Source organism: Tasmannia lanceolata, unplaced genomic scaffold (genome assembly GCF_043159265.1).
Source record: "Tasmannia lanceolata isolate RefF3 unplaced genomic scaffold, GAP_Taslan_0.1 ptg000015l, whole genome shotgun sequence".
Taxonomy (NCBI): domain Eukaryota; kingdom Viridiplantae; phylum Streptophyta; class Magnoliopsida; order Canellales; family Winteraceae; genus Tasmannia; species Tasmannia lanceolata.
In genome coordinates, this window is record NW_027518692.1 from 15355460 (window position 1) to 15427548 (window position 72089).

The 72089-nt window shown below is 40.1% G+C and overlaps 3 protein-coding genes, 1 long non-coding RNA gene and 1 pseudogene across 5 annotated transcripts in view; 3 read left to right on the top strand and 2 right to left on the bottom strand.

Moving 5' to 3' along the window:
- Nucleotides 1-13019: 13019 nt before the first annotated feature.
- Nucleotides 13020-45659, top strand: LOC143893116 (DNA-binding protein). Of its 2 annotated transcripts, none has more exons than XM_077398084.1 (15): nucleotides 13020-13158; nucleotides 15314-15418; nucleotides 15521-15585; nucleotides 18173-18262; nucleotides 18382-18465; nucleotides 22340-22504; nucleotides 22774-22961; nucleotides 25613-25685; nucleotides 28598-28651; nucleotides 29464-29721; nucleotides 34096-34302; nucleotides 34449-34552; nucleotides 44408-44552; nucleotides 44919-45053; nucleotides 45208-45659. In XM_077398084.1, the coding sequence occupies exons 2-15, from the start codon at nucleotides 15403-15405 to the stop codon at nucleotides 45382-45384; spliced, it is 1761 nt and encodes a 586-aa protein (XP_077254199.1). In that variant the 5' UTR covers nucleotides 13020-13158; nucleotides 15314-15402; the 3' UTR covers nucleotides 45385-45659. The 2 variants fall into 2 exon arrangements, with proteins under 2 accessions (XP_077254199.1, XP_077254198.1); XM_077398083.1 differs by having other exon boundaries at nucleotides 13022-13158; nucleotides 15517-15585.
- A 2068-nt stretch (nucleotides 45660-47727) lies between these two features.
- On the top strand, nucleotides 47728-49755 carry LOC143891767 (pentatricopeptide repeat-containing protein At1g08070, chloroplastic pseudogene; annotated as a pseudogene).
- Nucleotides 49756-50873: 1118 nt separating this feature from the next.
- LOC143846622 (uncharacterized) lies at nucleotides 50874-53558 on the top strand. Its single transcript, XR_013234802.1, has 2 exons — nucleotides 50874-52640; nucleotides 53247-53558. It is a non-coding gene; the product is annotated as an uncharacterized LOC143846622 (long non-coding RNA).
- Nucleotides 50883-53624, bottom strand: LOC143846621 ((RS)-norcoclaurine 6-O-methyltransferase-like). Its single transcript, XM_077355108.1, has 3 exons — nucleotides 53191-53624; nucleotides 52182-52648; nucleotides 50883-51235 (listed from the first exon to the last, which is right to left on the bottom strand). Exons 1-3 carry the CDS (start codon nucleotides 53480-53482, stop codon nucleotides 50945-50947), a joined length of 1050 nt encoding a protein of 349 aa, XP_077211223.1. The 5' UTR covers nucleotides 53483-53624; the 3' UTR covers nucleotides 50883-50944.
- A 16415-nt stretch (nucleotides 53625-70039) lies between these two features.
- The window catches only part of LOC143891768 (uncharacterized), a 5065-nt gene continuing 3015 nt past the window's right edge, over nucleotides 70040-72089 (bottom strand). Inside the window, exon 2 of the mRNA XM_077396300.1 lies at nucleotides 70040-70162. Coding sequence (XP_077252415.1) covers nucleotides 70040-70162 — 123 coding nt within the window. The remainder of the gene's footprint in view (nucleotides 70163-72089) is intronic.

A 72089-nucleotide genomic window follows, 5' to 3' on the forward strand; every position in this document is an offset into this window, starting at 1 on the left:
GACAGCTGGGGGCACCTCGTCCGCTGCTCGAAAAGCATACGCACGCCGAGTCAATGCCGTGCACACATGCAGCAAGAAGGCGAAGACGGAGAATGAGATCTCCTTCTCGGATGCGGACCTTAACAACCTGATATTACCACATGACGACGCCCTGGTTCTCACCATGCTCGTCGCAAACTGGGAGCTGAAGAAAATCCTGGTCGACAATGGGAGCTCAGCCGACATTTTGTACTATCACGCCTTCGAAAGGATGATGATAGGTGACGACCGCTTAAGGCCGGCGAATTCAGATCTTTTCGGCTTCTCTGGAGAGGTCGTCAAGGTAGAGGGACAAATCGAATTTCTTGTCCTCGTCGGAGAGCCACCCTATCAAGCTTTCGCCATGGTCAACTTCCTAGTAGTAAGGGCCACTTCGGTCTATAATGCAATTTTAGGACGGCCTGGCCAGAACCTGATCCGCGCCGTCGCGTCAGCTTATCACCAGAAGATGAAGTTTATTACGCCAAACGGCGTTGGGGAAGTGAGAGGGGACCAGCCGCAATCTAGGGAGTGTTATGCGATGGCTCTAAAGGGCAAAAATGCGGTGGAGTCGTTGCCAATTGAGTTACTCGACCTTAGGGATGAAGCCCAAGGAACTCAGTCAGCCGAGGACCTCATCTCCATCCCCTTGTGCAAAAATGATGATGAAAAAGTAGTTCAGATCGGCTCCTCTCTAGGCGACGACACTCGGCACAGCCTCACCCAATTCCTTCAGGACAACGCAGATGTCTTTGCATGGGCCCCCGCGGACATGCCCGGTATAAACCCGGAGGTCAGTACGCACAGACTCGGTGTTGACCCAACCTGCAGGCCGGTGAAGCAGAAAAGAAGACACTTCGTCCCCGAGAGGCGGCAGGCGATCAAAGAAGAAGTGGAGAGGCTCCTGAGGGCTGACTTCATTCGAGAAATCCAATACCCGGACTGGTTGGCAAACGTAGTCCTGGTGAAAAAGGCAAGTGGGAGATGGAGAACCTGTGTTGACTTCACTGATCTGAATAAAGCCTGTCCCAAGGACAGCTACCTGCTCCCAAAGATCGATCAGCTCATCGACGCAGCTGCAGGTCATGAGTTGTTGAGCTTTATGGACGCCTTCTCCGGATATAATCAGATCAGAATGTATGAGTCAGATATACCGAAGACTTCCTTTATAACAGACCAGGGGACCTACTGCTACCGTGTCATGCCCTTCGACCTGAAAAACGCCGGGGCCACATATCAGAGGCTTGTAAACAAGCTCTTCCGGAATCAGATTGGCCGCAACATGGAAGTCTATGTCGACGACATGCTGGTCAAAAGTCGAAGCGCGCGAGATCATGTCTCCGACAGAAATCATCCCCGTATCACCAGCGGAGCAGGGTCCGTCGACCGCCGAACTGCTCTGGGAGGTGCACGTGGACGGATCTTCGAACAAAGTTGGCTGCGGAGCCGGTCTGGTTCTAACCGAGCCGGACAACTTCACTCTAGACCACGCCTTGAGGTTCGGATTCCGCGCATCTAACAATGAGGCCGAATATGAAGCCCTCCTCGCCGGAATGAATCTTGCAGTCCAAACTGGCGCCCAAAGAGTGAAAGCCTACTGTGATTCCCAGTTGGTTGCAAACCAGATTCAAGGAATATACGAAGCCCGCGACGAGCGTATGATCAAATACCTCTCCCACATCCGGCAGTTATCCACCAAGTTCAAAAGTTTGAGGTCGTCAGAATCCTCAGATCTGGAAACACAAAAGCAGATGTGCTGTCTAAGCTAGCCGCATCCGGATACACGACCCTCGGAAACATATGTATGGAGTTTCTACAGAAATCCAGTATCGAAAGAAAGGCCGCTGAAGTCATGCAGGTGGAGCACGAGTCCTGCTGGATGGACAAGATCATCGACTACCTGCATAGTGGGAAACTGCCCGAGGCCAAGAAAGAAGCCCGCAAAGTGACGCAAAGAGCAGCCCGGTTTTCACTCGACGGTGAGAACCTGTACAAAAGGTCCTACACCCTCCCATACTTGAAGTGTCTCCGGCCCAGCGATGCCGCGTACGCGCTGCAAGAGACACATGAAGGTATTTGTGAGGAGCATCTGGGGGGCAAGGACCTGGGGATCAAAGTTTTGCTGAGAGGTCTGTACTGGCCGACATTGAGACAAGACGCACTGACCCTGGTCAAGAAGTGTGAGAGATGCCAGAAATTTTCCCCCACCATTCATCAGCCCGCTGTATCTATGGCTCCAATCATCAGCCCACTACCCTTCGCGATTTGGGGGATGGACATCTTGGGCCCCTTCCCACGGCCTCCGGAAGGCGCACCTTCGTAGTAGTGGCCATCGATTATTTTACCAAGTGGGTGGAGGCTGAACCTCTAGCCCAGATCACCGAGCAGAACGTGCAGAACTTCTTTTGGTAGTCAGTGGTCTGCAGATTCGGGATCCCTCGTGTCTTGATAACAGATAACGGTAAACAGTTCGACTGCCGGAACTTTCAGAAGTTTTGCTCCGACTTGAAAATTGAGCAGAGGTTCACCTCAGTGGCGCACCCACAGACCAATGGACAGACGGAAGTGACTCTCCGAATCTTGCTGCAAGGGATAAAGAAAAGGCTGGACGAGAAAGCTGGCCGATGGGCAGATGAGCTTTATCACGTCCTATGGGCGTATCGTACCACACCGCGCGCACCAACGGGTGAATCACCATTCAACTTGTCCTTTGGAACAGAGGCAGTAATACCGGTCGATGTAGGCACCCCGTCTCCCAGAGTCACCAACTTCAATGAACAGCTCAATGGTGACGGGCTCCGCGCACATCTCGACTTATTGGAGGAAGCCAGAGAAGAATCCCGAATAAGAGTCGCCGCCTACAAGCAGAAAGTGTCCCGCTATCATGACTCCAAAGTACGCCCCAGAGAATTCCGAGTAGGGGATCTGGCCTAAGGAAAGCTGCTATCTCCCAACCCAAGAAAGTCGGAAAACTCTCCCCAACCTGGGAGGGGCCCTACCGAGTAAAAGAGGTGGTTCGTCTGGGAAGTTATAAACTGGAAACACTCGAGGAACAGCTACTACCCCACGCCTGGAACTCAAAGAACCATCGCAAATACCATCAGTAGCGAGCTACCCGGCGCAAAAATAACTTTGTAAATATATACTGAATGTGAATGAAAGAAGCTCTTTTACAAATCTCTTCGTACTCATCAAATTGGAAACCCAGATCATTAAAACTGAGGTACTTGACGCTTGGTTCGCCACGGCTCGTCTCCACAAAGACCGGGAGCCCACTCCTGGTCCGGGACCAGCCCGGATGCAAAAACCAAAGCTCCTTGGAAACCCAGTTCATTAAAACTAGAGTACTTGACGCTTGGTTCGCCACGGCTCGTCTCCGCAAAGACCGGGAGTCCACTCCTGGTCCGGGACTAGCCCGGATGCAAAAACCAAAGCTCATTGGAAACCCAGTTCACTAAAACTAGGGTACTTGATGCTTGGTTCGCCACGGCTCGTCTCCGCAAAGACCGGGAGCCCACTCCTGGTCCGGGACCAGCCCGGATGCAAAAACCAAAGCTCCTTGGAAACCCAGTTCACTAAAACTAGGGTACTTGACGCTCGGTTCGCCACGGCTCGTCTTCGCAAAGACCGGGAGCCCACTCCTGGTCCGGGACCAGCCCGGATGCAAAAACCAAAGCTCATTGGAAACCCAGTTCATTAAAACTAGGGTACTTGACGCTTGGTTCGCCACGGCTCATCTCCGCAAAGACCGGGAGCCCACTCCTGGTCCGGGACCAGCCCGGATGCAAAAACCAAAGCTCCTTGGAAACCCAGTTCATTAAAACTAGGGTACTCGACGCTTGGTTCGCCACGGCTCGTCTTCGCAAAGACCGGGAGCGCACTCCTGGTCCGGGACCAGTCCGAGTTTCAACCTAAGCCCAGAACGCATGTTTAGAGTGTTATCCGCCCATCATAGAACCAAGCAGTATTAATCTGAAGTAGACAAGTGGAGAAGGGGCGGACAACAAAAGTTTACTTTCCATTCATGAAGTGGGGCCTCGAAGGACCATTACAAGATTAATGCCTCAAAAGGCTGTTACAAAAAGTTGGGCCTCCAAGGGGCCATTACAAAAAGAAATCGCCCAAAATAGAAGGAAGAAGGGGAGATCAAGGCGCCTCCTTGCTACCCTCCTCCGGGACCAAATCAATCTCCGGGACTACGGGTGCTGCCGTGGTGGCCAGCTCGTCACCACCAATCGTCGGCGGATCAGGGAGAACCATTCCGGTCAAAACCGCCGCCGGATTGGATTCCTTAACCTGCCAAAGGCAGTCAAAGAACCCTATCTTGTAGGCCTCACTGGACAGAGTAAGGAGTTCGTCCTCCTTTGCCTGAACGGCCGCGTCCTGCCTCTCTCGGGCTCTCTCTCTCTCTCTGAGCGTTGAGGGCCTCTGCTGCCTTCTCCTTCTGAGCGGCCAACTGAGCGGCAAGATCCTCCTTGAGCCGCTTGCTTTCCGCGGCCGTCTTCTCGGCGGACTTCTTCAGCTCTTTCACCTCTAGTGTCAATCTCCCGTTCTCCTCCTCAGACTTTGTTATAGCATCAGAAAATTTCCGGCTCTTTTCCCGGAGGTCGTTATAGTACAGCAAAATCTGCAGACCGAACAGTGTTAACACAGGAAAGCGAGGCAAGAACTGAAGAATAAACAAAAACTCGAGGTCCATCTCACCTGGTAAGCGGACGAAAAGATGGCCTAATCGGCCGCAGCTGGCAGTTCGCTAAGGACCTGGAGTTTGTCATTACTAAGAAGGACTTTGCTGAGAAGCTCCTTAGCTACCCGGCTCTCACCAAGGCCGGTGTCATTCTTTTGAACGGCCCAATTGACATTGTCTCCGGACCTCGCCGGGGGAGGCAGGGTCCCAGCTGATGTCCCCACCGACTTCGAGGACACCGCGCCCCGGCCATAGGCGCCTACCAATTTCACTGTACTTTTTGCTTTGGAAGGCGACGGCGTGTCCTGGGTTGGGGCCGGGCTCGCTGTCTCGGGGGCCTTTCTTTTTTAGCCTTGATGGACTTTCCCAAAGGCCCCCTTCCTCATTTTATCCACCAAGGACTGGTGCTGCATCTCTGAAAGATGATAGACAAACAAAACTAGTCAGAAACAAGGACAGAAGGAAAAATAAGTTTTGCACAACACTAGCCACGTACGTGCCCGGGTCGCAGTACTAAGGCGCAACCCAACCAGAACCTCTTCCCCTTGGAAGTCCGAACAATCAGTAGGTCCCTCACGGTCCAGCACCTCCCGAAGTAAAGCAAGCGTCCTCGCATCTTCACCCTCAAGAAACGGCTTGCGACTCATCGCGACTGTATCCGGGGTACCCCATTCCAAAGGAACCGGCCAGGGCTCGCTGGACTCCCTGTCCTCGACATAGAAGAACCTGTTTCTCCACAAGTGTATCGAGGAAGGAATGCCAGTGATCATTTTCACCTCCGGGCGCTGGCTAATGTAAATCCAACCACCGCCCTTGTGCCTCTTCAATTGCGCACACACGCGGAACAACGACACTGACAAGTTCCTCTGAAGCTGGCCCTGAACGAGGTATACGAACCCTGTCAGCAGCCTCCATGAGTTTGGCGCTACCTGAGCTGGAGCCAGCCCGTAGTATCAAAGCACCGAGGCGAAGAACGGGTGCAGAGGAAACCTGAGTCCGGCCCTCAACGACTCATCGTATATGCAAACATCAGAGCTTTCGTTACAAGCCCTATCTCCCTCCGTCGCTTCCCTCAGCCCAAACCTGGATGGAATGGAGTATTTACCCCTAATCACCGCCATCGCGGACTCATCCAGGTAACTCTCCTCGTTGAGAGCCTGTATGTTGTATTTAGGATTGGCGTCCATCCGGGCCCTCGCAATGACCTCAACGGCCCGGCCAGGGAGAAACGTTGTGGATGCCTCGCCGGCGTCACTACCAACACTCCCCTCCACTGGGACGCAACTATCCGTCGGAAGCGGAATGGTGTTCAAGTCCAATATCACTTCGTCCTCCACCACTTCCTCATCGCTACCTATGATATCCACACTGACATCTGGACTTGCCATTTTCGGGGCTGGTGACCAGGTCGGCCTATCCCGGGTCCTAATCGACGATCTAGACCCTGGACTACTAGAAGACGACTCCCCCGAACTGGACTCGGAACTAGAGCTACTACTTGACATGAAAGCAGGAAAAGAAACGAATGAGACGCGCTCAAGAAAATTACCGGTCAGAACTGAAATCCCACGGTACCGAACTGAAGGCTCCCGAATCCACCGCCGTTCCCAACCACAAACTACACGAGCCAAATTGGCAGAGCTAAAAGCGGAGAAAAGGAGGAGGAGGAGAAGTAAAAAGTGAAAAAAAAGGAAAGGTAAAAACCTCCTTCTTATAGGTTTATCTGAGGCGGTGTGCATTAAATGAAGGGCACACATCTCGAGGACGTTTGACGATGCCACGTGTCTTTCACTGATGACGGGCACAAACTTCGGGGCAAGGTTGTAATTGAAAAGACGCACGTACTTCCAAAAGACCAAGGACACTCGCGACAAAAAGCAGTCCGGCCCAAGCCGGACTGGATATGACGCGTCTCGCTACGCGACAAAAAGCAGTCCGGTCCAAGCCGGACTGGATATGACGCGTCTCGCTACGCGACAAAAGCAGTCCGGCCCAAGCCGGACTGGATATGACGCGTCCCGCTACGAGACAAAAAGCAGTCCGGCCCAAGCCGGACTGGATATGACGTGTCCCGCTACGCGACAAAAAGCAGTCCGGCCCAACCCGGACTGGATATGACGCATCTCGCTACGCGACAAAAAGCAGTCCGGCCCAAGCCGGACTGGATGTGGCGCGTCTCGCTACACGACAAAAGCAGTCCAGCCCAAGCCGGACTGGATATGACGCGTCTCGCTACACGACAAAAAGCAGTCCGGCCCAAGCCGGACCGGATGTGGCGCGTCTCGCTACGCGACAAAAATCAGTCCGGCTTGGGCCGGACTGACAAACTCCAGACTGATAGTTTCCGGACTGACAAACTCCGGACTGATAGTTTCCGGACTGACAAACTCCGGACTGATAGTTTCCGGACTGCTCCAATCTCCGGACTGATAGTTTCCGGACTGCCCCAATCTCCGAACCGATAGTTTCCGGACTACTCCAGACTCCGGACTGATAGTTTCCGGACTGCTCCAATCTCCGGTCTGATAGTTTCCGGACTGACAATCTCTGGACTGATAGTTTCCGGACTGACAAACTCCGGACTGATAGTTTCCGGACAGCCCCAATCTCCGGACCGATCGTTTCCGGACTGCTCCAAACTCCGGGCTGATAGTTTCCGGACTGCTCCAATTTCCGAACTGATAGTTTCCGGACTGCTCCAATCAGAGATGTACTCACCACATTTCCCCAAGTCACCATAATAACTTGGAGAACTGGGGGGCAACTGATGGGGTGTAAAAAGATCAGCCTATTAGCTGCCGACACGTGTCTCGGGGAGGGCCCATTGCAGACCAGCCCATTAGCTGCCGACACGTGTCTCGAGGGGGCCCACCGCAAACCCCGCGTCAGCAGGGGTAGTTTGGTAATTACGGCAGAGTAGGTGAGTTTGAACCTATAGTTGGTCGGCACCTGTCTTGGAGCATTAACTCCCCAACTACCCCACTTTTCCTCTATAAAAGGGTTTTCGAAGCTCATAAAGAAGGTAATAACTTCTTCACCCACCACTAAAAACTAGCTCTGCACTCTTGCTCGAACTGACTTGAGTGTCGAAGGGCCTGTCCGGAGTAACACTCCGGTTGGTCATTCTGACCTCGTTTGCTTCTGTGCAGAACGCGGCCGAGCTCAGTTCCACAAGACTCATTCCCTTCACTTCGGCTCATCGAGTCCTCCAACTCAGCTCTTACGTCACTGCCCTATCTGTTACCGATTTTAGGCCTAACAAATTGGGAAGGAAAAGTTGCTCTCATACAATGTGCAAAGGCAATGGGAATTCAAAAGTACGTATTCTATTCCATCCACAATTGTGATAATCATCCAGAAGTTCCTTTGATGGAAACCAAACATTCCACTGAGAAGTTCCTTCAAGGTCACCGGTAGTTTCATGCTATACAAAACATAACAATCTGCTCCAACAAAAACAACATTTTTAGTCTTTAAACAATATCACAGAATTCAAATACCTGTCATTCTATGGAGATCACAACCCAAGTGGCAAACAATGGTGAACAACAAACATGTCTAGAATTGCCAGAATAACATTTGATCGAACGATCAAACCCTACAACCTTCCGTTGCTTTCTTTGCGCACCTCAAGCTCCCAAAGCACAAAATACCTCTCATACGGCTTCCACTCCAGAAGCACAAAATCCTTGTCAACCTCACCGAAATTCAAAAGCGCAAAATTCAACACACAATCCTTGTCAAACCGAACAAAATCCTTTCCCTCCTTCGATGAACACTCCCAAAGCATCCACAATCTCCCCTCAACATTCTTCAACCCAAGAAACGTAATATACATTGATACCTCCGAGTCTTTCTACCTATTCTCCTCGAAATCATACCCCTTTATCATCATCGTAGAAAACCCAAACTCAACGGAATACAAAATCCCATCAACTACATCATTTCCCATAAGAAACTGCACATCGACATCGTCCGTAAACCCCTCATCTATCCACCATGACGACGTCTCTGGGTCGAAAAAAAACCCCTATTTCTAAATCTATGACTACGAGAAGCTCCCCTCTCACATCTGCACAAAAAAAGATAGCTTTGTGTTGGATCTGAACCATGGGGCAATGCAGAGGCGCCCACGATCCATAAACCGGGTCAAAAACCTCTACCCACGAATCATCAGAGCAACAACCACCGACAACGTAAATCTTCTCATTAACAACAGCAGCAAAATGAGAGCTCCTCCGGGCAGTCATCATGGGGCTAGCTTTCCTTCAACTATAAGTGCGGACATAAAAAACCCATACGTCGGATGAAGAAATGGCATCAACTAATCCCCCCAACACATATAGAAGCGGTCCAAGGCGATGCTAGTGGAAGTGACAGTAACAGGAGAGGGGATAGGAGGCAGTGGGTGATACGTACATAAATGGGTCCCACTTAGTGGAATAGATCGGTTAGATATTTTAGTGAATAATATCATATCTTGATATATTTAGTAGTTAGGTTAGATTATGATAGTCTTTAATTAGCTATTTCTATTCTTATAATAAGATCTTTATAGATCTTTCTATGTTTATCATTAAGTGCTTTATATAAGTATATGTTATCATTAATGAAAAGGATGAAGGAAACTAGTTTGAGAAATTGTGTCTTGTGCACAAAGGAGGACAGATCCTTCCCTCGAAGTGGATCAAGAGGCCGATCTTCCCTCTAAGAAGATCAATCACATTACGAACCGATTCGGGTTTGTAACAGTGGGTTGATTTTTCTAGGGTTTCCATCACAGTGATCTAGGACAGACCATTTTAAAGTATCATAGGTCCAATTATAGTAGTAGCCCGACCGTGATCTAATGCTGAAGTAGAGGAATTGTTGGGTGTAGTTGAGATGGGAACGGATGGAATAAAAGAGAGGTGCGCGAAGAAGAGATCGCCATGATCTAGATACAAGGGAGAGATTGGGGTGGAACGATCGAGGAACTCTCGCACAGCGATTTCCTTGGGAAGATTCGGCAAAAGGGTCTCCTCCACCTCCTCCATCTCTGCTCTCTCTTCACCCCAAGATGATAGATCTAAAGAGATTTCAGAGGCCTCAAGTCACACGTTCTTCACCCTCTTTGTTCTTAGAAATGATGTCAACTCACGCCATTTAGAAACTCAAAACACAACTTGATCATTGGTAACATAGCCAGTTAACTCCAAACATAGAGAAAGAACAAATAATGATTCCAAAGACAGAAAAAAATTGAAACATAAAGAACCAAAACCTCTTCTCTCTATTCAATCCACTTCCATCATTGCTTTCCTCAGCCGCTGCTTCCAAGGCCTTACTTTGCCTCTTCCAGCTTCATCGCAATCTCTTCATCCGAATAGCCCTGGTCAATTATGCTCCGTTTGGAGGGAGAGAGAAGGAGAAGAAGAAAGTGGGCTTTTCTTCGGGTTCTTCTTGAGGTCCTCTTGGGTTTTTTCTCGGGTTATCTCTTGGGTATGATCTTGGGTTTGAGAGAAGCAAGGACAGGGTTGCGGGTTTGTGAGTTTGTGATTAATCCACTGTAATCCTTGTATTTTGTTTTTCTCATAGGGGAAGATCGTGTTTCTCGCCCGTGGAGTAGGCTTCGCCGAACCACATAAAATCTTAGTGTTTTTCTTGTGGCTTGTTTGTTTATTTTACTTTCCGTTTAATTTGTGCACGATCAGATCGGATTGCCCGGCGGATTTTCTCAACAATTGGTATTAGAGCATTGGTTGTTGATTATAATTTATCTGTGAATCAAAGATGGAGGCAGGTACCTCATCAAAGGATGATTAGCCAAAACAGAGGAAATTGGTTAATCTGGAAATCCAAGATGGAAGATCTGTCATATTCAAGAGACCTCTATTTGTTGTTTGAGGGTATAGAGAAGAAGCCAGAATCCGTAAAACCTAATGATTGGAGGAAGTTGGATAGGAAAGTTATTGCTTGTATCCGACAATGGTTGGATGATGTTGTGTTCCACCATGTGACAACGGAAACCAGTGCAAGTTCCTTATGGAAAAAGTTGCATGATTTGGCGTTCTTTATCAGAAAGCTTGTGAACTTGAAGTTTAAAGAAAATGGGTCAGTTGCAGAGCACCTGGATGAGATGCAAAGCATCGTGAACCAGCTTGCGGCTATGAAGATGGTGCTAGATGATGAGCTCCAGGCACTTTTATTGCTAAGCTGGTTACTTGACGGTTGGGAGACTCTTGATGTATCCCTTAACAACTCGGAGGTTGATTTGATGGAGAAAATATGTTATTGTCACCATGAGCCAAGTTACAAGCAGTTTGTTGAATGAAGAAGTTAGAAGAAAATCTTTAGATTCCTCCCACTCCCAACATTAGTCACTGAAGAACGGGGGAAATCAAATGACAAGAAAAATTACAGCCGAAGCAAATCAAGAGGAAGATCCAAGTCAAGAAGTGGAATAATTTATTTTCATTGCAGGATTCTAGCTGCAGGTGGAGCCATGAAACTCACATGCGGCTGTATGGTTTTGATAAAAGGAGAGAAGTGTGGCAGACTGTATCGTCTGGTCAGGGACACGGTGACTAGTCTTCCTAAGATCTCGATGGTTGGTTGGAAACGAAGTGATATCACGTGAACGCGTAGGGTCTCTTTCACAGTTGGTGCAGAGACATGTTTTCAAGTTGCAGATGATAGTGAGAGGATGACAGTACCTGCGTTGGAAAGGATGGATCAACATCCCTCTCCAGGGTTGACTATGTGAGTCAACGGGTTGGCAGCTACACATTTACCGCAAACCAATGGTGGTTTGCGGTAATAGCGGATCGGTGGCGACATCAATGGAAAATCTTCAGGTGGCTAAGAAATAAGCCATGGTGGAGATTTGTGGGAAGTTTCCCACGGTGGATGGGAAGGAAAATTTAGAAATTGCTTTTTAGGTTTATTAGAAAACCTAAGTATAAACAAGGAGCAGTGAGGGTCTCTAGGTTGCGGCAAAACAAGAGAGTGCAACGAGATTGGGTGTGTCGGCTACCCAAGGCAGAGGGAGACGAGATAGAGAGAATAAAAGGGTAGAGAGAGAAAGAGGCAGAGAGAAGGAGAAGAAGAAAGTGGGCTTTTCTTTTTGTTCTTCTTGGGGTCCTCTTGAGTTTTTTCTCAGGTTATCTCTTGGGTACAATCTTGGGTTTGAGAGAAGCAAGGACAGCGTTGCGAGTTTGTGGGTTTGTGATTAATCCATTGTAATCATTGTATTTTATTTTTCTCATAATGGAAGATCGTGTTTCTCGCTCAGGGAGTAGGCTTGGCCGAACTACGTAAAATCTTGGTCTTCATCTTGTGGCTTGTTTGTTTATTTTTCTTTCCGTTTAGTCTGTGCACGATCGGATCGGATTGCCTGACGGATTTTCTCAACAAAAATAACATGATTCGGTTTTAGAAATCATGGGCCTTGGGTAAGGTCGGGTTTTAATTTGGAAAACCCGACTCAATCTTGGGTAGGGCCGGGTTTAAAGAAAAAAAACCCGAAACATCAAACTTGACCCGAGTCATATGGGTGCAACTTGACTTTCTGAAATATCTCTTGAATAACATAGAAATTATTTTCCAATATTTTGATACAATTATTTTCATTGAGGTGATCATGTCTATTATGTGAAAATATAGTGTGCTTCTTAAAGTTATACACTTGATGATATGAATTTAGAAATTTTTAGTGTGAAGATTTGTTTTTTTTTCTACAATATTTAAAAAATTAGTCACTATCCTACCCTAAAAAAATGAAAACCCGACCCGACCCAACCCGAGAAACTATCTTGGGTAGGGTAGGGTTAGGGGCGGAGCTACATGTAGCATAAAGGGGGCAGCTGCCCATGTTGAGTTTGGCCAAACTCCTTAATAGGCCCAACTCAATTGGGCCCAGCGCCTTTAAAATTTGAAGTCTGCCCCCTTATGCATAAATCCTAGCTCCGCCACTGGTAGAAACAGTGAGGAAAGACTTGATAGCTAGGAGCATAACAGAGAACATGACCATGGATATGATAGAATGGAAGAAAATGATCCATGTAGAAGAACCTAACTAGAACTAGGATTAGAGCCTGATAGATTCCTTTTACCTTATTTATGAATTTTTTCTAAGGATTCATTTAGCCGACCCCAACTAGTCTGGGACAAAGGCTTTGTTGAGTTGAGTTGAGTTGAGTTGAGTTGAGTTGAGTTTAGTTGAGTTGAGTTGAGTTGAGTTGAGCGGGTTTGGTATTTTCGTAATTTTCGAGAAAACGAGGGTAATCAATCGAATGCCATACCAAACGAGGGTAAATAAAAATGAATGAATGGCGTTATATCTCAGTAGAAGTGTTGGTCTCTCTCCCTTCTCTAAAGCAGCCATGGAAGGAGGGAAAACCAACAAGAACTCTCCTTCTATTTCTCTGCAACAATTTGTTTCTATCATGGCTCCTCTAATCGACATGGAAAAGGTCATATATACCCTTCTCTGTCCCTCTCTATAATGATGTGTTATTTCTCATTTCCTCTTCATTAATCGATACCCGCACACGAAATTCATTAATTTCTATCATTCCATCATTTTCTAGCGCTCATTTATAATGGGTCTTCTTCTTCAAAAAAGTTTTAATTTTAAGCATTTATGTGGAATTTCTTTGTTATTGATTAACAGTCTAAATCATGAAAATCAAGGATGTATGTTGATTGATCCTAGTGAATTTCTCTGCTGGTAATATTGGAATGATATCCCTTGGATCCAAGATCTAAGAATTAATTGTTACATGGGCACTTGTCATTTTTACCGATATATGATTGATTGTTCTACGGTTAAACTTTGAAGTTGATCAGTGCTGTGAACATGTTTGTATTTTCAAAACTTACTTTCCTTCCTCTTTTCATTTACACCATGATTTGTTTTAAATCAACTTTCGTCTTTGAAAGAAGAAAAGCTCTTCAGATTTTTCTAAATCACTATGATTGAGAACCAAAATCTATTTCTAGTCGCATGAGTAGCACAGGACACTTTGATATATGTCACAAAAGACTTGGACACACCAGTCATGTTTTTCTTTTGGACGGCTTACTATCACTTCTTTATAGCCTTACATGTGATTTACATTTTTTTAAATATGTTTGTCCTTTACATTTTAAATGTTTTCATACATTTCAATTGAAATGGTTTGATATTAAAGAAAGAGAGCTGTTCAGCCCTTTACATGTAATTTCCCAAGTTCTTATATAAGATTTGCTGCTCTCTCTTGTTTGACACACTAAAAGCACGAACTCCTCTCTCTCTCTCTCTCTCTCTCTCTCTCTCTCTCTCTCTTCATCACAACTTTTCTTTTCTTTTTTTTGAATGGTGAAATATATTAAAAAGACCAAGATGGTCAAAAAATACATACAGAGAAAAGGTAAAGCTAGACAAACAAAGAGAGAAAATAGATTGAATAGCTCAAGGAGGGAGGAAGTCATATTTTTCCAATGACTCAAGATGAACACTGCTCCTAGCATGCTTATCCGCCACACCATTGGCCGATCTTCTAATGTGACGAAAGGAAACACTAGCGGGGCCCATAATTTCCCTAAACTCATTAAAAAGATCCGCAAACCGCCAAGGGAATATATGAGAACCGGAGAACCATCAAATCACATATAAGGAGTCACCCTCCACCACCACTCGATTGAAGTCTTCTCCTATAAGCAATTTGACTCTGTGATGAACCGCTCAGACTTCCGCCTCATTAGAGTTAGTAGTGCCAATAGGATGCGCAAAGGCCCACTTCACCACCCCCTCTTCATCCCTAAGAACACCCCCAATGCTGACCGGACCTTGGTTTCCAAGGCTAGAGCCATTGAAAATAAGCTCGATACATCAACTCTTCTCTTCATCACAACTCTTTTCTATTCATCACTCTTTGGAATTTTTATGTCTAAATCTTGCTTAGGTGAGACCATTAATCTTTGGATCACAAGCGACTCTCCTCTTTCGGGATCTAAATTAAGATCCTCTTTATCTTCACAATCCTATGGTTTATGTATGTGTATGGGCATGTTTAGGGAGAAAAGGGTTCTTTATTAACTGCAGTCTAGATATGAAGAGGTCCTTCTGAAAATAATTACCCTATCTTCATGTTTAATGCTGATGTTTTTTGAATGGTAAGGATGATTTTATTACTAGACAGACGAGACCAAGAGGGTCCCACAACTATAAAATTACAATAAGCATAAACATAAAAGACAACACTAAGGATCCCTCAGGGAGGAAGATAATCATAGAGTTCCAGAATCTCCTTAGAGGCACCCTCTCTAGCTAATCTATCCGCCTCGCCATTTGTCAAGCGTCTAATGTGGGTGAAGGATAACGGCACCATCCCAATCCTGTCTTGAATTTCATAAAAAAAGGTGGCAAATTTCCAAGGAACCGGATGTAATCCTAGCCATCTGATCATATTTAGTGAGTCCCCTTCAATTACCACCTTGTTCGAATCTTCATTCTCAAGCAACCAGATGTTTAATGCTGATGTTACTGTGCTAGTTCTACATAATGCTGTTATTCTGGAGTATGTTGTACAGCTGTCAACAGTTGGCGTAGTTAGTGGCTGATAATGTTTTTTTCCCTGTTAGCAGGAAGCTGAAATTGCAGCCTCTATAAATTCAGGCTCATCAAGGAATATAGATGTGGCTCAGAAGAAAGGCTCTACCATTTGTAATTTGAAATGCACAGATTCTCAGGTCTGGGTGCATGTTTAATTGACTTGATCTTTAGAGCATCTCTCTCTAAAAATGAATTTCCTGCCTGTCTCTATATGCTAATTTGGCTCTAACTCTAGACAGGACTGATGGGGAAAGCTCTTCTTGAGTTGCAATCTACTAAGGGAGATGTTCTTCCCACTCATAAGGTGAAGATGCTAATGAGTAAATAGATCTAAATTTCGTTTATCCTAAATATCTTCTTACTCATGATTAAAGGACATGTTCTAATTCAGTGTTTATGCATCATGTTCTAATTATGAACCATACTTAATGAAACTTGGTTTCTAGAAAAATCACTTTATTTTTTCCAGAAATGTACTAAATGATGTTTTTCTCCGTGAAACTTCATAAATTTCAATGCTTTGAAAACAATAAAAAAGAATCCCATGTACTACATTTATTTATACCATTCAAAATAAAATAAAAAATAAAAATGTACTACATTTATTTATTTATTTTTATTTTCTAATAAAATCTTAAAAAAAAATGCGGAAGTTGAAGAGTTTCTCTCCTGTTAGGATTTCTTCTGTCCTTTCCTGTTTCCCCATTTTTTTCTCTTTCTCCTTTTCCCTATTGAATCCAGTCGAGCTCTTTCTATTGATGAAATGCATCAAGATTGAGGTATCTTTGTTGAGCTATGAAGCCTAGCATTGGATGCACAGGTGAGATGGAGGCATCAATGTTGAGGAGAAGAGCATCTGCATAAATTGATGGTTCAAATCGGCAGAGCACAAAGTGAAGAAATGATGAGGGCCATGACGCTTTCTAGCCCTCAACAGTTGAATCTCCTTGCTCCCCCTTTTTCCTTGCTCAAGTTTTACAGTAGGGTGCAATTCATGCCTGATCAAGATTGGATGAGTTTTGCTTGTTGCAAAACCCCTCTTTCAAGCATAGCTAACCTTACACCTACACCCAAGCAAGATGCACAAGAGACGAAGGAAACCATAAGAAAAACGAAAAATAAAATGAGAGAAAGAGTGACAATAGATCGAAAAGGAAGTGAGTCATTTGATGAGCTCCACTTAAAGAATGCATTTCATCACATGAGCCGCTGGGCTACAAAAAAAGCTTAAATGTCCTCTCTAATTCAGAGGTATCAATATGAAATATTGTTAGATTATGTGCATTTGTGTTTGTTGGGGTTTTAATATTTTCTTATATGCTTAGTCTTATACTTAGTCTTATATATTTGTGTATTTACATTTTGTATACTGTCTTATATTTAGCAGGACCATAGTAATAAACCCATACTTGGTGCCACTTGATTTTTGCTCTTCTAGATTTTTAGGCATTTTTTGATTTAAATTTTTGGACTTAAGTTGTGCCAAACCGGTATTTTTGGGTTCCCGTTTTTTTCCTCTCATGTTTGCTAACTATTTGCTGCCCAATTACGGTTTTCGGATCTACAAGGGTCTAAAACTCTGTCAAACTTGTGACTTTAGGGTAAGAGAACTGATTATTTTTTTTTTTGATGACATAGGGTATCCTCACCCTATTTTAGGGCGGACTAATCCCTATGACATAGAGAACTGATTTTGTACCCAATAAAACTTTCTGTATTAGATCCTACTGGATTCTTTTATGATGTGGTCACTATTGAAGCAGATGGTTTTGCATAAGAAATGGCAATTAAAGGGATGATAATTAAGGTGGAGCTTGGAAAGGCATTGAAACATCGGAGTGGAACTTGTGTTGTCGATTCATTGAGAATGATTGTGCAAAATCCTTTTGTACCACTTTTGCTTAAGGGAAATATTATGAATGGAATCGGATGGGTTAAGGATGGTGTTCTTCTGCCATGGTTGTTTGTTCCTAAATACTTAGAATCAGACCAAAAAATGCATCCCTTGGCCAGAAAATTATCTATAGCAGAAAGGACTGGTACACCGGCAGTTATATTGGCAAACTATTAAAAGACCTATATACTATCAGTCACAGTGACGGTGTTTCCTAGGCCCCTCTTTTAGCTTGCTGAGTTCCATGGTACTAGCAATGATGATCCTAGAAAGGCAGAAGATGGCAGATATTTACTGACAATGAGGCCCCCGCTCTCCCCCTATGTGGTGTCGGCTGTGCATAGTTCACAGCTGCTCGAGTAAATTTCAAAAGCACCACTTCGGATCAAAGGAGATTTTATAAGCTAAATAAGACTGGTTAAGGATTGTCATCTGCTGCCAATGGCTGGCTTTCCACCAGTTCTAAGAAACAGACAAAGCAATGTCTTCGCCTTTGACCAGAAAAATATTCAGATCTACAGTAGAGCAACCAACTTGGTTGATAAGTTAGCGATTATGGTGTTTTATGCATGTATTGCCAACTACTTGGCAAATGCCTTCCAATCTTGTAATAATGTGGGGACATATGCCATTCTATTTTGGGCTTATTCTAGACCAGTGGCTTCATAATAGGTTTTGCGATTGGTAACGTTTTTTCCACTCGATCAAAATTCAAACATAAGAATTGGTGGATTTTCTTCTTGAAGATTGCTTGGGATGATTGGATTTGGTCTTAAAGTGTCGTCATTTGTGTCTCTTTTGAAAGTTTATAATTTGTTTTTTTCTGGCTCTTACTGGGATCTGCTATCTATTGTTATTTTCCTTGTTTTCAGAGTTTGCTAATTTGATTTTTACCTGGTTGTGGATGTGCTGTCATTGGGGGGCCATCCTTTTTTTTCCTGCTTTAGTTTCTTCCTTTTCTTTTGAGATAGGTTACTTGTCAATATCTTGTTTGCAGTTTGGGCCACATGATGTAGTTGTTTTGAAACCTAACAAGGCTGAGCTAGGGTCTGCTTCCCTCGGACAAGGTGTAGTATATCGTCTAAAGGTAATTCCATTCACTAAAAAATCTTGAATAATTGCGTTCATAGCTTGCCATTTTCTTTAGACGTGGTAGAATTTTGTATTTTCAACTAATGACTATAACTTGTTGATAATATTGGACAGGACTCTTCTATTATAGTTGCTTTTGATGATATTCCTGAAGATGGTTTAAACAGCCCTCTACGTCTTGAGAAGGTTGCAAATGAGGTATATTTCATTGTCACCTGCTTACACTTGCTAGCTCAGTTTTCTATATTTAGATTTTTTTTTCTTTTTTCATTTTGGCTGGTAAATAGATATCACAAAGAGAGTATCATTTTGTTACTATTCCGGATGCTTTAACGTGATGCTGGAAACCTTTAAATGTCTGAAACCATGGTATTTTGGCTTGTAACTCATCTCTATTCATTATTTTTGATCTGCATGCCCATAGTAAATTAGTACTTTATCATTTATACTCATCAGCAACATATTGGGGTTGCTTTGTTGCAGGATAGGCTGTCCTTGACAGGATCTATTCCCGGATATAAATTTATGCACCATTTGTTGCACAGCTAACCAGGAGTTCATATATCAGTAGCCCAACCATATCTTGGAATAATGAAAATAAGTGCAATTCGAGCTGAAAGCTGGAATTCGGTATCTTAGTTTTATAACGATATGTGATATTCTGGGAAAACTACCATGTCCCAGCTTTTGTACCAAGCTTGAATAGGCTGGAAATATTTTGCTAGGCATTTGCATCCAGCTTCAATGGGCAGCAAAGATTTTGCTAGACATTGCATAGCCCATCTACCTCCTCTTTTCTTCCTCTCTATCCTTTGTTTCGGCAATGTTTTTGAGAAGCCAAGGAGTTTTTCTTTTGCTGAGTTTCATATGTTTCTCTTTAATTTTCCAAAACAGTTGTGGAATTTCATTGTGATGCCCATCCCCCTCCTTTTCTCTTCTTCTCTTTCGTTTCGTTTCCTTAACTTTTTTGAGAAACCAAGGCATTTCTCTTTATTGGAACTTCAGTTGTTTCTCTCTAATTTTCTCAAACACTTACAAATTAAGGTTTCACCATTTTTTTTCAGTTGAAACTTACCCTGCTGATAATTGTGGAAGAAGAAGGAAGAAGGAAAGGAAGAAAGAAAAGAAGAGAGGACAGAAAATTTAAATCTAACACGACCATGGATGCTGCTTCTTTTTTGACATTTCATTGTATCATAGACACGATAATGACTAAAATGCTCCTACATGCCTACAATCCACCCTTTCTCTAATAAAATGCCAATCCAATTCAATTTGTTTTGTTCTATCATGCTGTACTAGATTATGAGCTATACTTATATCAGCCTTATTGTCAAAAGGAAAACATTTTGAAAACGGGGTTCCGTGTTGAAAATAAAAATGGGATGAACATGGCCGTTGATTTGTCCTTTTTAAAGGTGTATTTATTGCTTTTATGGGGATTTCAACTCCATTTCTTTGTCCTTTAGTGGATGTGGCTCCGTTGATTGATGCCCCTTTTTTCCCCAAAATGGATTCCCGTTTTCCTAGCAGTGCTCTTGTCAAAATAAAACTTCATGGGATTGCCTACTTGTATCCCCAGCTCAAATAAAAATAAAATTTAATCAAAGGGTTTTTGCAACTCCATCAGCCATAAGCCTTGTATTCTTCTTCGATACTTGATCCAGAGACCACAGACTTTTCTTATTTCTCAATATAATTAGAACAAAGGTACAACCGTACAATTTCCTCTAGGGGACCTACGATCATGCACAAATCTTGCCTAGTTTTCATCAATCTATGTCACAAATATCTCCGATATTTTCAAAATATAGCGATTTTATCGCGATATTTTGATAAAACGACAAAATCCCGAAATAATCTCGTGAATTTAAAAAATATAGAGATATGTTCATTTATTGTGATGATATCACAATATTTTTACGATATATATTTTTTATACCTTTTTTTTTTCTCCTTCATTTATATATTTTTAAATAATTTTATCTTTATCGTTTTTTCCCAATATAAACCCGAAAAAATAATAATATATCCCGAGATTTTTCCCTTACCAAGAAATTCCCGAGTGATATTTGTGACAGAGATCAGTACATGCTTCGACCTGAAGAATAAGATATGCATGGTTAGAAAACAGAAAGCCTCTCCCAAGAGAGGACTTAAGGTACCTCAATATTCTCTCTACAGCCTCAAGAGGAGTTGACCTTGGTGCAACCGTGCAAGCATATATTGAGTATCCATGCTCACCATATAATCTTTATCTCGTCTGGTTAGTAATAAATATAACAGAAAACCAACTAGTCTCTGGGATGGTCACATATTAGGAAGAAGATCGCCATCATTTTCACCGAACTTGTGGTTATGGCCGATTGGAGTCATTGCTGGACAAGAACCCACCTGACATCCCAATTTCTTTCAGCAAATGTAGGGCATACTTTCTATGGGAGCTGATTATTCCCGGTTTTTACTGTGCTACTTCAATCACCTGGAAATATTTTAACCAACCCATCTCTAATTTCAAATTCAGCAGCTGAAAAACCTTTCAACTGATAAATTTCTGTAGGCTATTTACTTTTCACAATATTGTCATACCTGTATACTATGACTGCAATGATAAACTTTACTAAATAGTTCACCAACCTTGCTTTGTATCTATCAACTGATCCATTGGCCTTGTGCTTCACATTAAACACCCATTTACAACCTATTGCCTCTTTCCCTTCATGTAGATCTACAATTTCCAAGGTCTGATTTTTTTTAGCACCGCCTTCATCTCTTCCCACACCGCCTCCTTTCACTTTGGTTGGGAGATATCTTCTTCAATATTACAATGAATAAGCATAAATAAAATAGAAGAGAGGCTTGATATGTTGGAGACAAAGATTCATACTTTACAAAATTAGAAATGGGATGCAGCATACAATGATGATTTCCTTTGCATAAAGCAATCAAAAGTTCATAACTATGGTTCAATATATCGATACCAATTAGCAAATCGGCCGAAGGCCAAAAGATACATATCCCTCATGTTGATGACATGTATTAGCCATATCAACGTGAATCAGCTGATGGTACCGAGAATCTAAAAGCAGAAATAGCTAAAACAAAGCTGATCTCCTTCAAAGCTGAGTCTAAAATCCCCTTTCCCATTAGGTGCTGGACTCCGCTAAATAGGCCTTCTGATGCAGGCTAGGGAGAGAAGAATAAGAGAAAAGAGGGAGAAGAATAGAATAAGAAGAATGAGAAGAAGAGGAGGAATAATAGAGGAGAGCTGGAAGCAGGAGAAATCTCATTAACTCAATTAAATCATCAAAAAGTGAATGTAAAGTCTACAACTGGCCTCTATATGGGCATCAACAATAATAAAAAAGATTAACATGTCCCTAAAATTGATAAAAGACCAAAATAACCCTAATAAAATAAAAAATTCCCAAAATGTCCCTACGAAGTACAAATAATCCCCAAAATGTCCCTATGAACAACAAATAATCCCCAAATTGTCCCTACGAACAATAAAAAGATCCCTATGGGGCCCTCTAAGTGCGGCCCCGCCTAGAATAAACCCATAAGGGACGTCTACGATCCCCGTCACCTTCACCTTGGCAACTGCAGTGTAAGTACTTTGAAGAGGTTATGGTTTAAGCTAGGTGCTCAAATATACTCAAGTTTGGTGTAGCCTTGTCTAAAAGGTTTTTGATCCATGCTAGATAATGATAGAAAACAGTGGACCATCAAATGAGTTGTCATATTAATTAGTTGTTCTTACATGCCTTGGCTGATATTTGAGCCTTGGATGTGTTATGAACTTCTTGCTCTGGTTGAAAATAGAGATCAAGATTTGTGATAAGCTGTAGGTCCATAACACTCCTGCATGCCAACAATTAATTATGCATAGCGACACCTTCTGGTTTCAGATTGGAGCTATTCATATTGAGGAGCGTTTCATCCTCTAAAAATCGGCTTAACATAAGCCAATGAGATGTCATTATGAAATGCAATTAAAATTGACTGAGATTTCAGTGTGACATTATTTATCTTGACTTTTGTAATCCATCGTCCTCAATTCTTTGTGTAGGTAACATATCGTAGGATGAAGGATGCTTTAATACAACTTAGCAAGGGTGTTCAAAAAGGACCTGCTTCAGATCTGATTCCCGTATTATTTGGAGAGAAATTACCTGCAGTATCAAAGAAAGCACTGCCATTTACCCCATTTAACCGGAACCTTGATCATTCACAGGTGTTTGTTCCTCCCATTGTGGCCTTATTGTTGCATGAATTGGATTGATAAAGGTGGAATGTAGGGCGATTTGTTCCCCTGACATTCAACAATTGCAATTAAAATTCTTTTGAATAGCTTTCTTGGTGAAATGTCTAAGCAAGTACTATTTATAAACGTTCGGATCATATATTTGTTTAAAAACATTTTGAAGTTCCTTATTATATTAAGTGGGTGTATCTATATATGATTGTTTTTGGTTCCATTAATATGAATGTGGTTTCGTGTAGAAAGGTGCCATCTCAAAGGCTCTCTTATCCCGGGACATATTTTTGTTGCATGGGCCTCCGGGAACTGGAAAGACGACGACTGTGGTGGAGATTATCTTACAGGAAGTGAAACGTGGATCAAAGATTCTTGCCTGTGCTGCTTCTAATGTTGCTGTCGACAACATTGTCGAAAGACTGTTTCCTTACAGGTACTGTGGGCTTGCTATTATGGTGGAAACTTGTATTCCATGAATTATGGATTCTCTCCATTTAAGAAATATTTTCTGTGACATAAATGGGGCTCTAAATTTTGTCTTATGTGTCTTTTGTTACACCATATACATGTTTTTTATATCATCAAAAGGGTTCTTTCCATAAAAAAGGAAACTTCTCCCAGGCATTTTGGGGCACTTTTTACTTTGGCTTTCATTTCTTATGATCTTGTCACACTTGTGGCATAATGTGACAGTCATACATTAATTCTGTCTTTGCTTTGGACTAAAAGTTTCTTTGCTTTTCATTTTTCTTCTCTTATTCATGTTTTTATTTATTTTTTATTTTTTGGAGCTATCTTTATTAACATCCTCTGCTGGTACAGCCTGAGTCTGTTTCATCTTCTCTTCATTGTCTTCCTCCGGAAAAACCATCTTTGCTCTGCACTCCCTCAAGTAGTTACCTTGATGCTCATGCACACTTGGTTTCAATTTTTTTTTCCAAATTCCTTCTTTTTCTTATGTATGCCTTCTGACGTGGTCGGTTTGATCTACAAGAGAGAATCCACAGGATTTTGGGTTTCCTTCGAACATCTCAAACTCAAGATCCTCATTCTCCCATTAGACTTCTCATAAACCATAGCATTAACTAGCTCAGGGAGTGCATTTTCTTTTGGTACCTTAGTAGGAGTTGCAGTGCACTTCTTCCAATTGGGATAACTATAGGCCATAAATGATAAACAATTGATAAATCAGGCATTGTTCAAACCGAGGGCTAATGATGAGGGACAATACCTAATTTAGGGAAAATCCTACACTCCTAATGGGATTAAGACTTTAGGACAGTTTAGGGCTTACGTGGAAAACTAAAAGAACACTTAACAACTAACCTAGGGCTGAATTAACGCCTAATTAATCATGGGCAGCGACAATATTGAGACTTAAATAGCATAAATAATTGTAAAGATCGTAATTAAGCATGAACTAAACCTTATACAAATCAATCGAAGCGATAAGGATTCGTTAGATGAATTGATAATAGAAAGATTAGTCCGAAACTAGGCCTACGCATACTCAACTCAACTAACTCAACTAAGCCTTTGTCCCAAACTAGTTGGGGTCAGCTAATGAATCCTTTAGAAAATTTTCATGAAACTAGGCCTACGCATGCAACCAATTAAAAGAAATAAAAGATAATGTAAGACTTATCAATTAGATGTAACAAAAGCATGAGAAATTAATAATATTCAATGAAGAAAAACAAAAAAATGTCCAGCAGCAGGAATTGGGTCAAAACAATCCAAATTTAGGCCGTAGGGATATTTTGGTAATTTCTGCAAATCTGGAAATTGAAGGAAACTGTTGTCCAGATCTTAGGTAAGGGTTTGGGTAGGTAAAAGAAAGATAATTCTAGAGTTTAGGTTCTGATTTGATGGTAGGTTTAGGCTATGGATCTTTAAAAAGGGTTTCTAAGCTTGAAAAGGGTAAGAACTTGCAATAGGGTTCAAAAAGGTTTGAAAGTTGAGATTCTTGTGAGTTTTAGGTGAGGTTTAATAACTAAAATAATCCCTCAAAATCTCAAAACAAGATCTTGAAGAACAAGGGAGATCTATGGATTTTGGGTTTTTCTAGTTTTAGGGTTCAAGAATAAAGAAAATAGAAAATCTGATTTACTAACCTTGTTTGTGCTGATTTGATTGAAGAAATAGAAGAGAATAGATGAGATGAGAGCAGATGGTTCCAAACCACAAGAAGAAGAGAGAAGAAGAAAACCCAAATTTCTAGCTTCAAGCAAAACGTCAATTCTATTTAATATTCAAAAGTCCCTTACATTGCTTTCATAAGATGTATTTATAAGAAAAGAAACCCTAGAAGATAACTTAAAACCTAAGCAACTAATCTCAACCATTCATCTAATTCAATGTAAACTAGATAAAGTTAAAACTTACCTAAAATAGTAATCCCGTTATAGACCTATACCACTTTCTAAAACACCTATAACTTGCTCAAATCACATCCAAATCATGCGATCTTGGGCTCATGAGATAGGTAATTGAAAAACCTTTCTAATAATACCAAAAAACACACCAAACGGATGAGATTTGATACCTAAAAAGTAGGCTACAAATAAAATGACGAAAATAGAAAATAAATAATAAAAAAGACACCCATGTTTGTAGCCCATGCTAGAGTCTCCACCATTAGTCTCGTCCATGTCTGCACTTGTAAACCTTGAATCCACGCCTATTGTTGATGTCCCCATTAGCTAACCTTAGAAGAAGGAAGAGCTGTAACAGAGGAAGGACGGGTAGTGTTCTATCTTGTTCGTGAAGATGAAAAACCCTAGAGAACCCCAAGGAATGCTGGTTTGTAGATGTTATCCTTTTAATCAATTTCCTTGCTTGAGTGGAGTTCATTTGGACGTACGTACTCTTTCATCACATGGGTTGAACCATCTTTGCTTAGGGAATACTTGTTTGTAGATGTTTTTCTTTTAATCAATTTGCTTGCTTGAGTCAAGTTCAATTGAACCTACTTAATGCAGGATGAATTTGTTGATATTATTTGAATTTTTCTTTATTCAGTTTTTGTCAAACAGGAAGTGTATGTTTGTATTACTTACATGCATTGGCTATTCCTTCATCTAGGGTAAAGCTGGTAAGGTTGGGGCATCCTGCACGCCTTCTTCCTCAAGTATTGGAGAGCGCACTTGACGCGCAGGTATGAATATCTTCAGGAAGTAACAGAAAATATTTTCTTATTAGAGGGCCTTTTACTGGGAAGTGGGAGTTGATCATGATTTCTCTAATTGTAAGAGAGAATTTATTATTAATATTAGTTATTTGATTTTTATCCGATTTACTAACAATTGATATTTAAATCATGTGAAAAATCATTTTCTAACTTCACTGTTTGCCTTGAATCTTTAGTTTGATTAAGGGCAAGGTGAACTGATTAGATTTCGTATGCATTCATTTTTTTATCATACCTCATACCTGTTTAATTGTAGGTTTTTCTGCGATGAAAATTAGATATTTCTGTTTCCTCAGGTTATCTCCTTTCACATTTCTTGCTTTATCAAAACTAGAAGTTTTCGCTCCTCTGTTTTTGGCATAGCAAATTCCCTTGAGATGTTGGAATGCAGATTTATGATCACGAGATCAAGTATTTAGGCTTTGGTTTCAATATGCATTTTTGTTGCCACAAAAAGAAAATTATGCTAGTTTAGATGTAAGCCTTGTAAAATGACGTAAACGGATTCAAATTATGGAAATTTAAGATAAAATGCTAGAATAAACACAAATTATGTACGCATATGAGCCATATGACATCCCGTACCCATATGACTTGCTTTGTAACCATGTTTATGTGCTTGTGCTATATGTGTACCCATAGTCCCATACCAAGGCACTCCACTCACTCAGGAGATTTATCAATCGCTCCATAACCAGTGGAACTTTCAACACCAACACCACTCGAACTCTCACATCCATGATAAGTTCAAGTTCTGTTCCTATTTGCAGGCCATGTTCTATAATTTGTACTGGAGTGCCATGTCACTGTTCATATTCATTTCCTTAAGGGTCCGTTTGGATGCCGAGAAGATTTTGATTTGGATTTTCACATTTGCAGCCCATTTTGCGTTGCGATTTGGATCCGGATCAAATCCTTGGATTTCCAAATCAGCTACTGACAGTGAAAAAAATCGGATTTCCAAATATGCTATGGAAATAAGTAATTGGAAATCCACAGATCTGGCAGTTTCCTTCACCCTCTTTGCTCCTCAACCTCTTCCCTCCAGTAGGAAGTATTGCCTCCCCTCTCTATCTCCCTCAACATGAGCTGGCAGATCTATTCATTTTGTATTCAAAACTCAATTACAAATCCAAATACAAAATATGAGGTATCCAAACGGGCCCTAATGTTCATATTGATTTGCAAATTTGTGAAACTCCTATTGAACCTTCTTTGTGCATATGTCTGCCCTATTCGCACCAATTGTGGCCGACTTTTGCCACTGTTCTCTGCTTCTGGTCCTTCACAACATTTTGCATCCTTATGCTGGTAGACGATTCCATGCTTCCACTTTACTAGAAATAGTACCCCTCTTAAAGGCAAGGATTGAAATTTTGGTTTTGGTTTCAGCCTCAGCCGAAAACGAAATTTCAGGGGCAATTTCGGTTTCGGTGGAAATTTCAGTGAAAATCTTATAATTTCGGCGGAAATTTTTAAATTTCAGTTTCCGTTTTAAATTTCGGTCCTTCGAAATTTTGGTATTTCGGACGAAATTTAAAACCATGCTTAAAGGTGTGCACAAAATCTGACGCAAGAAATATGACCATATGTACAACTGGAATTTCATCCCTTGTTGTTCCATCTGTGATTAATCTGTCCTCTACCCCTCGTATGAGCAACCTTTATCAACTTCTCACCAATTGCATTTGTACAAATTAGGTAGGTCTTCCTGTTTATCTATTCATTGTTTTTTTACCAACACACAGATGCACTGGCCACCAATGTCTGTATCCCCAGTTTCTTCCATCTGTCGCGGTAATACCTTAAAAGAGGCTAGGCATTAATGCTCTCTAGAATCCATATAGGAATATTGAGGCCTTGGATCATGATGGCTGAGCTGGTATACCACCCTAAAGGTTGAAGTGTAGTATCTTGTAAGATGACCGACAAGGCGATCTCAGTTAGATGTGCCTGTTAAATGATTGGCAGCCTGGGTGCCCAATGGGCTGGGCTACCTGTTCATCAACACATAAACGGACTCTAAATAATTATAATATGATCTTTTCCCTTCAACAATGGCATATAGGTCTTGACATTCTACATAATGTCCAGTAGATTCTTTGAAACGTTAAACTCATCTCTGTTTGCTGTTCATGTTTTATTTTTTTCCCTTGTTTTTAAGTGCCTTGGATTGTGTATATTTATTGACATGATCATGGTTTTAATTTTTGGCCGAAATACCGAAATTTCGGATTTCGGTTTGGACCGACACCGAAATCACCTAAATCCAAAATTTTGGCAATTTCGGCCAAAATTTCGGGAAAATGTAATTTTTTAATTTTTTTTCTGAAATTTATTTATTTTCCATAATTCCAGCTGAAATTTTGGCACAAGTTTGAAAATTGTTAATTTACCGAATTTCAGCAGAAATTTCGGTTTTGGCTATGTCCAAAACTGAAACCGAAACCGAAATTTTAAACCTTGGACATGGTGTTCGCGTATTCATGATGCTGAATCAACACAATTAGATATTGTCTTGTGCCTTTTGAACAAGGGCAGCCAAAAATAGTCACCCTATGCTTGTTAGAGCTTTAGTCAATTTCTGAAGATTTACTGATGAGAACATGTTCCCTTCAGATCCCACAATGTTCTTCGTATTATAAAGACATTATTGTAAACTTTCTAAAGCAAGTGTGAATGATCTTGGTTGTCTATTATTTCAGTCTAGATGCGAGCTATTATCTTTCCTTTTCTCCCTTCCCTATATTCATATCCACTCTTGTGTTTGATTATGGCTGGGTCGAACAATTGATGATGTTTTTGTTCCGAATAATACTTTTCGTGCCTTGTTTTGACCTTCCATTATCATACTCCCTTCTTTACTGTTTTCTTGTTAGGTTCTGCGAGGGGATAATAGTGCCCTTGCAAATGATATTCGCAAGGAAATGAAGGTAAATTATATTAAGAATTCAATATGGATTTTTCATTTTTGATATTGATATTTGAAGTTTAGACTGGTCCGAGTGATTCTTTGATATTTAATCAATAAGACCATAAGTGCACGTTCAGTTCTTTAAACCTTTGTAATAGTTCTTCCATGTGATATCATTTTGTTATTATAATATTTCCAACTTGAGGTAATCCTCTAAACTTTATTTTAAACCTAAATATTCTGTTGCTACTTTCTGATCAACAATATAACAGTGTTCTGTATATTCCTTCTGGGCATAAAGTGGTGGAGAAATTACGTATATAATTTCGGTATTTCGGCTGAAATTTAAAACCAATCCTGGATACCATATATTTGGACAATGAGCAGCTATTTGTGTGTCTGCTCTACAACTTTGAGTTCCCTTCTCTTAATGATGTCTCAGATGGTTATGAAACAGAAAACCACAAACTTAGCTTAGAGTTTGGTTGAGGGTCCCAGTGAGTCGAATGAGTCAATGTACTGTTAAAATGTTAAATCTCATCCAACTTATTCATTGACCCAAGCAAATATTCTATTGGCTTGTTGAGGTTTAAAAGCTGCTTGAGTCAGTGATCTTCTTGTTGAATTTTGACCGATCAACTGGGTCGACTCACCCAAGTTCTAAGTCAATCAGACGAGCTTTTATACATTGATATGCACATTAGCTTCACTGTATTTAATGAATTAACACGTTCTTTGCTTTCTCCAGACCATCTGTGATGGCCGCCTTCCTAAGACTTCCCTCTCATTTTATGCTTTTCATTGGACATGGTCTTCATTTTTCTTTGGCAGATACTGAATGGGAAGCTTTTAAAAACGAAAGATAGAAATACAAAAAGGGACATCAGGAAGGAGCTTAAGACCCTTGCGAAGGAGGAGCGGAAAAGGCAGCAGCTGGCAGTTACAGACGTAATTAAGAATGCAGATGTGGTGTTGACAACACTGACTGGTGCAGTTTCTCGCAAACTGGAGGGTGTTACATTTGATTTGGTTATTATTGATGAAGCTGCTCAGGCGCTTGAGGTGGCATGTTGGATAGCTTTGTTGAAGGTGTGACTTTCTATTCTCTGTTACTGTTCATCTCTCTCTCTCTCTCTCTCTCTCTCTCTCTCTATATATATATATATATATATATATATATATATATATATATATATATATATATATATATATATAGGGGAAAGTGTTTTTGGTCAATCGACCAGATAAGCTATCTGGTCCATCGACCAGATTACACTTAAAAGGTTTAAGGTTTCCTTTCTGCTCTCGTGAGTTTTGCACATGCCTCTATGTTTCTTTTTTATGGTTTTTATTGCTTAAGAGGTTTTATTTGTATATTGGACATTTGGATAGCAAGATGGATTTATTGTTCAACTTTGAAATGCTTCCTACCATTTTTTTTGAATGGTAAAATTGATTCATTAGGTAACAGCGAGACCGAGAAGGTACCAAAGTACAAGGCAGACAATATGACAATATCAGAAATAAATAAAGATCAAATATTGCCCGTTAAGGTCGAAGAAAGTCAAAGAGTTTGAGAGACTCTCCAACAACCCCTTCTCTAGCTAATCTGTCCGCCTCCCCTTTGCCGTTCTTCTCACATGAATGAATGCTACTGATGCTGAGCCCAGTGTATCTTGACGTTCGTCAAAGAGAGCTGTGAATCTCCATGGGGCTTCACGAGAACAAGAAAGCCACCTAATCACATTGAAAGAATCCCCTTCAATCACTACCTTATTCAAGTCTACATTCTGAAGAAATTTGACCCCTTCGTGAATGGGCCGGACTTCTGCGTCATTAGCATCCGCTACCCCAATCGAGCCACTGAATGCCTAAATAACTCCCCTGTTTCATCCCTAAGCAGACCTCCAATACCCGAGGGGCCAGGATTACCAAAGCTGGAACTGTCGAAGTTCAACTTTAGGGTTCCAAGTGTCGGACGATTCCATTCTTGAATTCGCTCGGGTTCGATGCTAGAGCCCCAACAAATCACTCTCCAACCAGCTCTAAGGTCGAGACAAATCTGAAACTTTCTAAGGTTTTCACCCAAGATATAGTCAACGAAATCACCTTATTAAAGAGGAATTGGGCTTCTTTAGAGCAACCCTTAAATATTCTCGAATTCTGCTCCTTCCAAAGAACCCAAATAGTAGCCTAAAAGGAAACCTTCCAGAGAATTTTGCCTTTCTTCTTCCATGGCGCTAATTCCCAACATTCATGGAGCTCCAAGAACTTCGCTGAAATGCTCCCTACCATTGCCCAATACTTGCATTTTTTGCTAAAATATTTGGATGCTAGACAACTCTTTAGTGTCGATTGCTTATGATGCTGAATTTTCAATTTCTGATATCTGGTGTGGTATGTTTTTAGAATGATATGCTTTATCTTATCTTCTAGTCATTAGGTGTAACTTAAAAATGTTACTATAATCAATGCCTTCCGTGGTTCGAAATAAGGTATCATATCATATCAGCCGTATCGGCTAAGACTGATACAATAAACACCCCGATATTAGAAGCTGAAAAATGTTGCACACATGTTGGTTCGATGTAGGCCATATCGGCAGATACACACATTGTATTGCCCGTATCGTGACATATTAGCCGTTCCCACGGTTTTCATGTGTTCCCCCTTTTCCAAAAAAAAAAACCTTCTTTCTTATAGATTAAATCCCTTTTCCAAACTTATTATCTTGTTCCCCTTTATAAAACAAAACTAAAGATTACTGAGCAAAAGGGATGTCAGATTCATACTGTGACTGTGAATAGCATTGATTTCTTCTTTGTTTTCTTCCTCACGACCACTGTCGATTCTTCTTTTCTTCCTCATTCCATCACCAATCACCTTTTTTCTTCCTCACGAAGCTCTCAAATGTTTTTCTTCATCGCCGGATGCCATCAGTTGGTCTCTACGCTTTCCGGAAGTAGGCACCACCGCAGGAGGTGATGCTAAGGTTTCAGTCACACTCACCCGTCTTCACGACTCCTCTTCTAAACCCCTTGATTTGTTTCTTAAAAGTTATTTCATGTGTATAACATCTAAGAAACCCCAGCTCCATGCTTTAGAATCCCTAAAAATATAACAACACCCCCCCCCCCCCTAAAAATATAACACACACACGCACCCGCATAAAATCCCTAATAACAATCCCCCTTTTTGTTTAGCATGCTCCCTAAAATTAGCCCCTTTTACGTAGGGAGATGCCCCTTTTCAATTTATGTTTCATTTGTTAAATACTTAGTTAAATTTAGGTATATTATTAGGTACTAGCTTCTTATAACCTATGTTACTTTGGCAAATTTAGTTAATCACAATAACTTTCAGTTCAATATTTTATTAGGTAACAAAGCTAATTTGAGTTATTATATTTAATATAACCTATGTTAGTTTGGTTTATTATTAGTTAGGAAAATGTTAAAAAGATGGGGTTTTAGGCTCCTTACTAACATACACGTAATGAGCGATGCTTGTGCCCGTGCACATGATTAGATCCTTTGGGAATACCTTCATCGGATGATCTTAGGTCCTTGATCTATTGAGCCTCAGTAGGGTTTGTTTGAGAAAAGCCTTTTTTTTTTGGTTACCGGGAAGTAAAACCGTTGATTTTTCCAGTTCTATATGGTTGGATCGGTAGAGATTCTTGGAAGATTTGTGGTTAGGAAAGGTTCCAATATGCCATGCTTACCTGAGTTTATAGTGAGAAGTGAGTACTAGAGAAACTGATAGTAGGTTGGGGGGATGCCTTTTAGTATGAAACCTAAAGCAAAAAGAGAGTGATAGTGTTATACACCTTGGTTTCCTTAAAGTGCTCATGTTTACCCTTATAAATATGTTCAAGGATGTTTTTCAGTAAAATCCTTTTTCTCTTTTTTGACATCTTTCCCTCCTACTCTTTGGCCCGGGTAAATAAGATCCAGCCCCGCGTGGATGTGATAGGATGTATCATGTGTAGGGAAGCGGATGAGATGTCGGACCACATTTGCATTCATTGTAGGGTTGCAATGACGATATGATGCATCATTTTCAAAAGCTTCAGTATGTCATGCGTGGTTTTGTACATGTTAATTGACCTTCATTGAGTTCTTTCACAATAGTCAAATGGGCCTTTTTCTCTTTGGCACATAGTGCCGTTTGTGGTTTCATGGTTTCATGGTGCATTTGAACAGAGAAGAATAAGAGAATTTTTTAGGATAATGAATTGTCAATGTTGAAGATAATGATGGCTCCAAGCTTTGCATCATTCATTGGTCATTTCCGAGGAAAGAATTTTAGGACATATTGGTGGGTGACATGCTCCTGTCGATTTGGAATCCCTGGTATAGCTAGATGGGTTTCACTTCCATTTGACACCCACGAACTAAAATTTGGTGGTAATAATAGGGGCAACCTAGGCTTGTGCTGATTTGGTGGAGTTTCTAGGATTTTATGCTGATTTGCAAACACTATTCGAAGTAGTTGATCTTTGTAGAAATTTAACTCACTCTCAAGCTAATCCCTTGGATTGATCATAATATGGTGGATACTCTCTTTAAAAGGCCACATTAAATGTGGGCTAGTATTGATTCTTTTGTAATGTTATCTGTCATCATGCCTACAAAGTGTTTTGAGTATCTTTGATTCCTTTTTCTAGTTTTATTTTCGATAGTTGTCCCCTAGTGTGGTCATCTCCGCTTCTTGCATTTTAGTTTCAGTTTTGTTTAATAGAACTGCTGGTTACTCAAAAGAGTATTTGTTTCTTATTTGTGGTCAATAACCTTTTTTTTTGAGACGGTAAAATGAGAATATATTAAAAGGCGAACCGAGCTGGTTCAAAACAAATTACAGAAAGAGAGAGAAAGAAAATACAAAATCAAGGTGGGAGATAATCAAACCGCTCCATACTAGACCTAAAAACACCACCCCTTGCTAGGGAGTCAGCATCTGAATTAGCTGATCTCCTCACATGCCTAAACGTTATAGACGAGTCAAGAACTAAATCATCAAGTTCCTCGAAGAAAGATAAAAAACGTCACGGAGGAGAAGCCGCACCCAGAAGCCAGTGAATAACATTAGAGGAGTCCCCTTCCACTATCACCTTATCTAACGCAGAATTATCCAAAAACTTGATCCCACAATGAACTGTTCTCACTTCCGCTTCATTAGAGTCCGCTACTCCAATGGGGCCCGAGAAAGCCCAGAGAACATCCCCCTTGGAATCTCTGCATAATCCCCCAATCCCTGCATCACCAGGATTGCCATGAGAGGATCCATCGAAATTCAGCTTTAACATTCCCTCTGGAGGAGGGAGCCAGGGTTGATTAATTTTGACTTTGCTAATCCCTCCTTATTTGTGGTCAATAACCTGTCTCTCTCTTATACTAGGGATATGCTTTTGCTGTAATTTATGTGTCTAATTATGCTGTCTCCGTGTATTCACTGTCACAGGGATCGAGATGCATACTTGCGGGAGACCACCTTCAGCTTCCCCCAACTATTCAGAGTGTGGAAGCTGAAAGGAAGGGATTAGGAAGAACCCTCTTTGAACGCATTGCAACCTTGTATGGAGAGGAAGTAATGTCCATGCTCACTGTCCAGTACCGTATGCACGAGCTTATTATGAACTGGTCCTCAAAAGAGCTATATGATAGTAAGGTGCTTAGAATATTTGTTTGTTGGCTTATTAAATTTGCAAAATTCTATGTTATTGAATAGAAAAACTTCCATACGAGGACCTGCAAAAATAAAATGACCACATTACTACATGCTTAATTTGTTTTTTCTACTCTATGCTCTTACAGATCAAGGCCCATCCAAGTGTTGCTGGTCATATGCTTTATGATCTTGAAGATGTACAGAGATCACCTTCCACAGAACCAACCCTTCTTCTCATTGACATAGCAGGGTATCCATTGCTTTTAACTGTATTATCTAGGAGTTCTTCATGGTTTATTATTTACAACTTATACTACACCCTCAATATATCTATTAGAATTGTTCAAGATTATACATATAGAGAAACATCAAGTATGGGACGTTTAGGCTGGCTAGCTGGGTTGGGCTTTTCATTAATTACCTTTTAGGAAGATATTTTGGGGTTGGTTAATAAGTGTCACTGATTAAAAAAAAGAATTGGATTAACCACAAGACCCATCAAGGGTGTAGTTAAGAGCAAGGTTGCCAGCGCGGGATTCGAAATCGGGATTCGATTCGGGAATCGAAAGCGGGATTCGAAGGTTCCGGGGATGGTTGGGAGCGGGATTCGATTTTTCGCCGGGGATTCGCCGGGGAGTCGTCGGAGATTCGTCGGGGAGTCGCCGGGGAGTCACCGGAGATTCGCCGGGGAGTCGTCGGAGAGTCATCGGAGAGCGATAAAAAATTAATAAAAGATAAAATTTAAGGAAAAATACCTGAAAATGAAAATCTAAGCATTCAACTGTACACCATTAAACATAAACATGATTCTCCAAATACTGAAATTATAACAGTTTTTCATTCAGGAGCTAGGAGGCCAGGAGTCCAGGGACCAGGACTCCACCATTAAACAAAAAATTTAGTTTCCAAAAAGCGAAATATCAAAATTATTACAGAATTTCTCGAGTGTTTAAAGAAAAAGAAATAAAGTTAGGCTTTTCTCTTTCCCTTCGAATAAGCATGATCAGCTCGTCCTCTTCCTTCTACATTTTCTGTAAAGGAAAAGTTTAAATAAATGAATTAATATTTATAAGACTAATATCTTCACTGGGAAATTGCAACTGTTAAAGATTTTGTACCTCCCCTTGTACGTTCTCCACGCCCCAGGAAACTAGTAATACGACCTTGAGTGTTGGATGGTCGTCCAATTTCAAGTTCCGAGCTACTGACCACTCTTGGAGTCCCAGATCCTGCAGCTTCGTCATTGTCATCTAAGTCACGAATAGTGAGTGAAGGAGTTGAAAGTAATGACTGAGATGACGCACGAAATGTAGAAGGTCTAAGGAAATCATCATCGAGATCCTGCCATCGCATATCCTCCATTCTGATAGAGGAGTCATCCATAAGTGGGAGCTCTCGGTTGATGTCCCATTTTCTATTTGGTCCTTCTTTGTATGCAGCCGCATTAAATCTAAATAATAGATTCGAAATTAAATAAATAATCTGACATAAATAATAAAAAACAATTATTGCATGAAAAAACGAAACAAACTTTAAACCTGGATAGGAGTCGAAGATTTGAGTGGATGTACACAAGAGTATCAGCACGATGTGAATTTAAGCGATTACGCTTTACATTGTGAATGAAGCTATACGTGCTCCATACTCTCTCTGCAGAAGATGTGCTGATAGGCTGTGAGAGAATTTTGATGGCCACTGACTGTAACTCTGGTACATGACTTTCATGAAAGTTCCACCATTTGGTCACACACACATTGGGATCTTTCGCATCATCCCTGGCAAATTTACTGGAAAACCTTCCAACCCTTCCTGGTGCTGGAACATTATGAAAATTCACAATATGAGAAACAATTACATACCTGGGGTGACTCGTTTACCACCGCCTGGTGCTGGAATATTGAGATATGCAGGGTCATAATATTTTGGAGTGAGTACATGAGCCAAGGCATGCATTCGAACATTCATCTTCCCCCATCGTCCCACCACAATACCATGAATATGATTGTACATGTCAGGCACATCTTTCAAGTTATCTTTTATTTGTCCTAACATATTGTCCATGCCTTCGTACACTTCTGATATCAGACAGCCTTCCTGGTCAGTGAACTTAATCATTTTATAGACGGGCTTCGTAATTAATAATGCCAATTTTATGTTCGTCCAAAATTCATCAGAGACTACACAAGTAGTTGTCATCTCGCCCCTCTCTATCATCACTTTGTCGGTGCAAGCATTCAACCGATCTTTCCAAGCATCTGTTAATACTGTCATCTGCAACGCCTCCCTTACATCAAGAAGTCTCTTAAGTGTAGTATAATGAGTTGCAAATCTAGTCTTCGCAACTTTCAGCAACTCAAACTTTGAATTGCTTCTAAATATAGCAAGAGCCTGCGAATGATTGGTAATATATTTGACGACATCCTTGCAGGAACGGGAAGTCTCTCCAATCCAACCTAGGTGTTTATGCTTGGTCAAGTCTTTGAATATCAGATTTAATGTGTGAACCACACAAGGAGACCAAAATATGTGGGGATAAACTTTATTAACCTCTGTCCCAGCAAGCTTGCAATTGGCTGCATTATCTGTCAGCACTTGCACAACATTAAAAGGCCCTACTTCTTCAATAGCATTTAACAAAAACTTTGCAATGTTTTTTCCTGATTTCTCCACAGCAGAGAAGTCGTGCGCATAGAGAAACATTGAACCGAACATATTCGATGCCAGTACATTGATCAGGGCTTTGTTCTTCACGTTTGTCCATCTATCAGAGACAATAGAAAGCCCATGTTCAGGCCATTTTTCTCTCACAACACCTAGATCTTTTGTTACATTATCTTTCTCATGGTCCAATAAAGTTGTTCTTGCTTTCTCATAAGAAGGCAACTTGTATCCAGGCACACAATTGGCGGCAGTTATCATCTCTTGAAAATATGGAGATCGGAGGACGTTAAAGGGAATCCCATTGGCGGCCAAAAATCTCAGCACTTTATGATCAACATCGTCTCTATCCTTTGCTCTAAAAGACTTGCCAAGTGGTGATTCACCAACCTTACTTGAAGAAGTCGCACCGGAGCTGGAAGACTTGCCAAGCATGTCTAATCGTGATTTCTTCAGTGGCAGTCTCCCAGGTAAATTCTCTGCTCTTTGGACTTGGCTTCTGATGTGCTCTTGTAATTGTTTGTCTTTTGCAACTGCACTGCAATATGCTATTCCTTGACCTTGACCTCTTGGTGCTTTCACAAGGTGTGCGTGCACCCTTGTATAAGTCCCAGTGTAAACCTTCTTACAATGCTTACATTTCCACTTTTTGGTTCCCCCATGTCCTTCACTAGCTTTCTTTCATTTGACTACGTGTGACCATAAAACTGTTGCTGACCTTGCGTTCAGAGTCAACACTATGTCCTCGTCATAATCTTCTTCCACATATTCTTCATCATAGTTGTATTCTAGGTCCCCTTCAAAAACTGTCATCATCACCTACACCTTGGCCTTGAAATTCTTGGTCGACAGTCTCGTCCATCTTTCCTCAATTGCCTCCTGACAAAATCAAATTGTAAAATATTTGAATAATATGATAGATATTTTCTACTGTGAGTGTCTTACATGCATGCATGCAAGGGTATGCAGCGGTAGGCTCAGGGTTTGGTTTCCATGGGAATTCCCGAGGGTATTCAAAATAATATTCAATTTTGAACTCAAACAGTCAAACTCAATTCTCAAATTCTAAAATTAATTGGGCCTAAATGTAATTTTGAATCAGTAAACACTTTTGGAATTAAAATTCACATCTCATCTAAGGAATATCAATTTGCAACACCTTTAGTGCCACTAACAAGATCATCCATCAGCCTCCTATTTAGCCAAGTATAGTTTTCTTCAAAAAGGTTTCAAAAAGGACAGTGGGGCAACTTCTAAGGATGATCCAAAGACCAAAGTTGCAAAGTCCAAAGTCCAAAACCAAATGAATGGTTTGGAACTTTGGATCATCCTATCAAGTGGGCTCCACTGTAATTTTGAAAAATCACTTAGTTGTGCAATATTAAAACATGGTAGTGCTAAACTCCTATCAAGTGGGCTCCACTGCCAAACCCAAAGTTATCAGCACTACTGTATTTTGATGTGGGCACTCCTCAGTCCTCAGTCCTCACTTTATTAAAAATTTAAAAGTATGGTATGGCCTGCACTACAGGATGATCCAAACCGTCCATTAGATGGGCCACGGTCTAAATAGGTTGGGCCCCAAAAATCATTTCCAAAGGTTGATCGGTATAAAGTATAAACACCAAGCTATAACCAATCTGTGTGGGATACACTTGGTAACTGGAGGTTTATACTTGATTTTCTTATATTTTTTATATATCTTAGAGATGAGATGAATGCAGGCATTTGTGATTTTCTGATTTTCACCATAATAACTTTCAGAAAAGGACCAGCAATAGACAGAGATAAATACCTCGTTAAATTTGAATAGCAAAGGACGTGAATCTCTTTCTAATGTTGGTTGCTTTTGCAACGAATCATCAGGATTATGGGAGCTTTTATTCGACTTTCTAAACCTGATTGAAATAAGTTTGATCCTAACCCTCCGATCTATAGAGGGTTAGGATCAACTCTCAAACATTCAGATCGGAGGGTTTGAGAGTTGATCCTAACCCTCTAATCTATAGAGGGTTAGGATCAACCTATGGAAAAGATTTTTGGGGCAAAAAAACTTTTTTAGGCCGTGGCCCATCTAATGGACGGTTTGGATTATCCTGCGGTGCGGGCCATGCCTTACTTTTTAATAAAAATACAAAAAATAAAAAATCATGGATTATCCAAAGTTCCAAACCGTGAGGATAATCCACGGTTTGGATTATCCTGTGGTGCGGGCCATGCCCTGAGGAGTGCCCTCATCAAAAATCAAAATCAAAATCAAAATACATGAGTCGCATTTCACAGAAACTGTGTGAGAATGGTTTCTCACAGAAACCATCCACACAGAAACCCATCCCTTTTTTTTAGTATTTTAAAAAAAAATAGAAAAAAATATATACATACCTTTCCTTCTTCTTCTTCTTCTTCTTCTTTTTCTTGTTCTTGCCGGCGGGAATCGCGGTGAGAGAGAGGGGCGGCGGTGAGAGAGGAAAGGGGGAGAGGAGCGGCTGTGAGGAGGAGGAGGAGGAGAAGAGGGTTTTCTTGTTTTTTCGTTTTTTAGGGTTTTTTTTTTAGCTTTTATAGGTTTTAAATTGAAATTACAAAAATAACCCCACTCAAAATATCACCCTTACTGTTAAAAAAGGCTATAAATGTAATTTCACGTCAAAAAGTTGGGATTCGCGATTCCCATCACTAAAAGACCGGATTTGATCTTATGGGAATCGCGCTTTTAAATTATGTGATTCCCGAATCCAAATTACTAAAAACCGCAGATTTTATTTTCATAAAACGCGAATTTACCTTTCCAGAATCGCGATTCCGGTGGAAACAGAATCGCGATTCCCAAATGACGATTCGTGATTCCGATGGAATGGATTCGGGATTCCCCAGAATCGGGGAATCGAATCGAATTACGATTCCGATTTGCGATTCGGGGAATCGCGAATCCCCAACTATAGGTGCGAATCCGGCTTCTCTGGTTAAGAGTTAGATAGTTATGTTAGAGTTATATTGAAGCTTCAATATAATGCTTTTAAGCTAAAGTATATGCTTATTTCCTTTTTTTTTTGGGCCTATGTGCCTATCTAGGATGGTCCTAATGGTATTAGTTGTAAATATTTTCTTTGCACCTATACAAGTATCAAGTCATTGGTTTGGATTTCTCAGCCTCCACGGAATTCATTCTCTCGTTTTTTTCCTTTTTCTTTTCCTTCTATCATACGAAGTGGGGAATTGCGGCTTCTACACTTGAGATGCCATCCGAGCATGGTTCAAGAAGTATGCACGTCAATTTGAAATACTAATTCTTCTCCAATCTCTGTTCTTGTGTCTTTTGGTTCTCCATTCCACCATTGGATTTGAGACCTTGTACTCATTACAATTTTCCCTTCACTATCTGTTGAAATCATGGACTCCTGGCCATGACGGGCCTAGAGTTGAGATTTGTTTTTCCACCGGGGGGAATATATGAAGCAATGCCTTGAAATATTGGACTCCTGGCCAAAAGTTACTTTAGGGGGAGTATTTACGTAGTTTGTGATAGAGTTATATTGAAGTTTCAGTGTAATTCTTGTAAGCTAAAGTAGGCTTATTTCATGAAATTCGCCTTCTCTATTTCTCAACCTCCATGAAATTCATCTTCTCTATATTTCTTTATTCTTATATTGAAGTTTCAGTGTAATTCTTTTTAGTTAAAGTAGGCTTATTTCATGAAATTCGTCTTCTCTATTTCTCAACCTCCATGAAATTCATCTTCTCTATTTCTTTATTCTTCTTCTCCTTCTCTCATGCAAATTGAGTGATAATGGCTTTTACAAGTGTCAACAAAATGTTACATCTTAACCATATTCTGTGGTAGTCTCAGATGTGACATCTTGCGTGTTGTTAGGATTAGATAGCACTCAGAGAAGATAATCCATCTGTTCTTGCAAGTTCTGTTCGGACAAAACTCGGATCCATCCTTAGATTGCCATGCATGTGATTTACAGTTGGAACTAAAGTGAGTTAAGCTGAAGATTAAAGAATGGCAGAAGATTTCTGACGAGGTCAACAGATGCAGAAAGGAGGAGATTATCTTATGTCTGGGATTTTTTGAAGAAAAGGAATATGAAGGCCTTCTTTCGCCAGAAGAGAAGATAGATCGATTAAAACTCCTGGAGGAGCACGAGGAAATCCTGGGGAGAGATGAGATAATGTGGAGGTAGAAATCCAGAGCGGTCTGGCTTAAAGAAGGGGATAAGAATTCAAATTTTTTCCATCGGATGGCGAATACAAGGCAAAGAATTAACACAATTAACTGTATTAAGGAAGATGACACCTTGGTGGTGAATTCAGATGCAATAAAAAGGAAAATTATACACTTCTATTCAGACCTTTACACAAAATCAGCTGACTGGCGTCCGAGAATGAGAGGCTTACAGTTCAAATCAGTTTCCCTTTGCCAAAGAATCTCTCTCGATCGTGATTTCACAGTAGAGGAAGTCGAGCAAGCCATATTTTCCATGCAAAAAGACAAAGCTCCGGGCCCGGATGGCTTCCCAATGGTGTTCTTTCAAAGGTACTGGAGTACTATGAAGGATGACATCACGGCTTTCATGTTTGAATTCCAAGAGAGGGGATCATCAGTGAAGCCGCAACAGCTACATTCATTGCCCTGATACCAAAGAAGGAAGGAGTAATTGGTATCAAGGACTTATGGCCGATTAGTCTGATGCATAGTATCCCGAAGATCATTTCTAAAATTCTGGCTCGAAGGCTAAAAGACATAATGGGCAGCATCATATCCCAATTTCAAGGGGCTTTTGCTGATTCCAGGCAAATTTTGGATGGTGTCCTTATTGCAAACGAAAATTTTGATCCAGTTAACAGAGAAGGGGGTGCCGGTATGGTAGTCAAAATAGATATTGAAAAGGCCTACGACCACGTTGGTTGGGAGGTGCTTGATTTCATCCAGTAGCAGATGAGTTTTGGTCTCAAATTTAGGAAATGGACAAATGCGGTGGTATCGTTTAATAGTTCCTCCATTCTCATCAATGGCTCAGAGGAAGGTTATTTCAAAAGCTCGGGGGGTCTACGTCAGGGCGACCCACTGGCTCCATATCTGTTTATTATGGTGGTAGAGGCTCTCAGCCTAATGCTAACAAAGGCAAAAAAATTCGGGTCATTTCCAAGGACTGAAAGCGGGAATCGCTGGTGAGGCAATTACACATTTACAAGAGACGCTGGTCTTTCTGGAAAGCAGTGCCATGACAATATCCAATGTCAAACAAATTTTCAGTTGGTTTGAGATTATCTCCGGTCTAAAGATTAAGGGAATTAACGTGGATCAGCAGGTTGTCAATAACTTCGCGCAAATTATAGGATGTGAAGCAGGTGTATTCCCGGTGACATATCTAGGGTTGCCTTTGGGCTTTGGTATCCTGTCGGCATCCCAATGGGATCCGGTCGTGGAGAGAATTGAACGCAAACTGACAACTTGGAAGAAAAGATACATCTCTTTCGGAGGAAGAATTACATTGATAAAAGCAGCATTGGCGAACATGCCGGTTTAATTTATGTCCCTTTTTAAAATCCCTATCAAGGTTGCATTAAGGATTGAAAAATTGCAGTGGGTTTTCCTTTGGGATGGTGGTGGTCAACCCAAAAGATTAAGGCACCTAATAAACCGGGACAAAGTGTCCAGGCTAAAGAAGAATGGTGGACTGGGTATTGGAAAAATAAAGGCAAGGAACGTCTCGTTGCTTGGCAAATGGCTATGGCGCTATGGTAATGAAAAGTTAGCGCTTTGGCACCGTGATGGCTCAAAATGGGGGGATTGGAACATAAGAGCACATGCAGCTGGCAGAGGTTCGGGGGCTTGGAGATCAATTTGTTCTGTCAAAGAAGTCTTTGAAAAAGAAATCCGGTACAAGGTCGGTAGGGGTACGGAAGTTTGATTCTGGTTAGACCTATGGTGTGGCAACACACTGCTCAGTGTGGCATTCCCACGGTTATTCAAAGCCGCATTATCGCCAGAAGCATCAGTGGCAGACTACTTGGTCAGAGAAAGGGAAATGGGTAGAGGCTTCTCGGACATCCACTTGCGAAGGGATCTTAAAGATGTGGAAATAGAGGATCTTCAAAGGCTTTTGTCACGACTTAATTCAATGTATTGTTCAAACTTCAAAAGTGACGAGAGGGTCTGGATACCGGAACCAGATGGAGAGTTCACATCGAGATCTTTTTTCTGTCTTGAATGGAGGCCGGGCATCTGCAAAAAATCGTATTTGGAAATCTTTTGCACCACCGAGAGTGGTGGCGTTTGGCTGGACATTGGTACATAGGAAAATCAATACTTGCGACCGATTAAAAAGGAGGCACTTCTCTCTTGCAACCAGATGTGTATTGTGTCTCCAAGCGGAAGAAACATTGGATCATCTAATGACCTACTCTCACCAACTATGGACAAGGTCAATGGGAGCATTTGGAATGAGGTGGGTTTGCCCAAGATCGATATGCTCGTTAATGGTTAGTTGGCAGAACGGACCTTTTGGAGAAATAGGTAGATTGCTGTGGAGTACCTTTCCTTATGCTATAGTATGGAAGGAACGCAATAGGTGCATCTTCGAGGGGAAGTCTAAGACATCTGGTAGCTTGGCGACGGATATAAAGGTGGAAATCATCACCTGGGCTACGGTGAAAAAGAAAATCCCCTATGGAGTGGACGATCTTATCAGAAACTGGTGGTCCATAATTTGGGATAGAACAATCCATACTAAACCACAGCCGAAATGGAAGGCACCGCTGGCAGGATGGCTGAAGCTGAATTTTGATGGGAGCTCGATTGGCAACCCCGGAAAGGCAGGAATAAGTGGGTTGATAAGGGATGATAAAGAAGCTATGTCGTTCTCAGGTCCGGTAGGGATCTGTGACGCGAATGAAGCAGAAGTTAGGGCCCTACTTTTTGGTCTTCGATGGGCATATGAGAATAACCAGCGACCGCTAGTAGTGGAGGGCGACTCGACCAATGCAGTTGCATGGGCATCCGGGCATTTGAATGGCTTGTGGAAATTCCAAACTCTATCAGCGGAAGTCCTGGACTTAGTAAGAGCTCTGGATCCCAAGATTGAGCATCGGAGGCAGTCGGCAAATGAGGCGGCAGCCCGGCAGACAATTTGGCAAAGGCGGGAGTTCTTAGAAATGAAATTTTGGTTTTATCATCTTTGTAATCATATGGGTTTTTGGGTTACCTTGGGTCTTTGATCCTCTTCTTGTAATCGGGAAGGGACAACTTGTCCCCTCCTATTCATTTCAAGATTAATAAATTGTCAATTTTTAAAAAAAAAAGTGATTTACAGTTGGAACTATTCTTTTTAATATGTAGATCTTCAACTTCACAGTGAAATTATATATTGAATGCCTAACAAGCATTATTGAATCATTCAGATTACATTACTTCTGAAAGTTGTAATCACCTGGTTCATTTCAGGTGTGACATGGACGAAAAGAAGGATGAAGAAGAGAGTACGATGAATGAGGGTGAGGCTGCTGTTGCTATAGCCCATGCAAAGAGACTTGTTGAGAGTGGCGTCCACTCATCTGATATTGGAATTATCAGCCCTTATGCTGCACAGGTTTAGCTAGCTTATTTATTTTGTTTAGAGTCCTTTTTTTCAATTGTGATTAAAAATGAGCTTTACAGACTGAAAAACATTTCAAAGAAAGGCCGTTGTAAAGTAAAGCCAAACCAACTGATTTTATGTTTAGATGTAGAAACCTATAATGGTTATTATTATTCCAGTTTTTATTGGATGAAAAAAAATATGTTGCTCAATCCTTTGGTTGTGTTCTTAAAAATTTAATTTTTTTATTGGCAAAAAAAATCGTTTTCATTATGCCCTGCAGCCCTTTCCCAATTTCTTTATTTGAACTTCTTTAAGATTCTCTCTATTGATAGTTTGCTACTAAATCCTCAAATTAGATGGTGCATGATGTTGCAGGTTGTCTTACTAAAAATGATGAGAAGCAAAGAAGACAAGCTCAGGGAGATGGAGATATCTACAGTAGATGGCTTCCAAGGTCGAGAAAAAGAAGCCATTATCATTTCTATGGTCAGATCTAACTCAAAGAAAGAGGTACTTCTGAGTTCTTATATTTTAACAAGTCACATGCAATCATTTAGATATGTCGAATTCATCTAATTGGGTATTGGCTGCTGGAATCTGAATATATGATGGTAGTGTCAATAAAATTTTAAATTGCAGATTGAAGGTTTCATTTACTTTTCAGGTGGGTTTTTTGAGCGACCACAGGCGGATGAATGTGGCTGTGACTCGCGCAAGAAGACAGTGTTGTCTTGTTTGTGACACCGAAACTGTAAGTCATGACAGTTTCCTGAAACACTTGGTTGAGTATTTTGAGGAGCACGGTGAGTATTTGAGCGCATCAGAGTATGGAAATGAATAAATATTGTCACAAGTCTATATTCTGTAATAGTTAATCTTCATCTTCTTCTTCTTAATGTGTCGAACCTGTGACATTCTCCTGGGATAGCCTAAATGAGGCATGGTCCCATTTAATTTATTATATTCTTTTTTGAGCTTTATCAGCCAATTATTCTGATTACCAGGAATTTACATTGTACCGTAATGTACTCTTATCAGTGATTTTGGGATTCATCATGTTTAATATTTAATACAAAGGTGACACCAAACATTTAAATCAAATATTCACTTGCCTCAGATCTCTTAGCAACATCGCTAGATGTCTCGAGATATCATAAAAGCATCTATGTTCTTTGCCTTTAAATCGTCTATTTATCGTGAACAGACTATAACTATACTCTAGACCTCAGTGTGTCCAAAACAGTAAGGAAAATGTGCACTTCTCCAAGCTTAGCTCTGTCAACCTGCAAGAACTACACTGAAAAAGAAAACAAAACCTGTATAAAGATCTACCAAACTTTTTAATCTTCTCAGGTCATGCTCATTTATTGCATGGATCTTAATTTAAATCATAAATCTAATTAACTTCTACCTAATTTAGCTTAATTAATTCATGTTTCATCCAAGAATAGCAGACATTCTAGAGTACCTGTAAGTGTTAAACTACGGAAAGAAATCATAACCTCTCTGACACACCAACTCTTTACTCTGCATTAACCCACCACTGGCAAAAACATTGTGAAACCAACCAGTTACTCCAAAAGCTTAAGCTGTTGGAGAAGGCGTTATTTATTCCTTTATACTTCAACAAACATCAAGTTGTACTGACATGAAGTTAACTCACATGCAGAATTTAACTTGGTTTTATGTATCTTATACTCTGCCAAAATTAGCTGCTACTTAGAGATCCCATGTTGAAGCAGGTAAACTCAACACTCTCCAAAATGATCCCCGAGGCTCTGCATCTCCATCAGTGCATCCCAATTGAAAGTTTACCAATCAAAATCCATCATCTCTGATGCTAGTGCTTCTTTCTCCTGCCAAAGAAGACTTCCAGTGGCTTTATTGCTGTCTGATCCATTCTCTTCATTCTTCTGATCAATCTGAGGCCTCCCACCACAACTCACTACATATGCCTCTTCAGCTTTAATAATTGGATTTGCCAAGTGTTTACTTACCAACTTCTCCAAAGCTTAAGCTGTTGGAGAAAGGGGTTATTTACCTTTTATACTTTAACACTCCTCAGCATGTGTGGGCTCACTTGGCAAACACATGGCACATGTGGTATACTTAAACACTCCCCCGCATGTGTGGCCCACTTGGTAAAATACGTGGCACATGTGGTTCCACTTTGGGCAGATTATCACATGTGGATTTTTGCTTATCCGGGAGGTTTGAACTCGAGACCTTTGGCTCTGATACCATGTTAACTTACCAACTTCTCCAAAAGCTTAAGCTGTTGGAGAAAGGCGTTATTTATCTTTTATACTTTAACACCAAGTGGGTTCTGCATGAGACCAGAAATTGGGCTGAAGAAGAAGAAGATTGGTTAAGACTGGTTCCATTTCTCAGTTCCTGGACCTTCTAATGGATGACATGAACATTATGTTGGCCATTTAAATTAAGTAATGCACATGATAGGAACACCGATATGAAGTTCTTGGAAGGAAACCACTTGAATTTACATTTATAAGGTTCTAAATTGGGGACCATTATCAGCACAACCATGTTTTGATAATGGGACGAATCAACAGCCAATTAAGGAGATGTAAAACAAGGTGATTCCATTATCAAAACCTTGTCGTACTCCCCATTCTATATCTCTGCATATTATTCCTTTCCCCATTTTAACTCCCCTGAATTCTGTCCCTCACTCTTCAATTCTTCCTAAACATTCTCTTTCTAATTTCCTAAATTCCTAAAACCTTCTCAAACTTTTCCTAAATTCTCCACTATTATCTTTAGCTACTGATTTTGACACTAACATGTTTCAATAATTGCACAAACTCAACCTGTCTTTACTTAATTTATTGGCTGCAGAGAGCTTTTTGGGATATGGAAGAACCTTTGATAGCTGTTTAAACAATGAGAAATTATATGATGCCCGACCGTCAAAATGTCAAAATGTAAAGGGCAAAAACTGCTGCCTTGGTTTTTGAACCAAGGAAAAGTAAAAAGCGGTGCTTTCCTTTGGATAAAAAACAGGCCCTTTATTTTGACGGTCTGGCATCATATAATTTCTCTTAAACAATAAAGAGAAGTTAAGTTAGTGCAATTATTAAAACATGGTAGTGCCAAATATCAATAGCCTTATCGTTTTCTTTTATTTAGAGAGATGGTCTCATATAAACGAAATCCACCTTAGATGGCGCATAGCTACACGAAACTATTTAATCTACTACAGAACTGTTCATCCCTCGACATCCTGAAACAACTCCACGCACTAGCCGTTACAACATCCCTCTATTCAAATCCCATCATCATCTCTAAAATCCTATCTCTCTATGCAACTTCACCCTTTTCCGATCTCTACTACGCCCAAAATATCTTCCACAGAATTGAAGACCCAACAACCCACGTTTGGAATTCTATGATTAGAGGTTTTTCAGCCTCGAACACCCCGCAGAGAGCTCTATCTATCTACACCCACATGCTCATTTCAGGTAATTTTCCCGATAAATTTACTTTCCCTTTTCTTTTAAAATCTTGTTCTAGATTACAAGCAACAACGGTAGGAAAATTGGTTCATGTTCATGTGATAAGACTTGGTTTAGAAATAGACGTTTTTGTTCAGAGTGCTTTGATTCAAATGTATGTTAAATGTGACAAAATTGAATGTGCCCATAAAGTGTTTGATGAAATTCTTGTGAAGAATGTTGTTGTTTGGACGACTATGATTAGTGGGTATGTAAGAGCAGGTGGTTTTAAGGATGCAATTGGGTTATTTAGGGAAATGGAGTTGGAGAATGTGAGACCAGATGAGGTCACACTGGCGAGTTTGTTGTGCGCTTGTGCGAATTTAAGGGATTTAGAATTGGGTAGAAGGCTTCACCATCTTTTAGGTGAGAAAGATATTGTTTTGGGTACTTCTCTGGTTGACATGTATGCAAAATGTGGGAGGATTGAGATTGCACGGAAAGTGTTTGATAGAATGCCTCAAAGAGATTTGGTTTGTTGGACTGCAATAATTTCCGGCTATGTTAGGTGCAATTGTCTTAGAGAAGCTTTTGAGCTGTTCAGAGAGATGGGTTCACAAAATTTTACCCCAGATGAGGCTGTTATCGTCACTATGTTATCTGGCTGTGCTACATCTGGTGACTTGGATATAGGTAAATGGATACATCATTATATAGAGGTTGGAGGGGTTGGGTACAATATTATGATTGGAACCTCCTTGATAGATATGTATGCAAAGTGTGGAGAAATTGATATTGCGTATCGAATTTTCAACAGAATGTACGCGAGGAATGTTTGTTCTTGGAATGCCATGATTGGGGGGCTGGCCATGCATGGTGAAGCAAATAGAGCTCTTGATCTCTTTGCACAAATGCAAGGTGTTGGCATGGAGCCGGATGAAGTTACCTTCATTGGAGTTCTGAATGCATGTAACCATTCCGGGTTGGTGGACAAAGGTGAGCACTACTTCAATTGCATGAGCCGAGTCCATGGTATTGAGCCTAAGCTTGAGCACTATGCATGCATGGTTGACCTTCTAGGTCGTTCAGGGCGTCTACTAGAAGCCGAAGAGCTTGTTACCAATATGCCAATGAAGCCCGATGCTGTTGTTTGGGGGGCTCTTCTGAATGCCTCTAGAGTCCATGGCAATGTTAAGCTAGCCGAAAGAGTGGGCAAGGTACTTCTTGAGCTGGAGCCTCATAACCATGGTGTCTATGTGCTGTTGTCAAACACATATGGTGCAGCCAAAAGGTGGGAGGATGTGGACAGAGTAAGAAAATTGATGAAGTTGAAGGGAATAAGAAAGACAAGAGGGTGTAGTTCAATCAAGGTGAATGGTGTTGCCCATGACTTTGTTGTAGGGGACAGATCACATGTTAGAGCCAAAGAAATTTATGAAAACTTAGATTCAATAGTAAAAAAGGTGGGATTGATGGGGTATGTAGCAAAAACATCTCATGTGTTGTTTGACATAGAGGAGGAAGAGAAAGAACACCAACTCTATTATCATAGTGAAAAGCTGGCTATTTCATTTGGTCTTATTAGCACAAGCCCAACAACAACACTGAACATATTGAAAAACCTTAGAATTTGTGAAGATTGCCATAGTTTTGCAAAGCTAGTCTCTAAAAGTCTTAAAAGAAGAATAATTATTAGAGATCTGTATAGATTTCACCATTTTGAAGGCGGCATGTGCACATGTGGAGAGTATTGGTAAATGTTACAATTTTGCTATTATATGTTGTTATCTTGTTATCTAATCACAAGGGGAATTTTTTTTTTTTAAAATTAACACTTTATTCCATAGGTCATGAATCATACATCAAGCAAGGGACGATGTCCCCAAAAATGATACAGATTACAGGCCAATAAAAAATAAACCCTCCCACAATGAGAGAACTTCAAGATGTGCCCTTCCATCAAGTTGGCTGAACCAAATGATCGGCAATGCCCATCCTTGTTGCCACTCCAGATGCCCCATTCCGAGCTAATATGTCCGCCATCCTGTTAGCGGATCTCCTTCTATGTTCAGATATTGGGCGTAAATGGAAAGGCGCCATGGGCCTGGGCATCGTCCTGAAGCCTAGGCGATAGTGTTAGAAGAGACCCCTTCCACAATTAAAGGGCTCAAGTTGTTCTCGCGAACCATTTCAATCCAAAGAGCAGCGCTTTCGCCTCCGCCTCATTTGCATTGCATATTCTGATGTTCCCCGAGTAAGACATCAGGATTGTGCTATCGTCATCTCTAATTACACCTCCGATTCCGGCAGCCTTGTGGTTTTCTAAGTAGAGAAAAGTCATGGAGGCCACAATTTCACTGCTGAATAGAAAGAAACACTAGGCAATTTTCCCCCACGTCACCATAGTTTTCTTTCTAAGAATCTCCAGAAAATAACAATTACTACGCATTAAAAAATTGGAGTAAATACACTATTTGCCATATAATCCCGGGCTTATTGCATAGACATATCAATGCATGTGCTTAAGAGGGACTAAGAAAGTAGAACACAACCAAGAGAAGAAGGAAAGATGAGCAATGCTCAACCAAATTGACATATTATCAATAATTTAAATTTATTCAAAATCCTCCACTTATAGAACTTTTACATTGGATTCTCCGCACAACATTAACTACTATAATTCTCAAACACCACAGCTTACTAGACATAAAGAAACACAACTTACTAGACTTAGTTAATGAAATACAACTTATTAGGCACTAGTTAATAAAGCACAACTTACTAAACGTCTTAATGAAATACAACTTAGTATGACCAAAAAATGCAGTAGTTGTAGAAAAGTCTTCCAAGATTGATTACAAAACAACCTTGGCTACCAAGTTGCCACTGCATCAAATACAATGATGTTCATTCATCTCCTCTTAACAGAAGAATCAGTAAGGAATTCTAGGGAAATGCTTCAATTACAGACTGCAAAGTCAAGGTGCGCTTTATCTTACATCCGCTGAATCCGGCAGTTGACAGCAGTTTTCTCCATTCTTTCTCAGTCCTCTCCTTTCCTCCGGCCAGCGCTACCATCATCATGTCGTAAACCAATCTCACATGGTCTAAGTCATCTCCTTCGCCTATATCAACTACAATATCAACTATGATCAACTTCCCTGTCTCTGGTATAGCTTTCTTGCAATTCTTCAGTATCTTCAAACACTCCTCATCAGCCCAGTCGTGCAGTACACACTGCAACCAACACATTGGTAGAGAATAGGCAAAAAGAAATGTGTTAGATAGCGCTACAGATTTCAACAACCAGACTAAGCAAATATTCATCTTGGGATTGATATCAGCTATGTGAAGAAGAACCTGAAACAGTGGGCCATCTTCTTCTTGTGCAGTGTTAAGTACATGGATCATATCATATGTTGCATCAGTACGGGTATGAGTTTTCGAATCCGACATGGGTATCAAGTGTCAGACTCGGCAAAACTCAAAAAAAAAAAAAAAAAAAAAAAATTGTTGATTTGCCAAAATATTTTAATCAATTCTCAATTTTAAAATGTTTTACATAATAATAAGATTATAACAAGTAATATATTGAAATTATTAATAGGTTAAGTAGACATCGCGTTGTATTTCCATTTAGGAAACTTACTATTAAGATGGGTAAAACTCAAAACATGCTATAAATGTAAAGTTATTGTAGTAATATTAGGAAAAAAACAGATACACGTAAAGTTATTGTAGTAGTCCAGTATTTTTTCAAAAAGCACAGTGGGACCCACTTCATAAGATGACCCAAACCATTTATTTATTGTGCCCCAATGTCAACAGTTTGTACCCCATAAATCATGATCCATTGATCCTAACCCTCGATTTATGTACGAAGGTTTCCCTCTAAATAAGTCATGAAAATATCATTTGGATCCCATAAAAAGGCATCCAAATTTTAATTCCTCATTAGGCCCTGTTTAGATTGCAGGAATTTCCTTGAAAAGTTAGGAAAGGAAAATCTTTTCCAGAATTTCCTACCTTTCCATTATTGGATTACACATGAAAATAAGTAACTTTGAGAGTATGTATAAATTCATGTTCCAAAGACCAATTAAATGACACTTAATGAGTGCCCCATTACCAAAGCCCTTGAACTATATATCAGAGATCTTGTGATTAGGGTTAATATGCTTACCATCAGCAAAACTGCATCTGCCTGTGGTACAAAAGAAAACATGTCCCCGGCCACACAATCTATACCGGGGTTTTCTGGTGAGGTCTCCACCACATGAGGAAGGTCAAAAACAGTGCACTTTATATGTGGAAATTCCTTGTTTATCCCATACAAGGCCGTACCAGTGCCTCCTCCCACATCCACCAAAGACCTTATCCCCTCTAAGGTCTCTTTACAAGCACCAATCAAAGCGGGTGTCAATGTTCTACTAGAAGAAGCCATGGCCTCATTAAAAATATTGTTCTGATTTTTATCCTTTGAGGCATAAGACCACAGGCTCTCCCCATGAACCCTCTCGAAGGCCGGGATGGAAGCTTCTCCTTGTAAGCAGTACCCAATTGCAGCCATTGACTCTTTGGTTTTCTTTAGCATTTGAAGTCTCATCATTGGGACGATGCTCTTCTCTGCGTCTTTCAAGAGGTACTTACCTGTTAAAGTACAAATGATTAGTAATCGGTTGTTTCACATGGTATCAGAGCGGTTTTTTAGTTCAAAACCCAACAACTCCTTGATATTAAAAATTCACAAACCAAAAGCAGTGTTGAAGTATAAGGACACGTTTGGCTACCATGATTTTTTTTTTTTTCATGATAAACTACGTCTCAAAGTGATGAGAGAGGGGCAGTGCAGGGTGAAGTGACTAATCAATAAAGTGGCTAAAAGTAAGGAAACAAAAAACTGTACTCAAAATAGGATCGACTTTTTCTTGATTTTTAGCCACTTCTCACTCCCATCTCAATAGTGAGGTCCAAATCTCTCACCTCCTAGCCAACCCACCCTCTCTCACCACTTCTCACCACTTTGAGACACTAATTTATCATGAAAAAAAAATTTCCTCGCTGCCAAATATGGCCTAAAAATTCACATGTACGGCCATCCCAAAAGGAAGTGTTGAAGCATAAATGATTAAATAACACCAACCATAACAGCTTTATCTTATGGAGTAATTAATTGGTTGTTTCACATTTACCATCTGAGGTGAGACTGTATATTTCTTCCTCCTCGCCATTTTTCGCGACGGTGAAGAGACCCAGGTGGGCCAGGTAGCGCATCATCCGACGGAGGAAGTCAGTGTTTGTACATGGAGGTGTAAGAGAAGAAGCCAGTTGGGGAACTGTGATCGGACGGCCATGATTGTGTATTATGTCTGCTAATCTCAGCTCAACCATCCATTCTGTGACAACAGAATCCATGAAGCCCAACGTATGTTTCCATACACGCGCATGACTTTTTACCTCTTGTATTTCTCCCTTGCTCTCCATTGCTAGCTCCAGCTCTGTAATCTCTACTTCTCTGCAATTTCTTGCTCTGTTTATGTTATTGGTTTTGGTTTGTTCACTTTATTGTGTGGTTTTTATAGTGCTAAGCAGGTGAAGAAGTCAGAGTTGTCTATTTGAGAATTGATACGTGCAGTCTTTTGGTTCAAATACTTTTCTAATCTTCTTTTACAAGCTGTTATAATTTGCAAGATACTCTCAATCATAGTCCCGCACCCTTGTACCTTATACATTCGACGAGTTTTTACTCCAGTTTAGTTTTGCCGTCAATTAAGACTGGAATATAGTTAGCAAAACGTGATTTGGCAAAAAGACGGGATGGGAAAAAATCGAGTTTCATACGACACAAAAGGAACAATACAGAAGGGGGCCACGAGGGCAGCTACAAGGGAAAGAAAGCAAATATAATACAAATTTCCAATATCCCAATTGGAGGGTGTTATAAACGAGTGTAAATTGTGCCAGAAGTCGGATGTGATGATGTTTATCAGATCAAGAGGGAGGGAATCAGTTGGGATGAAAGAAGGGGTGGGAACTGGTATTTGCCACCCCTTCCTTTTGTTTTACTGTTGATAAAAAACATGTGCGTATACAGATTGGCTGAAGTCAAAAGAGTACTAAATGTCGCCACGGTCAATATCTTTGGATACCTCTAATTATTATTTGCATATAATACAATATCCAGTTGGTTTTTCTTAATCGAGGAAGAAGATATTAAAAATAGAAAGATATAGCTAAACCAGGAAGGCAGGAACTGAGATATACCTAAAAATTGTACCTAAGGCTCTGTTTCTTTCGACATAAAATGGGGGTAAAAACAAATTTTACTCTCATTTTTACACTTAAAAATAAAAATGAGCGTAAAATCTATTTTGAGTCCTTTTATACGGCCGAAGAAACGTAGCCCAGCTCAATAGAAGACCGAAAAAGCCATCAACAATGGCAGGTGCACTACTTTTCTACGGAGCTCAACCACCTTACACGATCGAAAGTGATCTCTCCGAGAAAGACTACACATAAAATCATCAATTACATCCAGAAATTTCCAAGGAAGAAAGAAAGTCGAGATGGGATTGAGCCTCTAGCTAGCTCAATGATATGACGTTCAATCCCAACTTAATTACTTACTAATGAAAGAGAAAAAAAATAATTTTGTGTGTGCATGAAGTCCAGTATTTTTCAGCCAAAACTAGGGGATGATCCAAACCATTCATTTTTGGGCTACAACGTAAATAGGCTGCACCCCTTAGATGATCTCCATTGGATGGTCCAACCCTCGGATCTATATAAGTTTCTATAATGTACAGTCCCTCTCCAGATTGGAGGGTTAGGACCATCCTATGGAAATGATCTAAAGGGTACAACCTACTTACGTTGTGGCCCAGTAAATGAACAATTTAGATCATCCTAAGAAGTAGGTCCCACTGTACTTTCTGAAAAAAAAAAACTAAGACTTCACGTGCACACCCCATATAAAATCTCAAAAGAAATCACCAAAGAAGATTGCCCAAGTTTTTTAACCATTAAATAAAATCGCCCTAAAAAATAAGTGGTTCAAGCTGACGTTAGGTCTCCCCCTTTGCCGTAGCCCCAAGTAACATAACTCAACTCAACTAAGCCTTTGTCCCAAACTAGTTGAGGTAGGCTAATGAATCCTTTAGAAAATTTTCATGAAGAAGGTGAAAGAATAGCTCAAATTGACTAAGTAACATAAGCTTGCCCTAAATACGATTATATGCAAAAAGTGGTTCGAAATTTCAAGCTATCCTAGGTAGGCCAAATATTTAAGAATTCTTTTCGGGTCCAAGTTGATAACGTCACACCGTTATTTTTCTTTGAAAATTTTCAAGCATTTCAAAGGTTAGATGAAGAACAAAGAAGAGTGAAGTTCCTAAATTCAATGGTTGAGATTGAAATCAACAAAGCAAGAGGGAGGAAATCGAAGTTTATTTTTGGTAAAGCCACCCCCATATTTGGTTAGTTCACTTCCCTTGTTGGATTCCCTTGGTCGTCTCTTTCTCTCTCCCCCTTACCCATTAAATGAACGGTTTGGATCAAATTATGGAAATAAATTAGAAAGCGTGGTCAATTATCATCGTGGCCCATTAATTGGAGGGTCCGGATTATCCTGAGGAAATGAGTTGGCTACTCATATCAATTGGGCGAGTGGAATTTTTGGAGAGTGCCTTGACCAATTTGGGGTTAAAAATTAAGAAAAAGGGATTTTGGGTTGTACAATAGCAATGTTCGGTCCCAAAGAAAAAAGGTGGGACCCACTTGGAATTGCATTTACATGCAAGCTTGTTCTCTACACAGCAGCAGCCCACGTGTTTTCATATTGAAAATAGTAATTATGAAAATAGTAATTTCTAATCACTATTATTACAACCATATATATATGCAATATAAGTGGGACCCACCATGGAAGAAAATATATTGTTTCTAAAGTTTCCATTCATGTTCCCACGCCAAAGCCAACAAAGGGGGGCGGGGGGGGGTGAGAAAAAAAGTTGCTTAAATAACAAAAGGAAGGAAAATATTAGAAACTACCATATTTAAATGGAAATTGTTGTTTTTCTTCATATACGTGGGCAGGTGAATCTAAAGTAGAAAGTTTTGTTACCATGCAAAGGTGCAAGGTAAGCAATATTACCATTTGTTGGTAATATGCATGGAGAAGACAATTGGCAATCTTTTATTTTGGAAATAGTGACACTCATGTCCTTTTCTTCTTTGACTCTTGGAAATATGGCAAATTAAAGTGGGACCTACTTAAACCTTATTTTGGAATGCATGCTTGATAAGGAGTAACGTCCTTGACTTTCTAAATTATTAAAGAGGAAAGGAATGAGGTGGCTGATAGGTGTTATATTTGGATGACACATTGGTGCAACATACTCTATTGTTTTTTTTAGCAAGGAATGAATAATGATTGGAAAGCAAATACGTGATTTGCAATAGAACCGAGCAAATAGCTCATTTGGACAATACTACCCTCTAATTTTTTTTGGTAACTTTCTCTTGACCGACCAACATATTTGGGCAATGTTTTGAGGCTTAAAAAGGAGGAAGGTTGGTTATGTTGAGTTCTCTCTCTAATTTTTCTTTCGCCCCATTCTCATTCTCTCCCTCTCTAATTTTCATTTTTTCTTCGCTTTGAACTCTTACATTCTCTCATACTTTTTCTTATTCCCTTTCTTCCTTGCTCTACCACTCTCTTGGCTCTCTCTCTTTGTTTTCTCACCACTAAGGGGTCGATCCAACCCTTCAACATCAATCTAAGGTGATCAAGGCTTGAAGGAAGGCGAACAAGGAGTCAACCAAAACTTGAGAAAAAGACTAAGTTTACTTTACTTTTGTTCTTTATTTTCAAGTTCAATTCAAGTTATAATTCGGTGTTCTTTTGTTTCGAAGTTCAATATTAAAGAGAGTAGTTGTGCTATTTTGCTTGTTTAAGTTCGTAGATGACATCTCTTTTCTTTTCTTTTTTCGTTAACTTTGTCTCATTTCCTTTCTCCATGAGCAACTAAAGTCCCTTGCTTGGGGTTTAGATGAACCCATGGGAAAGGGGAAGGATATTGATTAAAAAAATATTTTTTAGCAAATATAACGTTATAGGTTGTATAATTGCTCTATCCCAATCATTCATGCCATCGGCTTTCCCCGTTCGTAAGATTGATTGTTGATGAAGTAGATTATATACCCTTATATATTCTTTAAAACTTGTTAGATAATCGATAACAACTCATGAAAAATGACATCTTTCGATCTTATCTTCCATAGACCTTGATTATCAATTATATAATGAGTTAAAGCAAAATTTTGGTTTAATTAATTATCTCAACCGGAACCATGGTGGATTCCAGCCCCTAAGTAAGTTTTTAATCTATCATTTATCTCTTAAACAAATCTTGGTTTTAGTTGTCTTTTAATTCTAGGTTTCAAGTTTGATTTCAAATATGATTTTCCCGTTTTAATGCTGTTAGTCAATTTTTGAAGCTAATTTTGTACAGGTAAACGACCAACTCAGGAAAAATAATAAACAAAAAAGTTGTAGATCTTTCCAAATTCTTCGAAATGAGTACTCAAGGGTTAAAATCCGAGTTCAGATGAGTGAGATATGACTATTTTAGTAAACAGTGTTTTTAATTCCAGATTCTAAAATTCAGATTTTAGTTTTTAATTTTCTAATTAGAATAGCTTTAATCTGTTTTTTAATTAGAACTGATTTCTCTCATTAATTAGAACTGATTTTTCTTATTTAGTAGGTACTTAATAGAATCATTAAATATTTGTTTCACTTTGCCCATATATAAGAAATAAAGTAATAAAAAATTAAAGTTAGTTTCAATCTTTGTTTTGTTTAAGGAGTAAATTTATAGTAAGTTGTTGGCTCCGAGGTAAATCCACGGAAATCCTGAGACCCATGCCAGGCAATAACTTATTATACTTTTATTTTCTAAATATTATAAAGATAGAAGATAGAAAGTCTACATCCTCTTCCCTGAGATCGACCCGTGACTGCATATGATCCGTGCACTTGCAGTTATTTAATATCACAATCATGCAGGCAAGTGATGAAGCGGCTGACAAGTTGTCATTTGACTTCATTACAAACAATGCGTAAGATCCCATATCGGAAAGGGAGAGAAAGTTCTTGGGCTATATATGTGAACCCTCATTTTCCCTATGTAGATGCGGTTTCAGCATCTCCACGGGGCGGGCCCCGCGGAGTGGGTTCAGGCACGATTAGTGCTGCTGGGAACCAAACCGGAGATGGTAGGAAAACCCAAAACACAGTGTGGTCTGGGCGTGACATAATGTACTGGCGTGACATAATGTACTCACTTGTCCCTGTGCACCATTCTGGCCGGTACCCAAATTCATGATTATGATTTTCATCTCATGTTTTTCCACCCCCTCCTTTTCTAGCTCATCTGCCTCATCGTCATCCTCATTAGTTTATCTGGAATGTTACTCCAAAACTAGTTATTGGACTCAAAATCAAATTTGGCCCTGTTTTTTTGGATTTTGGGTCCAATAATCAGTTTTGGACTCGCAATCAGTTCTCAAAATCCAAAACAAACCGAGCCAAAGGACCTTAAAGTTGATGTTATTTAACCATTTATACTTCACCGCTCTCCCACACGTGTGCCTCCTCTTTTTGGGTTGATCGTACAGACGAATTTTTAGGCCATATCTAAGATCATGAGTTTTGGATGTAAGCCCAAGGGTTCCCATGTGTTAATCATTCACCATACCTTATTTGTTTGATGATTAGCAAACTCAAATTGATTAGCATATATGGACTAATGTGTTGCCTTGAGGTGTTGTGTTGTATACAGGATTTTCATGTTATAATCACCATTATACAACTCTTCTCAACACATGGCTTGTGGATCAAGAAAGCAAAGGAACCAAGAGCTTGCACCTACATTGGAGGCATCCTCATTTGAAGATGTTCAAGTCAAGAAGCTCAACATGAAGATCCTACAATTTCCCAACAAGTGTCAAGAAGGAGCTTGAAGATGACCATGCCATGGTGACTCCCCATGCACCTCTCATCATGATTTGAAGATTGGAGGAAGTCACAAGAGCCAAGACAAAGTTCAAGATGTTCACTCAAGCAGAAGAAGTCCAAGAAAGTGCAAAGAAGTAAAGATATTCTTAGAAGACTCAATGGTATACACTATTAGAATGTATTTGGAGTCCTCTTGATTTTATGTTAAAAGCACTTTCAAAAGATTTTCAAATAGTTTTCATACTTAAGTTTTTGTATCTTTGAAAACCATACACACACCCAAAAATGTGTTTGAAAACCTAGGACTTAAGCCCAAAGATCATGGCCCAAAAGCCCCTGGATTTTGAAGTTAAAAATGGAATTTCACACAGGGCCGGTCGACCGGGATATTCCGGGCAACCGCAGGATGGAACTTGGAATTCTAGGATATCTCGAAATTTATCGGGCCGGTCGACCGGGGTGAGCCGGGCGACTGGGAAAATGGTTCTGTCAAAACAGAACCATTTCAGGTTGGTCTTGGCGGGAGACCGCCATGGGGCCAGTCTACCGCGATAGTGTTTGTGAGCCGAATTTTTATTCAAACAGATTGCCCTCGCTGGGCGACCGCCCTAGGGCCGGTTGACTGCGCCGGTATGGAATTTGAAATTTAAATAGAGAGCCCGATAAGGACGGGCGACCGCCATGCCTCGGTCGACCGTCGCGACTTGAAAAACTAGCCGTTGGGGCTTGCGCAGGTTGACTTTTTCAATCCTGTCTTTTACAGTTTTACCCCCAAACGGTCATATTTCCTTGTGGGCTATATATAGACTATCTAAACCTTTCTAAATAACCTTTTGCAAGATCAAATCCTATCTTCTTGAACCTAAACTTTTATATGAAAGGTTAAACCTCTTTGAACTTGGATTTTTACATTCTATCAAGAGGATCTCCATAGGCTTACATTTATATCTATTCCTTGAAGAGTTTGTGAACTTTCAAAGTTTGTAATCCGCATATTAAGAGGCATTAAGAGTTCTTATCTTTTATTTCTTCATTTGTATTTGAGGGTCTTCGATTCGGCCCGTTAACAAGGGTGAATCGCTGTAAGAGGGTGTGATCCCTCGGCAAGGCTTCTTGCAGAAAGGGTGTGTCCCCTTTGGAATTGAAGGAGTTTGTGTACGGCTTTAAGATTCGCCCGTTGAAGAATCTTAAGTTTTAGTGGAGATCCCAAGGAGATAAACTTGAAAGAGTGGAGTAGGTCTTGTGATAGACTGAACCACTTTAAATCGTGTGTTCCTTGTAGTAGCTTCTCTTCTCCTTCTTCTCTTGCATGTATGGTGATTGGTAATCTCTAACCTAACTTGTATTTATGTATTAATCGAAACAACCTACTACTCCAAAACCTTAAGTTGTTAATGTTGGTATTTTAATACAAAAATAGCCCTTGTTGGTATTTTACAAAGTTCTTTTGTTTACAAAAAGAAGCCACTTTGGTTTGTGAAATGAGTTTGCTCACTTCCTTCACAAAAGCGAATAGTCCCATAATGGAAAGTGGAGAGAAGCTTCATGTGGTTATATAGCTTTTCACTTCCTTAGCTTTGTGAATGAGAAGAGGAGAAAGGGGGCCCACGTGCATGAACCACCAAGTGGACCCGGTGGGCTTTTGGCTATACCACAAGCGCGCCGCCCGGATCTGCCGGTCGCGTGTGAGTCAAGGTTTTTCCTTCCCCTGTATTTTAATTTTTTATTTCTGTCCATTTAACTTCCATTTACCTTCGCCGCTATTAATAAGGTAAGCCGGTGTATCTGAGTAAGCCGGCTTACTCGAACGTCATTAACTGGGTAAATAACGGTGCAGTTCTTGAGTAAGCCGGCATACCTTAATAACGCTGGCGTACCTGAATAGCGTCGGCGTTCTTGAACGTTGTGACTGTTGGGATGCTACCTTTGGCATCTTAAAGTCTTTTGAACGGCTCTTTTCTTAAAGGGCATATTTACTCCATTAAGGGGTGTGTTGAACATACATGTTTTTGGCTTATAAAAGAGGAGGATCTCTGTGCTTTTATTAAAAAAAAACATCACAACGAAAAAACTACTGTTTTCTTCTTGTTTTTCCTATCTTCTGTAAACAGAGATTTCTTCCTTCTTCTTTTATTTTACGTATTTTGTTGTGCTACTAGAGTGTTTGGGTGGTTCGAATAAGGGAGCGTAGCATGAGTAGCTACCAAAAGTTCCCTCCAAGAGAATGTGGGGTAATGAGGAACAGTTACCCGAATAAGGCTATATAAGGAGGCATCTGTCTCTGAGGAACTGGTCCCGGAACTAAATCCAAACGTGTATTAGCATTTTATCTTTACTTTCCAGCACCTATATTTTTACTTTTTGTACCTGTAGCTTTTATCAGAATTAAGGAAGCAATGAATTCATCTTCCCAAGTGAGTCTTTCTCTTTAATTCATCTATCCCTCGCATTGGTGTTTCATTTGTGTCATTTTGCTTGAATCGGATGGTCTATTGATCATGGGAGTCGTTTGCGTTATGCATGCATCGACCAGTCATGAGTCATTCGCGTTCTGCGCGTGTTGTCATCCTTACATTTAGCGACCTGTTTACACCTAAAATGTCATTTCCACCTGTATAAAGGTAAAGGAGCCAAAGGAAGAAGAATCTGGACCTAAAAAGTCCTTTTGACATGTGTAAAGACAGAGGAGCCCAAGGAAGAAGTCTCATTCCCTTCTTCACAATCGTCTGAAATCCACTCCTCGCATGGGATGGAAACATTTCGGTTGTTGAACCCCTCGAATTGATTTTCTGATTTCTTGCCTAGAGAGAAACTGGCATGCATGTGCGCACACACACGCTCCACTCCACACACGGTTGCACCACCGCGTCAGAGCGCATTTAGGCCAAACACTATCTTTTTGGCACGCCCGATTGGAACTGGTGCATTATGCGGCATTAAATGGCTCATAATACAAGAAGTAAAACTAAAAGCCTCAGTGCTCCCAAAAATGCTAGTGATTCAAATGTTTCTGAGTGTGCTGAAACACATGATAGAAGGACTTCTAATCGGAACCATTTTGAAAATGACCAACTGGTCTCTCATTTTCACTTTGGTTTTTATTTTCCAAACAAATTCCTATTTTGGATGTGTTGAGCTGCTAGCAAAATAGGATTTCGTCTACAAAAATTAGAAATGACATAATTATCATTTGTCAATTACACTTTGGTCTTTATTTTCCAAACGAAATCACAATTTGAAAGTGTTTTCTTCCTAATAATCCTTATATATATATATATATATATATATATATATATATATATATATATATATATATATATATATATATATAAAGCGTGAATCAGAGGTTAAAGTCATCCTCACTTTTGCATTATTTCCATTCATGTCCCACATCCCAGCACAATACCTTTTGCATTGACATTTCTGATTTTCCTTAAGGGTATTCTCGGCATTCATTTTGGGCAATAAATTCCCTAGCAATTCCCTATTTTGCCCCTCAAAGATAACTCCAAACGTTGACTATATTATTCCACCTATCCCATCGCATCCATGCCTCTGCATATACTTCCAATCCTATGTTTTTCTACCTAGACACGTCAAAGCCTGAATCCTTACCAATTCATTCCACTCTTTGCCAAAAATTCCATTCATATCCCATGGCACTTTCTTCATCCCGTAATGATTTTTGATAGAAAGATTTTTGATAGAAATTGTTACTTCTTTTTAAGGATATGCTCGGCAGTTCACACAGATTTACCCTTCGATAATGGGTCCAAAATCTGCCAATTTTGTTGATTCCTAACTTTTCCCATCTTTTGCTAAAATTCTTCTTATGTCCAGAAAAGAAAGCCAGTTGTATACTGCTTTAATGCCTCTTTGTTCGTATCCTGCCACCTATTTTCCTTCCTGTATCGAAACTATCACCAGTGATAAATTCATCCCCTTCTATTACAATATTCACCCCCTGTTTTTCAAAATCGACTTGACAGCCCACACCATAGGATGATCCAAGCCGTCCATTTGATGGGTCACAATGTAAATAGGTTGTGCCCCAAAAAATCATTTCCATAGGATGATCCTGGCCGTCCAATCTATAGAGGTTTGATTAGATGGAGTTTTTCTATAGACCGGAGGGCTAGGATCATCCTATGGAACTGATTTTGGATCATCCTAAGCTGTGGGTTGTACAATCCATTTTGAAAAGTAGGGGGTGAATTTATCACCGCCCTTATTTATTGCTTCATTCACCTAAATCCTAATCTTTCAATTTGTGGATGTTTATATACATACAAGCAAATTTCTTCTCTATGGCAATGATTTTTGGGGCATAACCTATGCCGTGGCCCATCTAATGGATGGTTTGGATCATCCTATGGTGCGGGCCATACTGTACTTTTCATAAAGTGAGGAGTGCCCTTATCAAAATACAGTAGTGCGGATAACATTTCCCTATTTATATACACCAACTTCTTTAACTTGTTACCAGCCCATTTTAGAGAAATTATATGACCTTGATGGATGGTCGTCACTGTATAAAAAGTTAAAAAAACTCATGTTCGTGAGCTTCAGCTCATTTAAGCTTATATGAGCTTGAGTGCCCAAACACATGGCTCCCACACTTTTTGTGGTGATCCAAACCATTCATTTGCAAGGCCCATCATAGATAGGGTGTGTACCAAAAATCAAGTCCCTACAATCTATACATGAAGGGCATATTTTGGAAACCTCGATAGATCGAAGGGTTGGGATCATCTTGTGGAAATGATAGTCCCTTATTTTTCAAAAAAGTAGGTGTCATTATCAATACAAGGGTGTAGTTAAATCGCCTATATATTATCTAAGCGGGCTAATATATTGGTCATTTGGTGAGGAAAATCTGGTCTGTCAAATATTTAATTGGTGATATTAGACTGAAGAAATGATATCCGCACTCCTTTGCTTTAATAATGGGTGTCATTATCAATAGAAGGATTTACATGCTTGCTGTCTTATGTTGATTATGCTCCTGATTCTCCGTAGACATTTCACATTTCCCATTGAAAGCACGACAGGGTGTCATTTTCAAAATAAGCCCTTATAATCCCTTATTACGACACTTTTAAAATATATTTGACTATACGAACTTACACCCTAGGTTGTGTGCCAAAAATCATCTCCATAGGATGATCCCAACCCAGTGATCTATAGAGGTTTCCAAAATATGTCATTCCTCTATACATTGTAGGGATGGGATCATCATATGGGAATGATCAAATGGACAGTTTGGATCATCCTTTGGTGTAGGCCGTAAAATACTTTTTGAAAAAAACTTCACTACATTTTTTATAGGTAATCTGGGTTTGGTGGGGACCCCTACCGGCTTATTGAAAAATACTTCACTACATGGGCTTACACCACGTGGATCCGTGTAAAGAGATATCACATTGCTATGATTCTAGACATAGACTTCTACTGACCAAAATGAGATTTATATAATAATGAATGTTTGCTATAGCCACATGTTAAGGAATCTTAAACAACACAGATTTAATTACGTGAATTTATTAAGGCTTTTACATGTTATGGGTTTCATATTTTTTGCTATGTTTGTTCTAAATTGGCTTTTAAAATTTTATATTATTGGGTAAATGTTAGGAGGCATATTAGTAGTATTTATGTACTAAAAGTTCACTAGAAAATCAATAAAATTGGCACAAGGCCCTGTTTTATCTGATTGTTGAGTTTGAGAACTTTCAGGCTTACTTCACTTAGACAAGTTTACAACTAAAGTAGAGTCATCATCATAGTATAGGAGTGCAATATATCATTTTCCGATTAATTTGTTGATTGCATGGTATAAATTGAAGTTGTTTTTATCATCAGTTATTATTCAAGAATTAGAGTCATTTTCTTGTGTCATCTCTCAAATAATTTAGGTGTACTTTTTATTTTATTTTTTTGATGAAATAGATTGCTTGCCCATTCTGGGAAGGATGTTGGCATCCCATCAATTTCTTTATTGAATGATATAAAGTTATTTTATTTTATTTAATTCAGGGTTTAGGGTTTCTATCCATATATGCAATAAAATAACTTCAAAAGGATATTTTGCTTCCCACTATTTTCTTTTACCTTTATTCACTTCTCTACTTATTTGCAATAAAATAACATTTAATAAAATCTGACATATAATAGTATGCTTGTCAGCAAACATAAATTTCATGGGGCGCTGATATCCCCCCCCCTTCCTTTTAGGCTATTCCCCCCTGACGGCTGGCTAACGTTAAACGTTAGGATATGTCACTTTCCCACCATTCGACCGGTCTCTCTCTCCTCTCTCTCTCTCTCTCTCTCTCTCTCTCCACACACACAACATGAACAGTTGGTGGAATGGTGGGCCCATCTTTAAACAACGTAGGCCCCACCCATACCACTGTAGGATAATCCAAACCGTCCATTTGATGGGCCATACACGTAAATAGGTTGCGTCCCAAAATATCATTTTCATAGGCTGCTCCTAGCCCTCCGATCTAAATAGAAACTACATCTTATGCAACCTCTATAGATTGTAGGGTTGTGATCATCCTATGGAAATGATTTTTGGGGCACAACCTATTTACATTGTGGCCCATCAAATGAATGGTTTGGATCATTCTATGGAGTTGGTCGTAAATTAACATTAAGGCCCATCCACAACATAGGACGATCCGAGCCGTCCATGGTTTGGATAATCGAGTTGGTCGTACAGTAACATTAAGGCCCAATCGTAGGCCCCATCGATTTTTTTCAAATTGAAGCGTACTGTCCACAACATATGATGATCCAAGCCGTCCATGGTTTGGACGGCTTGGATCCTCCTATGGTGTGGTTCATACAGTAACATTAAGGCCCAATTTAGGCCCCACCCATATTTTTGAAAATGAAGTGTACCGTCCAGACCATAGGATGATCCGAGCCGTCCATTTGATGGGCCATAACGTAGATGGGTTGTGCCCCCAAAAGGGTTGGCCCATCAAATGAATGGTTTGGATCATCCTGTGGTCGTACAGTAACATTAAGGCCCGTCCACAACATAGGATGATCCAAGCCGTCCATGGTTTGGATAATCCTATGGAGTTGGTCTTACACTAACATTAAGGCCCAATCGTAGGCCCCACCGATATTTTTCAAATTGAAGCGTACCGTCCACAACATAGGATGATCCAAGCCATCCATGGTTTGGATCATCCTATGGTGTGGTTCGTACCAATTTAAGCCCCACCCATATTTTTGAAAATGAAGTGTACCGTTCAGACCATAGGATGATCCGAGCCGTCCATTTGATGGGCCACAATGTAAATAGGTTGTGCCCCAAAAATCATTTCGGTAGGATGATCACAGCCCTACAAGCTATAGAGGTTGCATAAGATGTAGTTTCTATTTAGATCGGAGGGCTTGGATCCTCCTATGGAAAAATATTTTGGGACGCAACCTATTTACGTTTATGGCCCATCAAATGGATGGTTTGGATTATCCTATGGTGTGGTATGGGCGGGGCCTACGTTGTTCAAAGATGGGCCCACCATTCCACCAACGGTTTCTGTTGGGCCCACCAACTGTTCCTGTTCTGTGTGTGGAGAGAGAGAGAGAGAGAGAGAGAGAGAGAGAGAGAGAGAGAGAGAGAGAGAGACCGGTCAAATGGTGGGAATATGTTAGCCAGCCGTTAGTAGGGGGGGGGATATCAGCACCCATTTCATGAGGAGTCTGATATATAATAGTATATATACTACATATGTTATATGATTATAAAGCAAATGAAAACCCTTTGCAAGTCTCTTCAATATGACTATCATGTCATAAGTTAAGATAAATAGTCAATGATCATCTTCGAAACAAAATTAAATAATTGATGGCATTTGCACAAGCACTCAAGATATAAGCACTGATCCATGTTGATATAAAGAACAAACAACATATGTATGATTATTATTTTTTTAATGTAGATGAACCACGTGCAACGCACACACATTTTTACTAGTATACATACAAGGTTTACAAAACAAAAGTCGGGGGGGGGGGGGGGGGGGGGGGGGGGGGGGGATATTACATGAGGCAAAGCCGTCTTCGTCAACCATTACATCCACCCCCTGTAGTTATTTTTTAAGAAAACAAGACTGAATTTGTAATTATTTCTTATGGGTAATGATATCAGCACAACCATATTTTGATATTTGCACAAACCCAATTGTCTTTTCTTCTTTAATTGGCTCGGGAGAGCTTTTTGGCAAATGTAATAACCTTTGTCGCTCTTCAAATACTAAAAGACAAGACGGGTTAGCGAAAATATCAAAATATTGTTGTGCTGAGACAATTTCACTTTCCTATTCCTCGTTTTCTTTGTTGACGGGTCAAATAAGGCGTGTTTTCGTTGGCAACGGTCAAATGCCGTGATACCTATTTTCAATGAGATATTTAACATCATGATTTTGTCTTAAAGCCCAGACCCCTTGAGGTGACCAATACGCCAAAAATATGGTCCCATGACACATACGACAATTGATTTTTACGTAGACCAATATTTTTAAGGGACTTGGTATCTGCACTGCCATTTTCATAACGGGACTACTCACATTGTTTTATACCTTTTTAATTAGCTTTTCAAGGCTGTTACCTACTCTCAAAGGCTGCTCTCTCCATCCCATAAGAAAAGTATAATACAAAGTGTGTAGTGCCACGATCAAAATATCATGGTGCATATATCAATGTCGTAGCTATGACAAAACTATGGGTAGGGGTGTCAACGGATCCACTTCGGATCGGATCCACCTATGTCATAGTCACGATCCATTCAAATTCTTTATCGGTCGGGTCGGATTTGGATTGTTCTTCGGATCCTACTTTCCACGTCACGATCACGATCCATTTTAAATCAGACCGTCCATCGGAGTGTCCTAGTATGTCCTACTAAGCTTAGTACACAATTAATCTTTAAAAAAAAGACTTAGAATGTCAGCTAGGATCATCCTTTGGAAATGATTTTTGGGGCACAACCTATTTACAATGTGGCCCATCAAATGGACGGTTTGGATCATCCTATGGTGTGGGCTGTGCAGTCCATATAGGGGGTGAATATTGTAATTGAAGGGGGTGGATTTATCAGTGCCCTAAAAACCCATTCAGTTGCTTACATCCAAACAATTGATAATCAAGTTTTCCCCATTACTCAGGCCGAAATCTTTGCTTAGATAAATTATCAGCCGCAGAGATTTTTTTTACAGTACCTTAGACCCTCTAAAAGTCCAAGAACTGGATCATTCCATCATAACCACTAGAAAAAATAGGTGATAGACTTCAAAAATGTGACTAAAAACATATCCAGATTCCAGAATACTAAGAATATAATAGAAACCAAAAATATAACATCAGTTTTTTGTGCTTACTACTCAGGGAAAGTGGGAAGGAAAGGTTGCGGCAATGGCGAGCGCGGGTGAGAGCAATGGGTAGCGAGTTAATGGCATAATGTCATTAGAGTGGCTGGGTTAGGGTTACGGAAAGGAAGATGAGATGTTTGTTCGCAAATGGGGAAGGGTTGCTTGCACGGGAAAAAAGAGGATATTTATTTCGAAAAGGAAAGAGAAGATTTCGTACGTTAAATAATGATGGAAAGTTGGAAACCAATAACTATTTGAAACATTTGGGCTATTTTGACTAGAATACCCCACTTATTAACATTGTTGTTATAATGATTTTGACTTTTGAGGGTATTTTAGTAAGATGATTTCGGATCGTGACTGTCCCTAAGGACTTTTGAAGCATGCCTGGATCCGATCCGAAAATTTTCGGATTGTATGATTGGGAATCTGAAATATGCCCGTGGACCCTCTTGGTATGCTTATATCCCGTCCACTAAAGTTCGGATTCGGATGGTCCATCGGACCGTCTGGATCCATTGACACCCCTAATTATGGGTATGCATAAGTGGGGCCTACGTATTCAACATCTGGCCCATTTTTCTACTAGACCTTGCTAATGCTATGTATGAGCCATGCACTAAAGTTCTCCTCGATCAGATGATTAAGAAAAGGAATCTTTTGTACGCAACCAAAATTAATCATTATTTACGAGGAATATGATTATTTTAAGAGGAAGTCTAAACTGAAGGGCGCCTTTGCATAAATAAGATGAAAAGGTGCCCCCATTTGTTGAAACCCACTAAAGTGCATTTATAATAGTACCAAAAATGTAAAAAGTCAAAGGCATTAAATGCCGAGAAATGATATTTACGTCCCTTTTGATTACCAGGGACACCCAACGCCAGTGTACGTGGCAATCAAATCCATTAGTAGCCCCCCTTTAGCCATTGATACATTGGCGTTGGGTGTCACTAGTAATAAAAAAGAGCGTAAATATCACTTCCCTAAATGCCCTTTGTGGTTCAAGTTTCAGCCAATGGGGGCGCCCTTTCATCTTATTTATGCAAGGGCGACATTTACTTTAGACTTCCTCTTATATTTAATTCAATCTTATTTGCATATAGATGTTAAGGCATCTTTAACTAACAGATTTGCAGCCCTTGCTCATCATGATGGCACTGCCTCCGTTATTGAGAAGGGCAAACAACCCTTCAATGAAGACCACCCTGAACTCCAAGCTCATTCTTCGAATCGTGGTGTTTGGCACAAAGTTCAGAAAAATAAAAGGAGTCTGTCTTTTAGCTTCCTTCCTTCCCCTAATGGGCTTTCCTCCTTCAAGTTGCCCATTGGTCGAATTACATGAGTATGCTTCTCCCACCTAGTTATAGGGCCCTATGGCATTGTTCTGTCATGCTGTTGGTTCTTTTTGTTTGATGGTTGTTCAAGGCTCTGGGTATTGTCTATAGCCCTTGCCGACTGGATGGGGATTGCCTCCCTTGCTTTTGCTCTATGCTCTAGAATTCTAGAGCTTTGTCCTCCCCTTCATGTTTGTTAGGGGTTGGCTTGTTCTTCTTGTAATCTTTTTTCCTTTTAATATATCTGGTCGGGGTCTGCCTAACCCCAGCTTACCCATAAAAAAAAAAGGCATCTTTAACTTGACCATCCAAGTTGGAACCCACACACAATTTTCTGCTTAGATTGTTCCAAAACTGCAATTTTTCCGTAAAATTTCATCCTCTTAGCATATTTTCTTCGGAATTCCCCAATATAAACCTGAAACACCAGAAACAAAGAAAATACCTTAGTAGTACCGCTTTAAATGAGAAAAATACATGCTTTTCTTACCAACAATTCACACATAAATGTGCTCATCAGATTCCCCATACTTGAGCTTTGCTTGTCCTCAAGCAAGCAGGAAGAAAAAGAAAACAAGAACAAGAAAGAAAACAAAACTAAGCAAAAATGACCTAACTCACTTTCGTAGGAATCACGGTTGCACTTAGCACGTGCAACAAGCCTTTAAACCCCTAGGTTACCCTAGTGGACGAGTTGTGTTTCATGAGTGTTTGCAGTGAATATACACAAAATTCTAAAACAAACTTTTCTTTTCAAATTCTACTATAGAGTAAAGCCAAAAATTTCTAATCCTGTTGCTTTGATAAATTGCTCAAAATAGAAGAACAAGAATACCCCCATACTTAAACTTTTCATCCTATCCCAAGTTGGAAAAATTAGAAAAATATTTTAAGTAAGGAATCTTCTTTTGAATATTTCCTACTCCTCTCCCTTAAATTTGCTTCTAATGTAATCGTACCATAAAAGAAATTTGATTCGAAAACTTCGTAGAAAATTTGCAAATTTATATGGCCCACCATACTTTTCACTTTCCCCAAACTTTCTAAGAATAGAACTCACTTTTGTAATCCTCTACTGCTTTTGGCGTGAATGACATGCAGGCAATGCACGAGACACCCAGGCTACTAAGCAGTGTCAGACTAATAATTTGATTTTGCATATATCATAGACATTGATGCATATGAGTTCAATCTTTACCTTTGATTACGTGCAATGCTTTGATTTATTAAGCTTTCTAACTGACCCATGTATGGAGTTTTCAGTCAGTTGCTCTCAAGCCAGTTGGCTTTAAGGAACTAGGCATAAAAACCCTTCAGACTTAATTGCTCAAGCAAAAAAGGCTACAAATCAAAACTATAATCAAAAGGTAAACTTTCTAAAAATATTTTTTTTCCAACCTTTCCTTCCTTTTTCACCATACCATATAAAAAGTAACTTTCTATTTCTATTTCTTATTCAAATCCTTTTAAAAGAAAGATTCCAAAAGAAAACAAAACTAAGAAAGAAAAGTATTTTTTCTAAATTTTTCGGATTCCAAAATGAAAATATCTACTAACTTTCTTTCTTAAAATAGGAAAATAAAAAATAGAAGGAAAAGAAAATTTCTAACTTTAACTATAGAAAAGACTAGAAAAGAAAGTTTCCAAACCCCCCATACTTGATTTATGCATTGTCCTCAATGCATTAAACATAGAAAAAAATAAGAGGACCAAAAAGGAAATGGAGGGTACGTACTGTATTTTCTTAAGTAGAATTGGAATATGAAGGTTCATGGAGATCCATGACTTCTTCCATATTCGATTTTTGTAATTCAATAAACGGCTTTAATCTTTGACCATTTACCTTAAATATCTCACCATCTTTAGGATTTAGAACCTCGACCGCACCATGAGAGAAAACTTTGTTAACCACATATGGTCCATCCCAACGGGATCTTAACTGACCTGGAAATATATGCAATCTTGAATTGTAGAGAAGCACTTTTTCGCCCTCTTGAAACGATTTTCTCAAAATATGTTTGTCATGAAAAGCTTTTGTCTTCTCTTTGTAGATTTTTGCATTCTCATAGGCATCATTCCGCAACTCTTCCAACTCGGCAAATTGAAGTCTTATATGATTACCTGCATCAGACAAATCAAAATTTAGTTTCTTAATAGCCGAAAAAGCATTATGTTCCAATTCAACCAGGAGGTGACAAGCTTTTCCATACACAAGGCGGTAAGGAGACTGACCAAGATCAGTCTTGAATGCCGTCCTATGAGCCCACAAGGCATCCACTAATCTAATGGAACAATCTTTGCAGTTTGGATTCACTGTCTTCTCCAAAATTTGCTTAATTTGCCTA

Coding starts and splice junctions, on each gene's coding strand:
- LOC143893116 (XM_077398083.1), top strand. CDS start 13,069: ATGGAAGGAGGGAAAACCAACAAGAACTCTCCTTCTATTTCTCTGCAA. Junction 13,159..15,313: donor CTCTAATCGACATGGAAAAG/GTCATATATACC, acceptor CCCTGTTAGCAG/GAAGCTGAAATTGCAGCCTC. Junction 18,263..18,381: donor GTGTAGTATATCGTCTAAAG/GTAATTCCATTC, acceptor AATATTGGACAG/GACTCTTCTATTATAGTTGC.
- LOC143846621 (XM_077355108.1), bottom strand. CDS start 53,482: ATGGAGAGCAAGGGAGAAATACAAGAGGTAAAAAGTCATGCGCGTGTA. Junction 52,649..53,190: donor ATACAGTCTCACCTCAGATG/GTAAATGTGAAA, acceptor GTACTTTAACAG/GTAAGTACCTCTTGAAAGAC. Junction 51,236..52,181: donor CAGATGCAGTTTTGCTGATG/GTAAGCATATTA, acceptor TGTTGGTTGCAG/TGTGTACTGCACGACTGGGC.